Source organism: Erinaceus europaeus, chromosome 10 (genome assembly GCF_950295315.1).
Source record: "Erinaceus europaeus chromosome 10, mEriEur2.1, whole genome shotgun sequence".
Taxonomy (NCBI): domain Eukaryota; kingdom Metazoa; phylum Chordata; class Mammalia; order Eulipotyphla; family Erinaceidae; genus Erinaceus; species Erinaceus europaeus.
Genome location: NC_080171.1, coordinates 27,760,394 through 27,830,863, shown reverse-complemented (window position 1 = coordinate 27,830,863; position 70,470 = coordinate 27,760,394). Strand labels below are relative to the sequence as shown.

The following is a 70,470-nucleotide window of genomic DNA, read 5'->3' as shown; positions in this document are numbered from 1 at the left end:
GAGCTGGGGGGCTTGAACCGGGATCCTTAAGCCAGTCTTTGCGCTTTACACCACGCACACTTGGGGTGGCCTTTTAGAAATGTATTTGCTTAGTTATTATGTTTCCCTCTTTATTGGGGGGATTAATGGTTTGCAGTCAACAGTAAAATACAGTAGTTGGTACATGTGTAACATTTCTCAGTTTTCTACCTAACATTCTAACCCCACACCTAGGTCCTCCTCCACTGCCATGTTCCAGGACCTGAACGCTCCTCACCCCACCCCGCCCCTGAATCCTTTACTTTAGTGCAATACACCAAATTTAGACATATTTATTTCTAACTTTTATTTAGTTATTTAATAGGACCAACAGGAATTGAGAAGGGAAGGTAAAGAGAGAGAGAGAGAGAGACCTGCAATACTACTTCACCATTTATGAAACTTCCCCACCAAAGGTGAGGACCGGGGATCTTGAACTTGGGTCCTTGTGCACAGTAACTTCAGCGCTCTACCAGGTGCACCACCACCCAGCCCTGAGGAGTGACTTTGACAAAGCAAGGAGGTTAAGGCAGAAAGGAGCTGTTGAGATAGCTCACCTGGGAGGGAGCTTGCCTGCTTTGTCATGCACAAACCAGGTAGAAATACCTGGTATTGTGGTGCTGGAGGGAAGCTTTGGTGCTATGGTTTCTATCAGCTATTTATCTGTCTTGCTACCTGAGCAGAGAAGTCTCCTCTATGACCAAGAAGAAGAAGAAGAAGGAGAAGGAGGAGAAGGAGAAGGAGGAGGAGGAGGAGGAGGAGGAGGAGGAGGAGGAGGAGGAGGAGGAGGAGAAGGAGAAGAAGGAGGAGAAGGAGAAGAAGGAGGAGAAAGAGAAGAGAACACAGGTTGTGTTGAGCTGAGTGTGGGCAATACCTCCTTGAAATGAGAACACATGCCCTGCCAGCCTCACCTCGGGCAAGGCCCCTAACAAGGTTGCGTGTGTGTGTGAGACTACACCTTGGGGTACAGATAATGTGGGGGCCCTCCCCCAATGTGCCTGCTGGCCCAGCCCAGGATCCACATGATCAGGATCACGCTTGAATACCCACTGCTTCAGCTCAGGCACCAGGACTAACAACTCATTCCCATCCAGGGCTGGGACAGCCCTTGGCCATCCACCCCCCACCCCCAGCACTCTATTTAATGTCTTTCTCATAAGGAGTTTTAAATTATAAGCCTAAATGAGGTCTATAAATTTGACTTCATAAAATCCCACGCACATCATTTTCCAGCAGAAAAGGTTCCCTAAGAAATATTTTCCTTGTGCCCCCCACCCCACCAGCCCCCTCCTTGGCAATATAACATTTATTCTAATATTAAAATGGCAGGCGTTCTATAAATCCTGGGTCATTAGCACTCTTCATTGATTTTTCCACAGCCTCTGCCCAGGGAGAGGCTGTATGCGAACAGCAGTCTATTCAATTGAGATTCATCCCCTATTTGGGGGTCAAAGAGCGAGACCCTGTGAGCTTGAACTTCTATCAGCCTAAAGCTGATCAATACATGGAGATATATTGGGGACTGGCTGCTCACACAGATTAAGTGGCCATAAATACAAGGTGAGGGGTGCTGGGTGAGGGGGAGGAGAAGAAGGCAGGACAACAGGGTTAGAATCTGGGGTTATCCTTGGGGACCCAGGCAGGTGGTCAGCAGGGGAAGGGAGGGAAAGTGGGGTGCAGGGCCAAAACACAGAATGAGGAGCTAGTGCACTCAGCAGATGAAAGGTTTTCTGCTGACCTTGACTCCTCAGGACAGACGGTAGAGACCAGAGGGGGATGGAGACCCCAGAACCAGCCCAGAGACAGTATCTCAAGGCTTCCACATTCAGAGAGATAATTTTCCTTCCTCTAGTCCTAACAAAAGGCTTTAGTTCTGGCTGTAGCAGTTTGTCTGGTTTTGGGGGGTCATCAAGTGGGCAGGCCACCTCCTTCAGGGTGGAGTGTATCTTGCACATGACCCTGCACCCCATGGTCTTAAAGGGCCCCTTCCCAGCTGTCTCAGGTGCCTGGACCCCAGCTCCCTGAGGCTTTCCTTCTCCGCCCTGCTCTCCTCATGGAAACAACCTGTACTGATCCTGCCAAGTGCCCACTTTGTGTCGGGCCTCAGAAGCCACTAGAAGGATTCAAAGTCTAACCTGACCTTGGCTGGGGTGGACACATCAGCCACCTGAGGAAGTGGGTAGTTATGAAGGATACGCTCGGTCAAAGCTTACTCCCTGAGTCTGAGCATGTCCCACAACCCCCACTTTGCCCTGTATTGGTGCTGGGGGGAATTCCCTGGTCCTGTGGACTTTCCCCAGGCACATCTTTGCTATGCCCTTGTGGTGGGGTCACAGCACAAAGCTCCCACGGCCTCCTCCTCCCACCCCCTCATATATTACACAGGCCCAGCTAACACATAATGCACTCGACCTGTTAAGTTATTAGGGAGATAAATAATTTGAACTCTGGCCTTTTACCTTTTCCCCCAGTGGGTGGGCCAGCCACCCCCCTCCCCAGAGAAGTAATTTCATTAGGCACATCCTGGGCAGCTGGCAGCCCCCCCCCCAATCCCTGGAGGCCTGTAAATAGATTTCTCTATGGAGATGAGGAATAGGAATATGAAAATATAAGCCTCCACGGATGTAATTGAACTTTGCATTATTTATTGGGGACACAAATCCTTTGTAATATCAGTGGATTTGGGTGGGCCTTTGAGGAAATGGGGGGGTGACAGATAAGGTTGATCCCCACCTACCAGCCCAGGAGAAACTGATGGGAGAGCAGGGAAGCCCATATGAGCAGCCAGGCAGGAAGGGCAGACCTAGTAGGTGGGGGCAGAGAGGATGACACAGAAGCTGCCAACAGGATTGGCAGGAGTACTAGGCCCTTAGGGGACATGGGTTCTCTCCCCTGCTCCTAAAAATAGCACCCCCATCTCTGCCTCTCCTGTCACATGGTTATCTTCCGTGTCCAAACACCACTCTTTCCAGAACACCAGTGAGGGGATTATCTCCTCCACCTCTTGGTGCTTGGTAAATCTTCTTCACTCAAGTACATCTGCAAAGACTTATTTCCAGATAAGGTACTGGGCCAGCACAACAGCCCACCTGGATAGTGGCCCTGCTTAGCCAAGTGCCCAACCCAGGACGAGGTGGATTCCCCATCATCACATGTGCTAGAGTGATGACTGGCTCTTCCTACCCCTCAAAATATCATTGTTGTTGCTCTGACTTATGTAGTGTGGGGGGATTGAACCTGGGACTTTGAAGCTGCAGGCAGGCGGGTCACTTTGCATAACCATTATGCTATCTACCTCACCCTAAATATTTTTTAATGAGGGTAAAATCCAGGTAAGGTATGGGGTTCTGGCTTGGACTTATTTTTTGGGAAGGGACACAAATCAAGCTGTAACAGAGAGGAGGGGGTAGAGAAGAAATCATGGGGTGAGGGCAGCTCCTGAAAACCTGCAGAGGATACAACAGTCCTGGGTGAAGCTGGACAACAGTAGTTCAACTTGTTGGGTGTCAATATCCTATGCCCTTTGAAGCTTTGTTTTGCACAGAAGAGATGAGTTGATGTAACTGCTGTGGCTCTTTTCAAATATTTAGTGAACTCAAAACACTTGCTATCTGTTAATCATTTGTTTAGTTTACAAATAGGATTCTATTGTGAGGGCAAACAAAATTTAAGGGCAAAGTAAAGGAACATGAATAATTCAGTTATATTCCCTTAAGCATTGAAAGGCCAAATGCCACCTTGATATTCTGTTGCCTTCCTTTAAAAAAAAAATGGGGGGGGCAGCGCTGGCACATCTGATTGAGTATACACATTACCACGCTCAAGGACGACCCAGGTTCAGGCTCCCAGGCCCCAACTGCAGATGAGAAGCTTCACAGCTAACCCTCTCTATCTCCCCTCCCCTCTCAATTTCTCCCTGTCTTATTAAATTAAAATATAAATAAATATTTAATTTTTTAAGATTTATTTATTTCGTTAGTTTTTAGCGAGAGGGAGAGAAAGAATCACAATGTCACTCTGGCATATGAGATGCCAGGGACCGAACTCAGGACCTCATGTGTGAGAGTCCAACATTTTATTCACAGCACCAGCTCCCAGGCTGCTTTTCCATTGACTTTCTTTTTTATATATAAATATTTTCATTTATTTATTATTGGATAGAGACAGAGAGAAATTGAGAGAGGAGGAGGAAATAGGGAGGGAGATAGACACCTGCAGCCCTGCTTCACCACTCATGAAGCTTTCCGCTTGCAGGTGGGGACCAGAGGCTTGAACCCAGGTCCTTGTACACTGTAATGTGTGTGCTTAGCCAGGTGTGCCACCACCTGGCCCCTTCATTGACTTTCTAATCATTCAGGCTGGCAAATATAGCCATTCCTGTATTTCTATAATAGTATTTTTAAACATTTTACTTGTTTATTTTATTTTATCAAAAGTAATTTTTTTGAGATGTGACACCTGCAGGGGGTGGAGCCAAGATGGAGACTTGGAAACAACAGCTGGTGTGAGCTCCAAACAGAAGCAGCTTACAACCTGGGATTCTCAGGATAGGACAGGATAGGATAGGGTAGGGTAGGGTAGGGTAGGGTAGGGTAGGGTAGGGTAGGGTAGGGTAGGGCAGGGCAGGGCAGGGCAGGGCAGGATAGGATAGGATAGGATAGGATACTGAGCCGTCTGTAGGAGGGTGAACAAGGCCTGGTCAAGGTGACACCAAAAAAAGAGATGTGACACCTGCAGTACTGCTTTCATCACTTGTGAAGCTTTCCTTCAGTAGGTAGGGACTGGGTGCTTAAACTCAGATCCTTGTGCATTATAGCATGTGCACTCAACTAGGTGCACCACCACCCAGCCTCTTTATTATTTATTTATTTTGAATAGAAACAGAGAGTAGTTGAGAGGGAAAGGGAAGATAAAGAGAGACATAGTGGTCTAGGAGATGGTGTAGTGGATAAAGCACTGATTCTCAAGCATGAGGTCCAGAGTTCAATCCCCAGCAGCCCATGTACCAGAGTGATGTCTGGTTCTTTCTCTCTCTTCCTATCTTTCTCATGAATAAATTTTTTTTTCGGGAGTCAGACAGTAGCTCAGCAGGATAAGTGCAAGTGATGCAAAGCGCAAGCATAAGGATCCCAGTTCAAGGCCCCAGCTCCCCACCTGCAGGGGAGTCACTTCACAGGTGGTGAAGCAGGTCTGCAGGTGTTTATCTTTCTCTCCCCCTCTCTGTCTTCTGCTCCTTTCTCCATTTCTCTCTGTCCTATCCAACAACGACAGCATCAATAATAACTACAACAATAAAACAACAAGGGCAACAAAAGGGAATAAATAAATAAATATTTAAAACATCTTTTTCCCCAGTCCCCTCCTTTCAATAAATAAAATCTTAAGGAGAGAGAGAGAGTGAGAGAGAGAGAGAGAGAGAGAGAGAGAGAGAGAACTCCTTCACCACTTGTGAAGGAGTGGGGGCTTGAACCCAAGCCCTTGTGCACAGTAATGTGTGCACTCAACCAAGTGCACCGCCACCTGGAGCCATTCCTATATTCCTGAAAAGATGCACCAAATGTGTGATAATGGAGACTAAGGTCCTGTTATAATTCCAATGTAGTTTACAAAGTTAATAAGAGATTGACCGAAAAAATCTCAAATCAATTTGGTAATTAACATTTCAGCTGGAATCACAGTTGGACTATTAAAATGTCCAAGTTATTGTAACCAAGAAAAACAGCAAATAGTGGGTTGGGAGTTGAGCAACCATTGTTGAGCTCTAGCCTTGGAAGCATGAGGTGCTGACACCGTCACATACACCACAGTTGCTCTCTCTCTCTCTCTATCTCTATCTCTCTCCCTCTCTCCCTCCCCCTCTCTAGTTTACCTCATGAAATAAATAAAATAATTTTTAAAAGAAAAGAAAAAACCAGCAAATAGCAAGTAAGCAGATGCTGCAGCCCCAAACATAACACTCCTGTGCTTTAAGCTACATGGGCTTTAATTCAAGTGTGCTTACAATGAGGAATCACAGTGGGGTGCCAGTGACAGGGACAATGGGACTTATTCTTTCTTTTTTTCTTATTTTGTCTCCAGTGTTGTTGCTGGGGTTTGGTGTCTGCACAACTGCACAATACTTACTAGATCTTTCTTCCTTCCCTCCTTCCTTCCTGTCTTTCTTTCCTCCTTTCTTTCTTTCTTTCCATAGAGGATGCAAGACAAAGAGAAAAAGATGGGGCCAGAGAGAGACAGAGAGGAGAAACACCTATAGCTTTGCTCCATCATTTGGATCCAGATGGTACAGGTGGGGAGCAAGGGCTTGAACTTGGCATGGTAATGTGCACACTCTACTGGGTGTGCCAACAACCAACTCCAACAGTTGACTTTTTTTTTTCCACCAGGGTTATCTCTGGGGTTCAACACCTGCATAATGAATCCACCCATCTTAGCAGCCAATTTTTGCTTTTTTTTTTTCTTTCTATATTTGATAAGACAGAGAGAAGTTGAGGGGGGGGAGAAAAAGACACTTGTAGACCTGTTTCACTACTGAAGTGTACCCCCAGCAGGTGGGGGGCCAGGGTTTGAACCTGGATCCTCTCACATGGTAATGTGTACACTCAGCCAAATAGTGCTATCTCCTGACCCTGGCAATTGAACTATTATCCTCTGGCCAGATAGACCCCACATCCTCAACAGCGCCCCACCCTACCCCAACCCACCCCAACCCCATTAACCCCACTAACTGCACAATGGGGTAAGTCCTAGGACACAACTTCATTTAAAAAGCCAGTCATAGGAGGGGGGCTGGGCTGTAGTGCAGTGGGTTAAGTGCACATTGTGCAAAGCACAAGGGCCATCGTAAGAATCCCAGTTCAAACCCCCAGCTCCCAACCTGTAGGGGATCACTTTGCAAGCGGTGAAACAGGTCTGCAGGTATCTATCTTTCTTTCCCGCTTTCTGTCTTCCCGTCCTCTCTCAGTTTCTGTCTGTCCTATACAACAAGAACAACAGCTATGACAACAATAACAATAACAACTACAACAAAGGCAACAACAAGGACAACAAAGTGGGAAAAATGGCCTCCATAAGCAGTGGATTCATAGTACAGGCACCGAGCCCCAGCAATAACCCTGGAGGCAATAAATCAATAAATAAGTAAATAAATAACTTTTTTATTTTTATGTTTATTTTTAAAAGGAAACATTTAAAAAAACTGTAGGATAAGAGGGGTACAACTCCACTCAGTTCCCACCACCAGATCTCCATATCCCATCCCCTCCTCTAATAGGCTTCCTATTCTTTATCTCCCTGGGAGCATGGACCCAAAGTCATTATGGGATGCAGAAGGTGGAAGGTCTGGTTTCTGTAATTGCTTCCCCACTGAACATGGGCGTTGACTGGTTGGTCCATACTCCCAGTCTGCCTCTCTCTTTCCCTAGTAGGGTGGGTCTCTGGGGAAGCAGGGCTCCAGGATTCATTGGTGGGGTCATCAGTCCAGCGAAGTCTGGTAGGCATCATGCTGGCATCTGGAACCTGGTGGCTGAAAAGAGAGTTAACATACAAAGCCAAACAAATTGTTGAGCAGTCATGAACCTAAAGGCTGGAATAGTGCAGATGAAATGTTGGGGGGGTACTCACTGCAGACTATTGTGTACTTTTGCTTTCAGGTATATATTTTGCCCTAGTTTATGGATACGTGTGAACATATGCTCTATCTCATGGGACCTGGTCTATATCTAGGTCCTGGGACTTTGTTAGGAAGTGAACTGCCTGGAATGGAATTAGAGAATACTATAAAAGGAAAGGCCTCACCCAAGTAATGAAGCTGAAGGGTTGTCATTCCACACCTCAAGTCTCTGGACACAGTCTGAAGTGAAGCATGCTGGGGTGGCACTTGTTACATTGATTAGGTTGGGATTGGATGATGCAATATTATTTGATATGAACTGAGAGAAGCATGCAGGAAAGTGGGCCCCACCCTAAGGTTCCAGGACTCGGGGAAACATAGGCTCTATAGTGGAAATGTGAGGTTCCTGCTGTCTTAGGGTTCAAGAAGACAGTAGGTAGTTATTGTTATCATCACATTATTTGGTAATTGGGTTAACTTTGAAAAATCCCTTTGTTAGTATTTGCTGTATAATACCCAACATCACCATAATTTATGTCCTTTGACATTATTTGTATATAGCTGTGCCACCGGTTGCTTCTGTTCTCCCTGGTCTAGGCTTTTGAGAGAGTCAACATATCAAAGACTCAGCCTATATATTAAAAAGACTCAAGTCTGTGCTTTAAAAAATTTGAGACATTCAATCAATTTTTCTCCTCACATATTAATTAAATAGTGATTTATATGATTACAAATTAATAGGAGGGTACATAAACACCATTCCCACCACCAAAAGACTGTGTCCCATCCCACCAAACCACCCCACCCACACTGCCCCGGGAAGCCAAATATCCACCCTCACCCTCACCCCAGGATTTTTACTTTGGTGCCCTACATAAATAACTCTTTTTAAAAAGATGGTCATAGGAGGGGGGCATCCAGGTTTCTTGGGTTGCCCCCTTAGACTCTCATGGAGTGCCTTCCATGGATGCTCCCACAGGAAGCACCAGAATTGGGTGGGGGCTAGAGGCAGGGTTAGAGGGTATGATACTTTCTCTGCCCCCAGGCTTCATGGGTCCTGCCCTCTGGATCAGGCCCTAGACATACTAGTGCCCTGAAGCTCATCCCCTCTCCTGGGGGGCTGGGGGAAGTGGCACATATGGGGGTGGTATGCAGAGTCAGGGAGCGATATGTTTGCCCCTTCAGGGGCTTGGAAGCACCATTCAACCAAAAGTCATCCAAGGGGTCAGGTGGTGGCATACCTGGTAGAGTGTACATGTTGCGATGTTCAAGAATGTGTCCTGGAGCATTGCTTCAAGTGTTTCTTTTTCTTTCCCCCACTCCCACTTCATCTCCCTCTTCCCTCTCAATTCCTCTCTCTCTCTCTCTCTCTCTCTCTCTCTCTCTCAACATTTATTAATGAGAAGGATAACTAGAGACTGAGAAAGGGAAAGAACCAGCCATCACTCTGGTACATGTGCTGCCAGGGATTGAACTCTAGACCTCAGGCTTGAGAGTTCAACCCTTTATCCATTGTGCCACCTCTTGGACCACTCTTTCTGTCTCTATTCAATTAATAAAGAAAGGGAGGGAGGGAGGGAGGGAGGAAGGAAGGAAGGAAGGAAGGAAGGAAGGAAGGAAGAGTAAGAGAGAGTGGAGGAGAGTGACCTATACTAGGGCACAGGAGGGAGTAGGTCTCAGGGGACAGTGGGACTGTCACAAAGCAGGTGGGAGCTATGGATGAGGGAAGACAGCAGAATTCCCATGGGGAGTGCTCCCAGTCACCACCCCACCCCACCCCACCCCACCCCTGTAGCTTGTTCTATCTTCTTGGGGATTTCCACCAGCTCACACCCAGGGTTCCCCTGCCCACCTGCCACAACCCAGGATTGTGGTCAAAACCTGTAGCATTCTGTGTGCTTCCAGAGGCCAGGCTAGACCCTGCCCACACCTCATCTATCCTGAGATTCCTTCCTCTGCCCACACCCTCCCATCTCAGGGGTGCAGTATGCAGCCCCACTGCTTATGCTATGAGACTCCTTGCTTTCTCCCCCCCTGCCCCAAACTCTGGCCACATCCACAAACACACCCACATGCAGGCCCTCATACCACCCTTCATCTTGGGGGACAACTGGGTCAGCATCTGGCCCCAAGGTCCACCCCATGCCCAAGGCAGGTACCTTCTGCCATACTCCCGGGGAGCCCTGGCTTCTTCACCAGAGCAGAGAAGGGTGATTTGATCTGGCAACAGTGAGCACAGGACTGTTCTATTCCCTAACAGTGATTCACATCCTAGTACTGGAAGTGGGGAAATGGAGTTTCTAGAACTTTCAAAGCAGAAATAAAACAGTTAGCTGCTCTGCTATGAAATAGACATTCCCTACTCAGGCCAGAGCCACAGACTATCCAGAATAGAGCAGCTGGCAACTTCGTCGCCCATCCCCCATCTGCCCTCAGCCATCTTTATATACTGCAGCCTGTGAGCGTTAGGAGCTGTGAAAAGAATCTTTATGTTGCTGGCCCCTCAGAAACTAAAGCTCCAACACATTCTGAAATCAGATTCAAAACAGTGCATTCTATTTATTCTGACTGTACCACTGGAAGGTGATGGATGAGTGTGTTTTCTGGGTTCAGGAAGAATAAGGGTCCCCCAGTGTGGGCCTCCAACTCATGCATCTGCATTTTTTTTTTCTGAAGCATTCCCATGCAGACCAGGCTGTCACAGAAGTGTGTGGCACAAAGGAGTCCAGAGCACCCCAGGAGCCTCTGGTAACCAGGATGTGAGCCCTACCCTCTGAGCCACCCCACCACCACTACCATCATCCGCACTTTGCTCTGGCTCCCTAGAGTTTTGCTGAGTCAGAAACTGAAAGAGCACTTACAAAAGTATAAAAATCTAGAGGGCTGGGGAGACAGCATATGGTTCTGCAAAATACTTCCTTGCCTGAGGCTCCAATGTCCCAGGATCAGCCTCCAGTACCACCATAAGCCAGAGCTCTGTACCTGTCTCATTAAAATAAATAAATATTTTAAAATAAAATTTTAATACTATGCAGCTATTAAGAACAATGAACCCACCTTATCTGACCCATCTTGGACTGAGCTAGAAGGAATTATGTTAAGTGAGCTAAGTCAGAAAGATAAAGATGAGTATGGGATGATCCCACTCATCAACAGAAGTTGAGAAAGAAGAAAAGAAAGGGAAACTAAAATCAGGATCTGATTAAATCTGAGAGTAGGGCACCAAAGTAAAAACCCTGTGGAGAGGGGGAGGGTAGACATTTGGCTTCCCAGGGCGGCAGGGGGGCGGTTGTGGGTGGGTGGGATGGGACAGTCTTTTGGTGGTGGAAATGGTGTTTATGTACACTCCTATTAAAGGGTAGTCACATAAATCACTATTTAATTAACATGAGAGGGGAAAATTAATTGTATGTCTCGAACTTTTTAAAACACACACTGAGTCTTTTTTGTTATGTTGACTCTCTCAAAAGCCTAGACCAGGGAGAACAGAAGCAACCAGTTCTTCTTCTAGCGTTTGCCCTTCTTCCGTAGTCAGTCAACAGCGTCAGGTTGAGCCTGATGTAAAGTTTCGAGACCTCCTTTGAATCTGGAGAGGTGGCAGTCGCTGACTATGTGGGTCATAGTCTGTCTGTAGCCGCAGGGGCAGTTCGGGTCGTCTCTGGCTCCCCAGCGGTGGAACATAGCGGCGCACCGGCCATGGCCTGTTCGATAGCGATTGAGGAGGGCCCAATCATAACGTGCTAGGTCAAAGCCGGGTTGACGCTTGCAGGGGTCTGTGATGAGGTGTTTGTTCTTTACCTCAGCTGACTGCCAACTCTGTTTCCAAGAGTCTGGAACAGAGAAGTTCAGTGTAGGCGTAGGGGACCAGATTGGGTGACGAGACGTCAAGCGTTGGACAGGGTGGGCGAAGATATCTGCATATATTGGCAGTGGCACAGCTATATACAAGATGCTGGGTAATATACAGCAAACCCTAACAAATGGATTTTTCAAAGTTAACCCAATTGCCAAATAATGTGATGATAACAATAACTATCTATTGTCTTCTTGAACCCTAAGACAGCAGGAACCTCACATTTCCACTAGAGAACCTATATTTCCCCGAGTCCTGGAACCTTAGGGTGGGGCCCACTTTCCTGCATGCTTCTCACAGTTCATACCAAATAATATTGCACCCGCCAATCCCAACCTAATCAATGCAACGAGTGCCATCCCAGCATGCTTCATTTCAGACTGTGTCCAGAGACTTCAGGTGTAGAATGACAACACTTCAGCTTCACTATTCGGGTGAGACCTTTCTTTTCATAGTATTCTCTAATTCCATTCCAGGTGGTTCACTTCCTAACAAAGTCCCCAAACCTAGATATAGACCAGGTCCCCTGAGATAAAGCATATGTTCACATGTATCCATAAACTAGGGCAAAATATATACCTGAAAGCAAAAATACACAATAGTCTGCAGTGAGTACCACCCAACACTTCATCTGCACTATTCCAGCCTTTAGGTTCATGATTGCTCAACAGTTTGTTTGGCTTTGTATGTTAACTCTCTTTTCAGCCACCAGGTTCCAGATGCCAGCATGATGCCGGCCTGGCTTCCCTGGACTGAAGACCCCACCAATCTGTCCTGGATCTCCACTTCCCTAGAGACACACCCTACTAGGGAAAGAGAGAGGCAGACTGGGAGTATGGACCGACCAGTCAACGCCCATGTTCAGCAGGGAAGCAATTACAGAAGCCAGACCTTCCACCTTCTGCAACCCACAACGACCCTGGGTCCATACTCCCAGAGGGATAGAGAATGGGAAAGCTATCAGGGGAGGGGATGGGATATAGAGATCTGGTGGTGGGAATTGTGTGTAGTTGTACCCCTCCTATCCTAAGGTTTTGTTAATGTATCCTTTCTTAAATAAATTTTAAAAATTTAATAAATAAAAATCTTGACAAGCATCTTAGTTCACACATCTGCCACCAACTACCACTAAACACATGGACGGTGCTAAGGGAGAAAAATGTATTAAATAAAATCTAAATATAAAGCCAAGTATAAGGATGACTCAATGTGGAAACAGAAGAAATGCCCTAAGTCTACCTCCTGATTTTTCTGTTCTTGACCCAGTTTTAAAATGTTTTATTTATTTGTTTATTTATATACTTATTGAATAGCAAGCGAAATCGAGAGGGAAGGAAAGAGAGAGTAAGAGAGAGACACCTACAGCACTGATTCACCACTTGTGAAGTTTCCCATTGCAGGTGGGGACTGGGGGCTTGAACTAGGGTCCAATGTGCTTAACCCGCTGCGCTACTGCCCGGCCCCTGCTAGGGTCCAGTGTGACATGTGCACTCATCTGGGTCCACTACTGCCTCATTTTATCTTTTTATTTTTATTAGGACAGAGAGAAATTAAGAGAGGAGAAGACAGAATGGGAAAGAGAGACCTGCAGAGCTGCTTCACTACTCATGAAATGTACCTCCAAGGGGGTCGGGCAGTAGCGCAGCGGGTTAAGTGTACATGGCGAAAAGCACAAGGACCAGCATAAGGATCCCACTTTAAGCCCTTGGCTCCCCACCTGCAGGGGAGTCACTTCACAGGTAGTGAAGCAGGTCTGCAGGTGTCTTTCTCTCTTCCTCTCTATCTTCTCCTCCTCTCCATTTCTCTCTGCCCTATCCAACAACAATGATGACATCAGTAACAACAACAATAAAACAACAAGGGCAACAAAAGGGAATAAATAAATAAATATTTAAAAAATTAAAAAGAAAGAAATATACCCTCTGCAGGTAGGGAGGAGGGGCAAGAGGGAGCTCAAACCTACGTCCTTGCACGTAGTAATATTTTCACTTAGCCTAGTGTGCCACTACCCAGCTCCCTCTTGCCCCATTTTAAAGGTCCCTGGATCCAATCATACAGTCAGGCTAGTTTGCAAAGTCACAGGGTGACAAACCAGAAGTTCCTTTGTTTACTAGCCAGGATGTACAGCCTAGGTCTCTGCTTTTCAGTATAGAGGTGGCAAGTGAAGGTGTCTGCTTCCAGTATGGCAGACTAAGATATTCCTCATTCTTTCTTGGCTACAAGACCACTCTCTGTGGTCCACCAAGGGGTCTTCAGGTTGTGCCCTCACCCCTGCGGTAGAGGAGTTCACACAACACCCCCCCCCCAACCCAGTGCTTTGTCAGAAGTGGTGAGAGAGAATTGCTACTTGTTTTCTTAGAAGTGCTTAAAACTGGGAGTTGGGTGGTAGCACAACGGGTTAAGCACACGTGGCACAAAGCGCAAGGACCAGCATAAGGATCCCGGTTCAAGCCCCCCGCTCCCCACCTGCAGGGGAGTCACTTTACAGGCTGTGAAGCAGGTCTGCAGGTGTCTATCTTTCTCTCCCCCTCTCTGTCTTCCCCTCCTCTCTCCATTTCTCTCTGTCCTATCCAACAATGATGACAACAATAAAACAACTAGGGCAACAAAAGGGAATAAATAAATAAATAAATTTTTTTTTTTTTTTTTAAAAAAGAAGTGCTTAAAACTAAAGGGCCAGGATATGGCACACCCAGTAATTCATGTTACCATGTGCAAGGACCTGGGTTCGAGCCCCCAGTCCTTACTTGCTACAGGGGAAGGGGGATAGTTTGCCAGTGGTGAAGCAGTGCTGCAGGTACCTCTCACTTTCCTCCCTCCCTCCCTTTCTCCCCGTCACTCTCCTTATCTCCCCCTTCTACCTCAAATTTTATGTCTCTATACAAAATAAAATATATACTATATATAACTTAAAAGTACCAAATGGCTGAGGCTAAAGAAATTTGCCATTTCACTTAGATTCTCATTTCCCTGGTAGACACCTTTTTTTTTTTTTTGCCACCAAGTTTATCACTGGGGCTCAGTGTCTGCATGATGAATCCACTGCTCCTGCTCCTGGCAGCCATTTTAATTAATTAATTAAAAATATTTTACAGAGACAGAAAGAAATTGAAAGGGAAGGAGAAGCTAGAAAGAGAGACACCTGCAGCATTTCTTCACCACTCATGAAGCTTCCTTCTGCATATGGAAACCAGGAGCTTGAGAGCTTGTTTGGAGGTTCTAGCAGGGGAGTGCAGCTACTCATATACCCTTGACCAAAGGCCAGTCCGTCTCTATTCAGGGAAGGCCGTCCTCTTTGACCAAGCACGCAGCTTCAGGAGGGACACACATGGAGTGGTGAGGGAGGAAGGGGACACCCACCTAGCCAGCCAGATCAGCCGCATAAACCCTGGCAATCAATGGGGTGGCAGATGTTGCAGCCAGATTGCCCTCACATCCTGGAAACCAGGAGCTTGAACCCAGGTCCTTGCACATGGTAACATCTGAACTCAACTAGGTGCACCATCGTCATGTCCTGCTAGACTCTTTTTAAGTTCATTCAGCAGCCTGGCCGGCAGTTGTTTCTCAAGAACAAAGTAGGAAACACATTCCTCTTTTTTTTTTAGTTGAAAATTCTTCATTTAGACTCTCATACCTGAAGCTCCAAAGTCCCAGGTTCAATCTCCCAAACCAACATAAGCCAGGGATGAGCAATACTCTGGAAACTATCTTTTAAAGATCTTTTTTCCTTTATGGAGAGAAGAGAGAAAGAGAGAGAGAGAGAGAGGGAGAGGGAGAGAGAGAGGGAGAGGGAGAGGGAGAGGGAGAGGGCGAGGGAGAGGGAGAGGGAGAGGGAGAGGGAGAGGGAGAGAGAAACCATTGTTGCAACCATTTCAAAATTCACCAGGGACATTGTTACCTAATCTCTTAGGAAGCAGGCTTTTGTTTGGGGCCACAGAATAGATATTTTGTGTGCAAACTCCAGTAGGTTTGGCCAAAAAGATTTAGTAACAGAATAGTCAATGAAAGTTAGAGAAAGGGGGCTGGGCAGTAGCACAGAGGGTTAAGCACACACGGCACCAAGTGCAAGGAGGATCCTGGTTTGAGCCTCTGGCTCCCCACCTGCAGGGGGTTGCTTTACAAGTGGTGAAGCAGGTCTGCAGGTGTCTGTCTTTCTCTCCCCCTCTCTGTCTCCCCCTCCTCTATCCATTTCTCTGTCCTATCCCACAAAGATGACAACAATAATAATAACAACAGCAATGATAAACAACAAGAGCAACAAAAGAGGAAAAAATAGACTCCAGGAGAAATGGATTCATAGTGCAGGCACCAAGCCCCAGCAATAATGCTGGAGACAAGGAAAAGGAAAGAAAGAAAGAAAGAAAGAAAGAAAGAAAGAAAGAAAGAAAGAGAGAAAGAAAGAAAGAAAGTTCCTATGGGTGGGGGAGAACAGCAAGGAGATTTTCAAAGGCCCTAATTTGTCATTGGTTCAGTAGGTTCAGGTGGTGGTGGAGGGATCTGGTTTTGGCTGCAAGTGTTCGCCAATCTGAGTGTTCTTTCCCCTGTAAAGTTGAGTGATTGCCAACACCTGGGGCACAGGCCCAGCTGTTTTCATTATCATTCTTTTTTTTTTCCTCCAGGGTTATTGCTGGGCTCAGTGCCTGCACCATGAATCCACTGCTCCTGGAGGCCATTTTTCCCCCTTTTTGTTGCCCTTGTTGTTGTAGCCTCGTTGTGGTCATTATTATTGCCATTGTTGATGTTGTTCATTGTTGGATAGGACAGAGAGAAATGGAGAGAGGAGGGGAAGACAGAGAGGGGGAGAGAAAGATAGACACCTGCAGACCTGTTTCACCGCCTGTGAAGCGACTCCCCTGCAGGTGGGGAGCCGGGGGCTTGAACTGGGATCCTTACGAGGGTCCCTGCGCTTTGTGCCACATGAGCTTAAGCCACTGCGCCACCGCCTGACCCCCTTCATTATCTTTCCAATCAGACCAGAGTACTACTCAATTCTGGCCTAAGACTTTTGGGGCCTAAAGCATGCCAATTGTGTGCTCTAACAGACTGAACTATTTCCCCAGCTATGGAAAAAAATGTTTCAAAGACTCACAGAAGAACACTCAACCCACAGAGGGTAGCAGCCCCTTGACAAAAGTTAGGGAACCTCTATATCAACAAAGGAGGGGCCCTAGGGGAGGTGAGACAGTGTGGAAGTACAAAGGTGACCAGAGGCAACCCCAAACTGAGCTCAGTGTTTCATTAGAGAAAGGAGGGTTATGGACAAAGACTGGAGGGCATTCTTCCTAGAATGGGAACATTCTAGAAAGGAAGAGGAAGGCTGCATAGGCTTTCTCCCTGGAGAAGGAAAACGCTGATGATTCCTGAGTGGGTCCTAGGCCAACTCCTCCCTAATCCCAGGGCACAGGGGAGGGGTGAGCTGTGACAATGTGCCCTCAGCCTCTCCCCTCTGCCAGGTCCCTTGGGATTTGCCAGGAGTTGATGTCCCAGGAACCCCACAGAAACAAAGGAGGGGCCTGTGTGGCCGCCCAGAGTGCAGAGAAAGCAACTAACAAGACACATTTCCCATCTCAGAAGGGTCACTTGATGGCCCAGGAAAGGTCATGCCACTGAAGTGATGAAGTAAGTTGTAAAGTGTTGGATAGAAATATAAGCATGAAGGATGGGCTGTTGTTAAAATTTCCGGAGGCTCTTGCCGTGCGGGTTAGCTTCACGGAGGGTAACAGAGACGTGGAGACAACGGCTGGGCAGGGAAGCTGTATTTCTTTATTCAGGAACAACGATTCATAAACTAAGACAAACTAATCACCAAACAGAACTCTGCTGTCTCTTTGCGGCGGCACAAGCACTCTTTCTTACTTTCGAACTCAGGAACTCTCTCTTACTCTGGAACTCTGGAACTCTCGTACTGGGGAACCCTCTGCAACTCTGGCACTCTCGAACTCAGGAACCCTCTCCCTTACTCTCGAACTCAGGACTCAGGAACCCTCCAACTCTGGCACTCTCGAACTCAGGAACTCAGGAACCCTTCAACTCTGGCACTGTCGAACTCAGGAACTCTCTGACTCAGGAACCCTCTCTCGGGGTTCCTTGGGGCGGGGCCAAGCAGGCCCGGGAAATTAATAGGACTGATCCAATTCTCTTGGCGGGGGAGGGCTAGAACAAACCAATGTAAAGTATACGACAATTCCCCCTTTTCTTTTTAACTAAATGACTATAGTATCAAGGGTGTGGGGTGAACAGAAACCTATATCGTACAGGCATTTTTTAAAAAAGAAACTGGCACAAACTAAACTTTATCAGCTTAAAAAAAACATTTCTTGCCTCTGGGGGGTGTACTTTCTTCGAAGGGCATTTGCATGGGGGCGGGAACGGCCTAGAGTCCCACAGGCAGCTGGCTGCAATTTACTTACTATGAAACAAAACTTGTTATTAGCATATCTACTGCACGATCCAAAGTTTCTAATAGAGAAGGAATTTGAGACTTTTACATATCAACAACGTCTTTTAACCTTTTGTTACACCCATTCAAGATGGAGACACACCCTAGGTGTGGGCCGGAGAGGAAACCTCAGGCATGAGAATAATTAGCATAGCCATTGTGCGATCTACCATTTCTAATAGAGAAGGTAGTGTTTTACATATCAACAAGTCTATTTAACCTTTTGTTTAGACTAACTTAGTTAAAATATATTGATTAACTAATTTTTACCTTAGACTTTAAATGTAAGTTAATTTTATCTTTATGAGAATTACATTGAAAACCTTTTTCATTTAACTTTGACTAGTAAGAATTTAGCCTTAAAGCTACTGTTTACCAAACTTTAAACATACACATAAACATGGTCATTAATACACAAGGAGAGAAACCTTTGTTATGAAGACATGTCATTTTAAACACGAATTTAAATCTGTACTGTCTTAGTGGTTGGGGGGGGTCACCATTCGGAGGTGGCTTCCCACGCAGCTCCACTTCTAGGAATTGCAGGTTGCGATCTCTGCACAAGTCTCTGCGTACTCTAGCTTGTCTGCCTTCAGACCGGACCGGCGGCTGGAGATCTCCTGTGCCCAGTTTCGGCAGGGAGCCCGGGGGTCCAGGAGGCCTGGGATGGTTCCAGAATTCATAGAAAGAGGGCAGGCAGGCCATCTTTGTAGAAGGCGTGGGCCTAGGTGCCCAGGGGTGGCGGCCATGATAGGCCGCCGCGGCCCTGCCCCATGGCCCTGCCATGTCTGCTGCCCTGTTCGCAGTGGCCGAGCAGCATGGAGGGATCACGCGTCCAGTGTCCTGCGCCACGCGGTGGAGAGCCGGCTCCTGTGGGCTGGCCTCGGGCTCTTGCGTGTTGGCCTTGGGCTCCAGGGGCTCTTGTGTGCTGGCGTAGGCCTCCTGCGGGCTGCGGGGCTGTGGGGCTGCGGGCGCGGTGCGCGGGGTTGTCTGGGCACAGCCGGCTGGCTGGCTGTTTAACCAGGTGGAAACGGCAGCTCCATGTCTCGCCTCCCGCCCGCTGGCTCTTCCCGCTGGCTGTTCTGAGTTCGCCCGAGCGAGTGGAAACCACAGAGTGGTCCAGAGATAAATGTTCCAGAAACAGCAAAACAGTCTCGTGAAGAAAGAGCAGAGGCCTTTGGAGATCTCTTCACAAGCAGAAGAGAAGGCCATAGTGCATAGGTAGCCAAATTGTCTTTACTTATCTGAGAGATGCGCAGGTCAGGTCCACGTGGGCGCCATTTGTTATTAAAATTCGGAAGGCTCTGGCTGGCCGGGCTAGCTTCACGGAGGATAACAGAGACGCGGAGACAACGGCTGGGCAGGGAAGCTGTATTTCTTTATTCAAGAACAACGATTCATAAACTAAGACAAACTAATCACCAAACAGAACTCGGCTGTCTCTTTGCGGCGGCGCAAGCACTCTCTCTTACTCTGTAACTCGGGAACTCTCCAACTCTGGAACTCTGGAACTCTCGTACTCGGGAACCCTCTGAAAACTCTTCCACTGTGGAACTCTCTCTTACTCTGTAACCCTGAAACTCTCGAACTCAGGAACTCTCGGACTCAGGAACCCTCTCTCGGGGTTCCTTGGGGCGGGGCCAAGCAGGCCCGCGAAATTAATAGGACTGATCCAATTCTCTTGGCGGGGGAGGGCTAGAACAAACCAATGTAAAGCATACGACAATGGGCAGTGGCACAGTGAATAAAGCACTGGACCCTCAAGCATGAGGTTCTGAGTTTAATCCCCAACATCACATGTGCCAGAGGGATGCTTTGGATCTATCCTTTTCAAAAAAATTGTTTTAATCTTTATTTATTTATTGGATAGAGACAGCCAGAAATAAAGAGGGAAGGAGGGGGGATAGAGAGGAAGAGAGACCTGCATCACTGCTTCACCACTCATGAAGCTTTCCCCCTGCAGGTGGGGACTGGGGACTTGAACCTGGGTTTTTGCACATTGTAACATGTGCGCTCAACCAGGTGCACCACCACCCAGCCCCCTAGCTATCCTCTTCTTTCCTTCTCCCTCTCCTTCCCTTTCTCTTTCTCTCTCTCTCCATTGAAATGAACAAATAAATCATAAAAAAGAAACCCCAAAACCCTGGGGGTGAGTATGGTGAGGAACATTTAACACAGTAAACTTTTAGTTGTGTAACTCACTATTAACCCCAAATAAAAATAATTTTATCAGGAGTCAGGCGGTAGTGCAGCGGGTTAAGCGCACGAGGCACAAAGCGCAAAGACTGGCTTAAGGATCCTGGTTCGAGCCCCCGGCTCCCCACCAGCAGGGTAGTCACTTCACAGGTGGTGAAGCAGGTCTGCAGATATTTTTCTCTCCCCTTCTCTGTTTTCCCCTCATCTCTCCATTTCTCTCTGTCCTATCCAACAATGATGACATCAATAACAACAATAACGACAACAACAATAAAAAGACAAGGGCAACAAAAGGGAAAATAAATAAATAAAATTTAAAAAATAATAATTTTATCTTATGTTTTCTTTGGTTTGAAGAATTAAGAGCACCAGGTGGTGAGTTCTCTGTCTAAATTTTGTACAATATGTCTATATTACTTTTTTTTTAATCATCATTGGGACTTATTCTGGGATGACTTCTTGAGAGAGATATCACAGCACTGAAGTTTCCCCTATTGTCATAGTACTTCTCGTGTATTGGGGAGACATGGGGTGCTGGAGCTGGGGCCTCTATATGGCAAAGCAGGTGCCCTCTTAGATGAGCTATTTAACTGGCCCCAGCATATATAACAAAACATCAAATAAGCAATTCATGTTACTTTGTAGAGTGCCTCCCCCGTATCTGGTGGCAATGACCGTGGAAGTGGGGTGAGGAAGCACTAGGGAGAATCTCAGAGCAGAGGACTCAACATCATGCAGGAAAGGAGGCAGCACCCAGCAGTACCAGTACCTGTCCATCTTGCAAATGCCTAGAGGGTCTGGCTCAGCCCGCACCCCCCCCACCTCCCCAAGAGTTACATCATCTCTGCAGCTACCAAGCAGCCAGCAGCCATATTTCACCCTCCTGCCAGTTGGCTCCTCCCTGTGACTGTGGCACCCGATGCCACCTAAAGGACTGAGACTGAGTCCGCCCACCTAAGTCATGGTCTAACTTGCAGCAGCCAAGGCTGCAGTCACATCCCTACCCGCGAGCACCACCCCCTCCACCCCATACACCCGGGCTTCATTTTAACTAATAGGACTCTTAGTTTAATGAGTAGACTTTGCAAAAGAGAAACTTGCTAATTAAATTTTAAACCTTGTCATTCGAAAGATTAGCTGGAGCTCCAACAAAGCATTTGTCAGGGCTGCCACCACCTCCGAGGAAAGGGGAGGAGGTCTCCAGGAATCTCCTGGATGGTGGGAAGACAGTCTGCTCCCCACTGTCAGGACTAGAGCCCCGAGAAAGGTAGGGGGTCACCCTCACCCCTGCAGGGTAGTGTCTCCTCGGTTAGGTGAGCACTTGATCTCAGAGGTTGGGGGAACAGGTGGGGGTGCCTCAGGGTCTCTTGCCCCTAGACACAGAGTGTCATTCTTTCCTCACCCAGCAGCCATCTCAGGGAGGGCAGCCCCCTCCCAGGACCGCCCCCTGTCCCCAGGGAGCCCTCTGAGCCCCTCCTGAGCGCCACCCCACCCCCACCGGCAGCGCCGTCTGTCCGCTGCTGCATTGTTCCCCCAGCCCAGGAAAAAAACGGGGAAGAGGAGGGGATGCAAGAAGAGGGTGTGTCAGAGTCACCCTGCAACATCACAGGGCTTGGCCTCTGACCTTTCTGGAGGTCAAACAAGACTGGTGGTCAGGGTGGGCTTGTAAAGGACAGATAAAAGGGACAGAACCAGGCTGACCTATGGACAATGGTCAGGGACTTCTTGTAGAGCTGCTGACTGGGAACAGGACAGAGACATTTTACAAATGATCGCCAGGCTTGGGGCCAAGGGTGCTGGGGAACTGGCAAACTTTCCTGCCATGCTCCCCCCACCCCACCATTACTGCTATGTCCTGGGGGGGGGGTGGGAATCCTCCAAGTCACCTTTTGTCCAGCCCTCAGAAATGTTAATGTCCTTTCTGGTCACTCCCTGGCCATTGATGACACCAACTGGCTATACTCGACTGAGGGAGACCCTTAGTTACAGCCCACAAAAGTTAGGACCACGGATGCAAAGCACAGACACATAGCCACAAACTCCTACGTGTTGGAGCTGCAAGGTGAAGGCAAGGTGGGTGGCTCTAGGAACCTCTGAGGAGAGGGCAGCATTTGAAAAGGGTGCGACCTAGACTCTGAGACCAAGGGGTTCTTTTCCCTCTCTTTCTTTCTATCTGAAAAAGGCAGCCAGGAGCGTGAAAGCCTGGCACAGCAACAATAAATTGAAGTGAGATCCGCATAACACAAAGTTAGCTGCCATTTGAGAACATACAGCACGCAAACATTGCCTTGATTCAGTTCCGACTTCTCCATTGATACAAAGTCTTCTACTGAGCCCCCCCCCCCCCCCCACACACACACACACACACACACACACACACACGACACGCGCACGCGCACGCACGCGCGCGCGGGGTGGGGGGGAGAGAATCTTTGACTGGACTTGTTTCAAACATTTCACATAGTAGGTGGCCTTTGTGCCTGCTCTTTCCACAGTGCGAAGCTTTTCAGGCTTTCCTGCCCCAGCAGGTAGGCACTCCCTCTTTCCTGCTGAGTGATAGTTTGGAGGAGAGGTGAGCTGGTGACATGTATTGAACTGCTTAGTCACTACTAGGCATCTGGAGCACATGGGTCCAGGTGTTAATCCAGGTTCTGCTTTCAGTCCTTTTGGGGCTGTGTCCAGGAGGGGCTGCTGGTTCAGATGGTAGTTTGATTTGGGTTTTAAGGGCCCACAGAAATTTTCTGCAATGACTTCTCCATGGGAGAAACAAAACTCAGCCCCACCAAAATGTCGTTGGTGAAAGATTAATTTCACAGAAGAGGCTCTGGGTAAAGGGTGCCTTTGTTCTAATTTTTTAAATGGAGGTACCCATTTCCAAGAATCTCGTTGTTTTTATATTTATTTACTGTATAGAGGCAGAAAGAAATTGAGAGGGAAGGGGGAGATAGAGAGGGAAAGACATTTGCTTGCCAGCTTCACTTTTTGTGAACCTTCTCTCTTGCAAGTGTGGACTGAGGGCTTGAACAAGTGTCTTTGTGCATTGCTAACATGTGCACTCTACCAGACATGCCACCATATATATATATATATATATATATATATATATATATATATATAATCTCCCTCCCTCCCTCCCTCTCTCCCTCTCTTCCTCCCTCTTTAACATTTATTTTAATAAGGGGGAAATACACAGAGGGGCTGTTTATAATGGTTATGCAAAGTGACTTTCATGCCTGAGGCCCCAGAGATAGCTAGGTTCAATCCCCAGCACCACCATAAACCAGAGCTGAACAGTGCTCTGGTCTTCCTTTCTTTATCTCTCTCATTAAAATAAATCAAATAAAAAAAAGAGGTATACAAAAACTGAGAGACCAAAGTACTGCTCAGCTCTGGCTTACAGGTGGTGCTGGGTGTTAAATTTGGAATCTCAGAGGCTCAGGCTTGAAAGTCTTTTGCATAACCATTGTACAGTCTCTTGCCAGCCCTTCAAAGGCTTTCTTTTAAGGGTAAAATTTCACACAGAGAATGACTTGGGACAGCAAATGACATTTACATACACAAAGGAAGAGTTCTTTCTGTAAGCGAGTTTCCCTCACTACCGTTCTCTCTAATCTATGGGTGCAGACAGAACTAAAATGTGTCCACCTCTACATTTCTAACCTGGGTTCTTTGGGGGGAACCTTCCCAATGAACTCTCTTTTCCTGCTTCCTGAAGTCCTCTGTATGAGTGAAGCAATGAGGGAAGCTGCTTGAAATATCTGGATCTCTCCAGCGTGAACAGGAGGTGCCCATCTTACTAGTAGATGTCACTTTACTTTCTCTCTGACTGATCAGCATCTTGCTTATTTATCTACTCTCGGAAGAAACCAAAGGCCTAACAAGATGATTTCTTTTCACCCTCATAACACTGTCTCCCCCACACACACATACACACATCAGTCACACATCAAAGGCTATAGCTTCATACCACAACCATCCTGGAGTTGTGAGTGACCTCTTAGCATAAGCCTCATTCCTGGATGATGATAGGACTTGTGGACTTTGACCCATTCAGAAAAAAATTCTTGGACTGGGGAGACAGCATAATGGCTATGCAACCAACCTTCATGTCTGAGGTTCTGAGCTCCCAGGTTCAATCTCCAACACCATCATAAGGCAGAGCTGAGCAGTGCTCTGGTCTTTCTCTCTGTGTTTCTCTTTCATAAAATAAATAAATAAATAAATAAATAAATATTTTAATAATTACAATAAATACCATTACTTATTATGAAAGAGACCAAGAGGAGGAAGGGAGAAAAAGAGAACCAGAGCACCACCCTGTTCTGGCATAAGGTGGTCCTCAGGATTGAACGTGGGGCTCCTGAAGCCTCAGACTTGCCAGCTGGCATTCTAAAAGGCCAGTCAGACTTTGATTCACCATTTGTAGTCACTTGTTCTGCCCCCAATCCTAAACTACACCCCCCCCCTGCCTTCTTGATCCATCCTTTGACATATGCCTCACCTCAGAGTCTATTCTTTGACCCCTTAAGCTTTCAGTCACCTAGCCTGGTGGTCAAACTTGCTGCTCCTTGTAAGCTCAGAGAGGCTGAACCACTTGTCGAAGCTCACACAGCTGCAGTGAGTATGCAACATGAACCCCAGATATTGGCAAGGTGGCCCTTCCACACATCACATCCAACAACCTGGTTAAAGATGGCTCATCTGGACATTCTTGTGGAAGGGTGAGGAATGGAGGGTTTGAGAACTGTACGTGCATGGTGGGGGTATGTGGGGACTGTGGCCACCTTCCAGGGATGAATGCATACACACACACACACACACACACACACACATGTTCCTGTGCTCTCCATCACACATGACACACGTGCACACCATCACACAGGCACACAGCCAGCACAAAAGTGCATTACTGTCTGGTCTCTGCAGAACCTGTCCCTCCCATGCCTGGCCTTGGACTCCCTTCCTGGAGGCCTGGTGCTGAGTTTTGAATGCCAAGAGGGGGGGGCTCTGCTGGCCCGGAAAGAAATTTTTATGGTAAAAAATGAGCCTGGTGGTGAGGTAGAGAGCATAATTATTATGCAAAAAGACTCATGCCTGAAGCTCCAAAGTCCCGGGTTCAATCCCCCACACCACCATAAGCCAGAGCAGAACAGTGCTCTGGTAGAAAAAAAAAAAATTGAGCCTGCCTGCATCAGCTCCAAAAGGGGTGGGGTGGGCACCCTCACTACAGGTCTCCTGGCAGACTGATGAAAATTCTGCTTATGAAGTCGCTGCTCCCCCATTAATTAGGGGGGAGGGGGCGCCCGCAGCACCACGCACCTTGCCCAGGGCCAAAAGCTTGTCAACATTTTCCTCAAAGAATGAAAATGTAAATAACTTTCAAATTATTCAATGTCACCCAGGTATGGAAAAAAGGTCGCGAGGCTGAATGTCATTTATCTCGTTGTGGATTTAAAGAGCTTTTTTCTATTAAATTTCTTAAAATTAATGTTTTATGTTGCTCAGAGTAATTTGAACAATTATGGGCTTAAAGAATTGATCATTACAACCCCTGGGATTTAGCGCTCCAGACTGATTCCTTTGAAAACCCCGCTGATTTATCGTGTTGTTACTCAGCCAGGCAAACCCCCCACACGACGGTCCCAACCCCTTCCTAGCAGTGTGTGTGTGTGTGGGGGGGTAGTCTCTCAAGATACCCCCCCAGGACCTCCAGATTCCACCTCAGATGGTTACGAGGTGGGGTGGTGACTGTCCCCTAGACCCAGGAACAGAGCAGGGGAGCCCCGGGCTTGGGAGAATCTTGAGTGTTTGCTGCTTGTGCGAATTTTGTAGTTCAAAGGGAAAAAAGAATGTCCATTTACGAATTGGTTGAAATGTGACTTGTTCAGGTTTTTATGTTTGATAATGTAATACAATCTCAGGGTTCAAAAGTTAACAGGACCTAAGGCTCCCCTCTCCAAAGAAATTAAAATGTGGGCTTCTTGTCCTCGACAGGGCGCCACCCCTCATCCTCACCTACCCTCCCCCACCCTTGCTGGCCCCCAAGGCCAAGGTGGCGCGGGGACGCCCCTCCGGCTGAGCCTTGCGCCCAACTACAGCGGGAAGGAAACACCCCCCAACTCGAGGGCTGGAGTGGGGGAGGGCCCACGAGGTAGGGTCCGAGACAGGGAGACCCCAGAGCTGGACCTGTCAGCGGGGGAGCGGGGTGCGCCCCTGCCTGGCACCTAGAAGCCCCGGGGCGCCTCACTGGCCCCAAGCGCGGCCACAGTGGGAACCAGATGCGCCCCTCCCCGACGCTGCCTCTGTGGACGTGGTCCTAGAGGCGGCTGCCCCCCATCCGGTCCTTCGGGTGACCTGAGCTTCCAGGGCCCCCTAAGTCTGGGTTCCCATCCACCCAACAACTTCGAGGAGGTCAAAGCGTGCGTTCCTCCCTGGGGTTGTGGGGTATCATATTCTCCCTGCCCCCCCCCACACGCCCGCTCTGTTCAGAAACTGAGTCTGGCGAGGAGCGCGTGTCAGCCGCAGCGGAGCTTCAGCCGACTAAACTGGCCAGCACTGCACCTCCACTTTCCCCGCCCACACTGGGGGAGGGGCGGGTGGGTCCCCGGGTAAACTCCCCCCCCCCCAGCCTCACCGACCCCTGGTGGCTGGGGTGGGGCCGGGGAACCAGGAGGCGGATTATCAACGCGCCCACCGCCAGCTGGAGCCCATTCTGGCGGGGGGTGGAGGGGTGGGGGGGGTGGGGGTGGTGGTGGTGGTGGGGGGGGCGCGACAGGCGGAGGGCCCCAAGGGGACACTTAGCACTTTATTAACCTGTCAGCGCCTAAAAGGTCCCAGGCGGCCTGGAGGAGGGTTAGGGCTGGCGTGGTTGGGTGGAAACATGAGGATTTATCCCCCCTCTTGGGGTCTCCCCACACTCGAGGGGCACCTGCTTTCTATGGTCCTGTCCCCCCAAATCCGAACTCATCCCGATAGCTTTTCCCTTCTGGGGCTCCCTGTTTTTACCGAGTAAGTGCCCAAAGTTATTCCTTCCAGAAGCCCCCTCCTGGCCTCAGGGCCTCTCCCCCCCCCCCTCCCACACTCCCATCCCACTCTCACCTCCTCCCTTCCAGCTGGCCCACCCCATCCCCTGCCTGTTCAAGGTCACACAGTCACCCAATTTTAAACCCCATGCTTCTCCCCTGCCCAACTCAGGTGGCGTCTCTTCTCCAGTCACACCAGTCCACTAGAACAAATGGCCTTGGGCTGTCTGCTCCCATCTCAGAATGCACCTGCCAATTCCCATTTCCCTATGCCCCAACATCCCACCCCATGGCAAGGATTACTAGATGGCTTCAGAGGGCCTCTGGGGACCTGGGCACAGTGGTGACATTGTCCTTGGTGGACCACGTGTTCCAGATCCCAGAGCTGTCTATCCATGCAGGGAGCAAGGCTGTCCAGGGAGGATGTGAGCAAAGCAGGAAGCTTGGGAGGTTCCTGGTATTGGAGTCTTCTATGGTGCTCTCTCCTTCCCACAAGGCTACTCCTCTGACCACCCTACCCCCATTCTGTATGAGACCTGGTTCCCAGTCCTTCTTCCCCTGCAGGGCACTGCTCTCCCACCCCCTCCACCACCCCCAGTGGTGTGTGTGTGTGTGTGTGTGTATGTGTGTGTGTGTGTGTGTGTGTGTGTGTGTGTGTGTGTGTGCAAGGCACAGGTCTTCCCTTTCAGGGGCTTGCCCAGGATGGCACACAAAGGTGGCAGAGGCTGGATCAGAATCCAGGTTGGAGAGAACCAAGCTCTCTAGACCATGTGACATGCCAGCCATCCCCAGATGGTCTGTGTGGTCATCTCCCGGGCTTCCCAAGCCCTGTGTCTAACCGCCCCCCCCATCATGGATGACACTTTGTGTTCCCAAACCTTCCAGTGCTCACAAAGTTGGCCAAGATCCAAGGACAAAAGGTGCCCAATTCACACCAGGTGCTATCCCTGGCAAAAAGCCAAAAAGTCACTCCAATAGGGCCAGTTTCCAAAGAATTGCCCCCCCCATGCAACCCTCCTGTCACCCCCTCTCCTGCCTCACCTGACACCATCTACTGACTGTAACTGACAAATTTATTGAAGTCTTGTAAAGAGCCAATCGCCAGAGAATAAATAAAAGACACAGGACATTCACAGAATTCACAGATGCAGGTTCATGGGGCTGGTGTACAGCAGCCAGCCTGCATGTCTAGGCCATGGCTGAGGTGCAGTAAGTGCAGGAGTGTCTGCCAGAGGAGCCTGTCCCCTCACCTTCTCCAGTGCATGTTGTGGGGCAAGAACTGCCTGGGCAGTCAGAGCTGGTTCCAAGGGAGTGTTGGAGCCTGTTTGGCAATGGAAATCCTGGGCTGGGAGCAGCTTAGATGCTGGGCATGGAGGAAGGGAGTGAGGCATGAGAACTGAGTCTGGATGGGGAGGAATCTCCTCTGGGGTTTAAAGAACTGAGTCAGGAGAAGAAGGGCCCCTTCTTCAAGGCCAGGGGCCTGTAGAAGAACAGACACTAGAGACACTCACTGAGGCAAAAGGGCCAAGACATTTTCTGGGGAGGAAGGTGGATCCCTTCTTTAGTGACCCAGAAAGACACAAGCCTACCCCTTCCCCTCTTGCTGCCACCAATGGGGATAGATTTCTAGGCCCAAAGTTTGAGGGATGTTTGGGGTATCCAGAGCAGCTGGGAGCTCACACCAGGAGCCTGGGCACAATTATCCGAAAGTTTCAGTTTTAGAAATTAAAGCATGTTCCAATCTAAGGGCTCAGAGCAAAGGTGACACTTCCTGTTTGAAACAGCAGCAGCAGCAGCTCAGTTCATTAGGCAATAGAGGGAGAAATCTGCTTACAAAGCCAGGCTTTCCAGCGGTGGCTGCAGTCTGGAGGAGCAGCAAAGATCCAGAAAGTCCCTCTACCCCAAAGGCTGTGGGGATGAGCAGTCTGCAGAGATGACCCCTCCAGCATATCCTCATCCAGTCCCCTTGCCAGTGGCACCTGCCTCCTGCAGAGGCCCAGGACTTCAGGAAAAGCTGGGAACATAGCTCCAGGTCAACTGCTGAACCGGCATTGTTGCCTGCACCCCTCAGGTCCAGTGCTCAGTGGAGCCAGGGGCCATGGTCAGAACTGAGCGTGGTCCACCTCATCCAGCCAGGAAGCAGGGCTGGCAGGGAAGTCGGGGTAGCCCCCACTGCTCCCAGTGGATAGGTCAGAGCTGGGTCCATTCCCTGCCAGCACCCTCATGGGAGGGGGTCCACTGGGAGCTCCTGCAGGCAGGAGACCCAAGCTGGCATCTGGGTACACCAAGCTGGAGAGGAGGGGCTGAGGGCCTGGGAGGTTCTGTAGTGTAGCCGGGGATGGGGGGACTCCATAGGGGCTGCCAGGGCGCAGCTCTCGGTACTGCTCTGGGCCAGTCAGGCCTCCGTGCTCTAAGGAAAAGCTACCAGGGGTTCCTGTGGGCCGACCTAGGGCTGGTGTGGGCTCCCCCAAGCTTCCATAGAGCCCATTGGCAGGGCCCATTTCAGCCATGGAGGGCTCATCTGCAATAGAAAGAGAGGACCATGCTCAGTGACTATCCTCAACCTCAGCACCCCCTCTGGCAGGCGGAAAGCAGGGATGACTTGCCCTTATCACCCAATAGGACAGCCCAAGTTCCTTCTGCTCTGAAATTACAGGTGCCACCATTCTCAGGGTTCATCCAGTTCAATCCCACCTGATGTCAGAAGCCCCTGTGAATTAGGATCAAGAATAGTCAGATATATAGGGGGGGGGAGAGACAAGGAGGGGGAAAGGAGATAATGAGAGAGGGAGAGAGAAAGAGTGTGTGGGGGGATGCAATGGATAAATCATTGAATTCTCAGGCACGAGCTGCTGAGTTTGAACCCCAGCATTACATGTACCAGAGTGATGTTCTGATTCTCTCTCATAAATAAGTAAATAAACCTTTTAAGAATTTTTTTTAAAAAGGCCAAGTCAGGGATGACCCCCAAGGCAATCCTGGGGACACAGATATCTTCTACCACTTTCATTTTATAGGCAAGTAAACTGCGGTCCAGCAAGGCTTAAAGGTTTTTGTTTTCAGTCTTTCTTTTTTCTTTTTCAGCCAAATCTATCTGTGGGTATCATGGATGGGAATGGGGGTCTACCTGGCACCTGGCAATAACTGGGCCCATATAGAGAATGACCCTCCCAACTCCAAATAGTCAATCTCTCCCCCCCTTCCTCTCTCTGCTCCTGCTGCCCATGTTTTTCCTTTTTTATTTGACAGGTTAAACTGAGAAAGGAAGGAGAGATGAGACAGAAAGAGAGACACCTGCAGACCTGCTTCACCACTTCTGAAACTTCCCCGCTTCAGGTAAGAAGCAGGGGTTCAAACTGGATCCTTGTGCATGATAATGTGTGCACTCAATTCTATGTGCTACCTCTTGGCCCCCCAGGCCAAAGTTATTGCTGGGGCTCAGTGTCTGCACTATGAATCCACTGCTCCTGGAAGCCATTTTTTCCCATTTTGTTGCCCTTGTTGTTGTCATTATTGTTGCCATCGATGTTGTTGTTGTTGGATAGGACAGACAAATCAAGAGAGGAGGGGAGACAGAGAGGGGGAGAGAAAGACAGACACCTGCAGACCTGCTTCACTACTTGTGAAGCGACCCCCCTGTAGGTGGGGAGCCGGGGGTGCTAACAGGGATCCTTATGCCTGTCCCTGTGCTTTGTGCCACTGTGCACTTATCCCGCTGCACTACCGCCTGCCCCCCCCCTTTTAAAATCACTTTCACCAAAACTGTGCTGTTCCTTTTCCTAAAAATCATCACAAAGGCTGTGAGTCAGATCTAGACCTCCCCACTCCCACCACAACCCCTAACAAGTGCACAGGCCTGTCCTCATACTGGGATTGGGGGAAGAAAGTAGTCCTGAGAGGCCAACCCACAAGTAAGACCCAAGCAGTAGCTGATAGGACATTCAGGTGCAGGTTCGGTTGGGTTGTCAGGCGTGCTGGGCCACAGGCTTACCGGTGAAGGAGACCTCTGCATCGCTGTCCTGTCCCTCTTCCTGGACGCTGTCCTTGTCGGACTTGGAGCTGCCCCTAGAACGCTTCATGTTACGGAAATACTGTCCCCAGCGTTGTCGGCCCGCGTCCTTCTTCAGCCTCTTCTCCTTGGCGCGACGGTTCTGGAACCACACCTGGGGATGCCAGGGGAGGGCAGGGTGGTGACTGCCCTATCCCTCCCCCGCCCACACACGCCCGGGGGCCCTTCCCACCCGACCTGGTGCCGGGCGCTGACCTGCACCACCCGCATGTCCAGGCCGGTCTCAGAGGACAGCTGCTCCCGTACGTGACGCGCGGGTTTGGGCGACGTATTGTAAGCGCTCTTGAGCGTCTCCAGCTGCTTGGCGGTGATGGTTGTGCGCGGGCGCTTGGCTGTGGCTTCGGCTTCTGCGGGTGGTGGGGGGCCATTCACCCCGGGCATGGGGATGTGGATCCCCCAGTTCTCACTTCCCACAAGCCCCTTCCATGGACCCACAAAGCGGAGGAAAGCCAGAGGGACTTAGGGAACAGTGTGGGACTCGGGAAGCAGTGGGTCTGCGGAGGGGGCGGCTCCGCTGCACCCCTGCCCCTCATCGCCCTTGATTACTGACCCTAGCCTCAGGGTGCTCCCACCCCTGCACTGGCAAGTGCAGCCCTTCTTTCAGGCTCGTTGTTCTCCCAGCGTTACTCACGCTAACGCTGGATGTTAACGTCAAGGATTTCGGGGCATAATTCAGACCTGTATAATAATCTGCATAAACTCCCATTACTCCAGAGGGTGAAGCCGCTGGGGAATAGTCTGGCTCTTGTCATTGTCCCCAGGCTTATTCCCGGCCTGAGGGGGTGTCGGATTCATCGTCCCAGCGGGGAGGGCAGGCGCTTTCAAGTAGCCATCTCTGGTGAGGCTTTGGGTCGGAGCCTGAGGTCGGAGCGCCTCCTCGTCGTCGTCCCCCCTCCCAGTCCCCCACTGGAGGACGGGCTGAGTCCCCTAGGAAGAGGGGGGGGCTGCACTGACCTCGCTGCTTGGCCGTCTCGTAGTCCGCCTTGCACACCAGCCGGCTGTCCTCCATGAGGTAGAACTCGTCACCCGTGGCCAGCTGCCGCTTGCACACGACGCAGGCGAAGCAGTGTAGGTGGTACACGAAGTCCTGGGCGCGCCGCACCACCTGCGTGGGCGGGATGCCCAGCTGGCACGCGGCGCACTTGGTCCCGAAGCGCCTGCGAGACGCACAGGGCGTGGCTCAGCACAGCGCTGCGGCTTCGTCCCGAGCGGGTAGGTGGGCGCCCGGCAGCGAGGCTCAGCCAGCCCTGCGCCCGCTTACGGTTCAGTAGCCCCGCAGGGACGCGGGTACCTGGGCGCGGGGTCGGCCGCACAGCAGCCTAGTTTTCTGGCTGGGACTTCCGAAAGCCATGGACAGCCCACTTAGGCGCTACAGCTCTGAGCCCCAGCTCGCCCACCCCCGCATCAAGAGCGAAACCACGACCCAAAGGAAGAAAGAGCGAGTCCAACAGAGGCATAGGAAGTTGGGCTTTTTTTTTTTTAACGGCCGCTGGTCTAATTTATGAAATGAATTACTTAAAAAATTGTGCCAATATTGCACCAAAGTAAAGGACTGAAAGTGGAACGGGGCTCTCAGGTCCTGGTGCATGATGATGGAGGAAGGGGGTTAGAGTGTTTTAGAGAAAACAGAAATTTTACACATGTACCAACAACTGTGTTTACTGTAAACCACTAATAAGTCCCCCCCCCCAATACAAATGCTTTTTTAAAAATTGTGCTGAGGTACTCCAGGGACCCAACCGCCCAGGGAGAGGCCCCGCCCCCAGTTTGGCCCTTCCCGGTTGGGTATGGGGAGAGGGGCTGAGTGCATGTGGGGGAATCACTCTGGCCAGGCTCACTTGAAGAAGTCGTCCTTGCAGTAGACACTCTCCCCACGGCTGAAGCAGCGCTCGGCCAGCGGTGTGTGGCAGTCGCTACACTTGAGGCACTTACTGTGCCAGTGCCGGTCCAGGGCCTTGAGGATGAAGCGGTCCAGGATGTGCTGGTCACAGCCTGCGCACAGCGGGATCTCTGTGCCCAGGTTGGGGAAAGAGGGCTTCGGTCAGTGGCACTTGCAGCACCCACCCAGCCTAGGGCCCAGGGCACCAGGGTGTCCCCTTCCCGGAACACCTGAATCCTCAGCTTGAGCAGTGGCCCAGTTCCCCCAAGCAGGGCTGCCCAGCCCAGCCCAGCCCAACGCTACATTTTCAGAAAAATAGAAACAGTTGAAGATGAGCTAGAGGACTGGCAGGTGTCTGGCAAGCTCTTTGATCCAGACACCACCAACTGCGAAATATTCCCAGCCCTGGAAGGACGTTCACCGGGTGGAAATGAAAACCCTTCTTTGGTGTCTGGAAGGCTGGAAAATAAGTCCAGACCACCTGGAGGCACCCACTACCCACTTCGGTGACTCTACAAGGACTAAAGTGTGGTCAAAGCCCTCCCTGTCCTTGGTGACTGTGGTGCTGCTGAGTGTCCTGGAGAATATGGGTCTACTGTCCTCCCACTGGCACACAGTAGGCATTTTCCCCTCCTCACAAAAGTGTAGTGGCTCCAACACCACGCCCCCCTCCACCCACTGCCAGCCTCTTGGGGGGCCAAGCTGGGGAAGCAAGGGGTGTCCTGGAGCAGTGGGTCCATGAGGGCTTTTTGTAGGGGTCCTCATGGGGTGAGGACTCCCTGTTTATTTAGAGTCAGTCTCCCGACTCCAAAGGGGAGTGCCACCAGCAGGAGCGAGTGGGAACTGATAGTAATTTGCACCCACAGTGGTGGAGCTCATGTTGACACCCAGCACTCAGGTGGGGGGGTAGAAAGGAGAAAAAACTCTTCCTCCTCCCAGAGTCAGGAGAACAGTGATCCATCTTCTACATAAGTCAAAACCACCGCCCGAAGGCGGGACCATGCCCCCCACCCCCCGCCCCAATGCCCCAGGCAGAGAGGCAAACAGGCCTGAATGGTGGGGATTCAGCACCGAGGCCCAGACAGCTCCCGCCGCGCCGCCCAGCCCGCGTCGCACAAAAGTCTCCTGCCTGGCCCAGGCTCGACCCGCGAATCCCGCGGCTGCATGGCGGCTCCAGCCTCGCGGTGTCTCCTGCCCTCGGCCCTCCGACTTCTTGGCACCCGCGCTCCTGGGGAACGAGCTTCCAGCCCCTCTTTTCTCCCACCCTCTGCCTCCGCTTCCCCCACCTCTTCCTCCCAGTCCGCGGTGGCCAAACCCTCCCAGGAGCCCTCCGCAAATACATAAAAACTAGCCGGGACAGTTGAGACCTCCCAGTTTGGTTATAGCCCTGCTCCCACCTGCTCCCACCTGCTCCATCCCTCCCAATGCCCACCAAGGTCTTCTCCAAGTCCGTGCTGCAGTCCTAGATCGCCCTAGAGAACAGTCCCAGTTCCCTAGGAGCCAGGGCGGCTAGGATCTATGGAAAAGTGTGCCCGGAGCGGACCACAGAGCAGGTGCATATGGGTGCAGACGCAGGACCCAAACGAGGCTCGGCCTCCAGAGGGCTAACTTGATCCTGTTCCCTACCGCCCCCCCCCCACTGCCTGTCCCTAGAAAGTGCCGAGGGTGCTTGTAGGGACCCTCCAGGCCCGAGGTCACCGGGAGCCGCACTTGCTCTCCGCACCCATCCCCGCTCCAAGGAGGGTTTCCCAAACTGGCGATGGCCCCTGGGCTCCCGGCCTGAGAGGCGCGGCGGCTGCACACACACCCGAGAAGATAGCTCCAGGGGCCTCGGCTCAAACGCGCCTTTGGGACGTCTAATGGAGACGTACTCGGGGGCTTGGACCTCTTCCTCCTCTCCCCCTCCCATGTTCGTTCCTGCCTCCCTCTGCCTCCGTTGCATATGAGTAACCCTAGTCTCCAGGGGCCCGGCCTCCCGGCGCGGAGCTCACAGAGGCACCCACCTCGGCGCAGGTCCTCCCTGCGCGCCAGGAGCGCCAGCAGCAGGTCACCGCCCGCCGGCTCCCCGCGCGCCTCCATGAGGCCCGCCGCCCAGCGCTCCAGTCCCGAACTTCCCCGGGGCCCAGCGAGGCCACGGCCGGTGTGGCCCCGGCTTCGGAGCGACGCCGGCGCTGCTGGGCGCTGAGCCCACCGCCACCCAGGGGCCCAGCGCCTTGGCCGCGCGGAGGGCGGAGCGGCGGGGGGCGGGGCCGCGGCACGGGGCGGGGCCGGGGGGGGTCTCAGAGCAGCGCAGGGGGTCCTCTGCAGGCAGCCGGAGCGCAGGGCCTGAGGGAGGGGACTGGTAGGGAAGGGTCCGGGTCTGAACTGTTCCACTGAGGGTTGAGTCCTGGAATGGGGGTCATGCAGCTTCTGGGAGCCTGGGATTCCCAGAAAGAAGGGCCAGGGAGGGAGCCGCGGCTAAGGATCCTAGAGCTGGAGCTAAGAAGTTTCTTTCCATCTACTTGGTAGGAACCAGTGCAGCCCGAGACCCCAAGGTCTCACAACAAAGCCACCAGGAACCAGATGCAACATCAAATGTTCTGTCTTTGACATTCTTTTGGACCCACCCTTGTACCTGGGGTCCCAAAGGCACATCATCTTAGGAGGCAGGCCTCATGTCCACAGCCTGAACTCTGGAGTCAGGGACGAAAGGGACTGGGAAAGCCCAAGGAGCCCCCCCCCCTACACACACACACACACACACACACACACACACACACACACACACACACCTCCCTTCTCTCCCAGCACAGAGAATGCACAGAAAGAAGAGAAAGAAGCCACTGATGCCCCAACATCCTGCTCCCAACCCAAACAGATTTGGGACCTATCCTGGCAGGCAGAGATATACCATCTTCCATGAGGCAGAGGCACATAGCACCTGACCAGGAGCCAGCAACCTCCACAGATCCCCACAGTCACACAGCATTATAGGTCCCTCACAGTGCAGGGCATCGTAAGCTCTCTCTTCAGTTTCTTTTTGTCTGGTCTGTGCAATGGCTCAAGACGAGCACTGCTCCCAGCAGACAGGGTCTCAGTGTCCAGTAAAGGCTCTGTAGCCACAACACACCCATTACACTGTGCACTGCAACTGTAACCCTGAAGCTTATGTGCACAGCCCAGGAGCTAGTGGGGCACTGGGATGTGGCCGTTGACTGTCAGCTGCTGCAGAGACCCGCTGAGCCTGGCCATGTGCGGCCTGGCAGGGGAAGGGAAAGGGCAGGCGGGCAGGCAGCAGGTCTAGGGGCCGCCCCAAGCCCTCGGCATCTGGCTACCCCTCCAACAATGCCTCCATTATCTCTCCACATTGCTAAAGGGCCCTTGGGGAGAGTGGTTCAGGCGGGAGGCCAGGTCTGGGCTCTGGTGCGAGGCCTGTGCTGGAAGAGGCTGAGGGGCTGGGCGTCTGGAGGAACTTGGTACTCTTTGCTCTGCTCCATCCCTCCCCCTCACCATCCAGGCTCTTTCTGGGGCGCCTGGTAACAAAACAGCTCGCTCTGGCATTTAAGTTGGGCACTGTGGCAGGGAGGTTTAGGCCTCCCCCAGTGTACCCAGAAGGTGGGCGCCCCTCACTCCTTTCATCCCTCTCTACTCCCCTTGCCGGTTCTCCCCTGGGTGCCTTCTGCCCGGGCTGGAGGTGACACTGGGTGCTCGGAGTCTCTTACCATGAGTTCCACTGAAGGTGCAGACAGCAGCCGCGGTGGCACCGGGTCGATCTCGGTCCCGCTCGAGCTTGGTTTCCAGCAGCATCGCTGCCGCCCGGGCTGGGACCTGGTTAGAGTGGTGCGCGCCCGGCTCCCACCTGCTCCAAGTCGCCCGGGTGCAACGGGAGGTCGAGATCCAGGTCGAGTTAGGGCTGCCCTGGACTGTGGCCGCGCTGAGCTTCTGGAGCTGTCCACGGTGCTGACAAGAGTGCACCGCTACCCACCTCCCAGATCCCTCTCACTGCCAACAACCAGTCCCCAGCCCACCACCCCCGAGTCGTCCGGGCCCTCACCCCTCCCCAGCCCCCTTTCCCCGCCCCCGCCGGTTCCCTTGGCCCCTCCCCACCTCCCCTAGCTGGGGGCGAGGCTCCGCCCAGAGTGCCCAGCTGAGCCGAGAGGCCAGATACTGGCAGATTCGCAGCAAGCGGGTGCTGCTCCGGGTCATTCTAGAGACTGAGTCCCGAACTTAGGAATGGTGGTGGTGGTGGTGGTGGTGGTGGCCCCTTCGCGCCCCGCATAGGCTTCAGCTCCGCCACAGATTCAGGGCCCTCCCTGCACCCCAGATCTCAGGCCTTAACACCCCCATACCCAGCCTGGAGGTACAGCAGCTACCTCCACTGCATTCTCTGCAGGATGAAGGGTGCTGTCCTGTACCTCAGCCAGCTCCTCTAGGGTCATTTAGAACTGACTTTCCATCTTTGTTTCCGTTTGATCCCCTGGGTTGTCTTCCCAAAAGCCTCCAGCTCAATACAAATAACCCAGAATTTCAGATGTCTAGTTCATTCATTCCAGAAGGGAAAGAGCTCTGGACACACATCCTCCCACACCGCAACTATCAGTAGAACGAGTTCACATTTCAAAGAAACTGCATGTGTTTTTTTTCCACAAATGTCATATTTCTTTATTTTTAAAAGGTGCACATTATAGTTTACTTAAATACAAAATGTCCCTTCTTTGCAAGTAAATTTTGCTGACATCTCCACGTCAATAGCTTCTTTTTAATCAAAAATCCTTCCATTAAAAATAAATAAACATTTAAATTACCTATTATATTCATTCATCTCATAGTTCTTACAATACTTACAACTTTAGAAAACAGACTTTAAACCATGCCTGGAAGTTGCATTCAGGTCTGAGCAGCCCCCAGCCCCCTTGGCAGGCAAGACTAGAGGCAACAGGATACCCATAATGCCAGGGCAAAAACCACTCACCACTAATGTCTACTAGAAACCTGCCCTCAAGATTTGCCAGCTTGGCCCTTAAACAGTGACCTCAAGCTGCAGAATTATGAGCTGGAGTGCCAGTACTGCCTATCCAATAGGTCTTTGTAAAGTCACAGCATCCCACTCACACCATTTAAAGACACTTACTTGGGGGAGGGGGAGGGGGGGGGAAAGGCAGTCCAAGTGAGCCAAAAGGCAGTTTAACAAGTTTCCTCTGAAGGCAATGTGCAAATGCACCTGTTTTTAAAGTTGAAAACAGCATGGTGTCTTCAATAACCCAGGCACTAGCTCTAAAGACAAGCTCCCAGACCCCTGCAACACAGCCTTCTAGGGGTTAAGGAAGTGTCCAAGGAGAAGAAACCTCTCATGACAGAAGTGAGGCGGCAGCACAGAGCTTCCCTGGCTGTGGACTGCAGAGCATAGCGCCCTCTACTGCACTCCCTGGCTGCTCCCCTCAACTCACTTCTTTTACCAGGGTGGGTAGAACAAAAGCAAATACCAGTTGTTAAAGGTATTAGCTTGTTCCCCAAGTCCCAGCAGAAATACCTACAGTACATGGTCTTACAAGTACACTCATATAATCAGCTTCAATTAGTAAACACATGAGTATAAACTAGGCTGAGTGTAAAAAACTATTTACATCATAGTAACATACATGTACACACACACACACACACACACACACACACACAGAGATACACAGATATATCAGAGCTTATGAGAAAAACCAATAGCCACAAATGATCCCAAGGCAAGTGTTCCCTGGTCTAGTTTGGTTACGTCTTCAGATGCTGATTTATCTCTAAATGCCTAAATGCCTTCTTATAGCAACTTCAGGTAAATGGTCTGACCCTGGGCAGTGCAGAAGGAATGGCAGGTGGCGATGAAAAGGACTCCCTCAGAGGCCTCTCTGGAGGCTCTATCACCTGCCTCGCCCCCAAGAAGACCATTCCTCACCAGCCACCTGCCAAGATGTGTGTGTGTGTGTGTGGGGGAAGCACTGCAGATGGCCTTTCTGTACTTATTTCTCCTTTGATACCAAACTAGCAAAATAGGTACTGCCTCTGGAAAGTACAATGGGCCACCATCTTGTCTCTTCCAGCCACCAAATCCATGCCATAACATATATGGGGGGTTTCCTTGAAATGCAGCAAAGCCACAGGCCTCAAATCCCTCTTGCCCATATTCACTCAGACTGCAGACTGTCAGGGTCACAATAACTACACGTTGTCCCATCTCTGATTGCTGAGATGCTCCTATGCTTGCTCAGGCAGAAACAAGCGCGCACACACACACACACACACACACACACACACACACGAGACACTAAGGAGGGATCTGGCTTTAAGGAGCAGCCAGGAAGCCCATGGGTCAGGGGAGGTGGAGCTGTAGCCCTGCTTGGCTCTCTGTGGGGTGGGCTGCCAGGCAGCCTGTGTGAGGGGAGGGGCTAGTTTTCCTGGAGGAAGGAGAAATGCAGTCTAGCCCTCTGGGGAGGGGAGTGGGAGATGCTCTGTCCATGTAGCCTGGCCCCCCACTCCCTTTCTATACCTAAAAGAGTAAAAACAGAGGTCACTGCAGATCTGTGAAAGGCACCCACAAGCACACTGAGAATGCACAGTGATGACACACTGGGGTCCCTGCAGGGAAGGGCATCTGGAAAAATAGGCCCAGGAAGCCAACAGGTCCAGCCAGTTCATAAATCCCTGATGCAAAGGCTAGCGCTGCAGGGGCCAGGTGGGGCTCTTTCCACGTGATGAGCTCTACACGGTGGGGTGGTGGTGCCTGAACTTCCACCGCTTGGACCGTACTCGGAAGAAAAAGTACATGACCATGAGGAACAAGGACGAGGCCACGTAGAGCAGGACGCACAGGCTCATGTCCAGGCTGGAGAAGCCCATCCCGAGGAAGGGCACAGCTGCCTCTGCCTCCCGGCTGCCTGCGGCTCCATCACCTTGACCCAGTTTGATTTCCAGCCTGCTGTGCAATCTCTCTGTCAGGCGGGGGTCTGGGGGCAGCAGGCTGGGCAGGTGGAGGCGCTCAACCCCATGGGCCCCGCCAGACTTCTCAGGGACAGCCTGGATTTTCTCTGGTTCCTCAGCCTCTGCAGGTCTGTCTCCGCCAATGTCCCCCAGGCCGACAGCATACGTGTCTACAAGGTTGTCACCACTGTAGTGCCGCTTCAGAAACAGGAGCACCTGGCCCTCGTTCCAGCTGTCCAGGCCCTTAATTTCCTCGTGGCAGGATGGACAGAGGTCTGGGGTGGGCCACGGAACCTTTGGGAACCTGGGGTCCTCACTCAGATGGCCTGGTAGGAAGAGGAAAAAGAGGGCAGCAGCAGACATGTCACCTGAACTCCCTACCATTGCTGAGCCTGCCTGCCACACTCCCTCCTCTCTACCACCCTCACAGCTATGGGAGGAGGATAAGGTTTACTCTGCTCCTCTTCCCTTCCCTCACCTCTGCACAGGCTACCGCCACCTCGCTAAGCAATGATATACAGCATCTTCTCACCCTGCATCTGCCAGCATGTTCCTGTGCCCACAACACAGGCAAAGGACCACACCTGGCCATTCACTGAGACAACGTGGCCCCCGGAAAGATCCAAGGCCACAGGAAGACCCAGGAGCACCTGCCTTGCATATGCAGAACACCTGGGCTTGTGCTGACTTCTCCTGGGCCCTCAAAATTCCCTAAGGGTCCCCAGGAAATGTTCCAAGAAAGGCCTGGTCATTCAGGAAAAGCCAGAGTTCCTGGCAATTTGACTGGATGTGACCCATTACCCCCCCCTGCCCCCCCCAACTGTTATTGACCCCTGATCCCTGTTTCCACTCCTCTCTTCCTCTGTCCCTGTGCATAACAGCTCACATACTTGTCTGACTGCTTCTAGAAGTGTAGCAGACCTGAAGTCCACATTCTCAAGGTTTCTGATGCTTACTGTTGCAAATGATCCTCACAGAGGCAACTCACCAGCACAAAGGCCACAAGCCCATTCCCTTCCACCAGCAAGCACTGTGGGTCCCTGTACCTGGTGTTCTTACTTCCTTGCTTCCTCTCACCAGTGACAAAGTGGCAGACCAGTGACAGCTATACTCAGGCTCTCTGCCCAATAAAAACAAACACGAGCCTCCACAGCAGAGAAAGTGCAGCACATGCGCCCTGATACAGGGATAGCTAGCAACCCACAAAGGACTTCTGGAAGCTCTCTCTTCTCTCCAGAAAACAAAAGAAGAAAAATTTAAAAAAGAGGCAAGAGGATATTGGGTCTGATATTGGGTTCATTTTGTAGGATGTGTGCTTCCACAAAGACCCAGGTTCCTTACCTGTAGAGGGGAAGCTTCAAGAAGTACTTAGAGCATCTCTCTTCCCCTCCCCTGTTGTTTTTATCTCTATCCAATCAATGAAAGATTTTAAAGAAAGTCTCTTCTGCCAAGAGAACACAGGGGCAGAGTACTGGACCTAGCAGGCTGAGGTGGGGTTGGGGTGTGGCGGGTGGCTGGAGGCTGGGCATGAGGGGTGTAACTCGGAAGTCTAGAGCTGAGCAGACCTCACACACAACCAACACTGTCACAGCCTCTGACCCAGCACAGCGGTCTGCACACCACCCAGAGAAAAACAATTCTCTTTAGTGCTTTAGTTGTAATGTGCTTTCATAATACAGTGGATTAAATAAAAACCAACAGTTTAGTGCCTTTCCTATTCATCTCTATTAAGATTTATTTCTCATCGGAATTATTTTTTAAGCCTAATTTTAATCAGCTGCTGATTTAGGAACAGTTGGAATTACTTAACTCTCAGAAAATATATGCGCCCTACTTAAGTTCCCCCCCCCCCCAACAAAATCACTTTGAAGGGGTTGGCCTATAGCCTGAGAGCAGATGCTGAATTCCTTACTGAAAATCAATTCTGTTCCCAACTTCCCAGTGTTGAGTTTACTGGGCGGGAGCTAAGGGGCACAAGAACATTAAGTGGGGGAGAAAAGACACTCACCAACTTCTGAGGCCAGGAGACTCCTGCAGTGAGAAAACAATTTAGAAGGCAAGAGACCCTAGGAACCTGTGGGGGCTGCCCTGTCCAGGTCACCAAGAAACCAAGAGGCAGCCACTCCAGCATGAGCTTAGGCCTTGAGTCCCTGACATGGCTGCACAGTGGTGCTGCCCCTCCCCTCTCCCCTAGGTGACCATGCAGGGCTGTCTTCTCACCTGCCAGGCGGTGGTTTACTAGGTTGTGTTTCTTCCAGAGCCAGAGAACTGCTTGGTCTGGGGTTTTCACAGAATCCATGGACTCCTTAGCCATTTCCTCGAAGTGCTCACCACATTCTTTACATCCAAAGAAAGTGTGAATGTACCTCCTGATGGTCTGCAGCACTGCCTGGGGGTCGCCTTCCAGACCTGAAGAGGGAACAAGTGCCCAAAGTGCTGTAGGGAGTCCTCGACTCTGGGCCACATGGGGACTGGGAACGGGCTGAGAGCTGGACTAAACCAGCACCCGGTACTTCCCTTGACACAGACCCCAGCCTGCCAGTGAGGTGCTGCTTGCTCTTGCAATGCTATGCACACCCCAGAACTTGGCTTGGCGCCTGCATCCACCATAAGACTACATATTAGCATCCCAGAAAATGAGCCAAGGTGCTGAGCCCCACAGCTTCCAAGAGTACTCAGACCCAAAGGCAAGAACTGTGCCCGGCCCTCAATCCTTTTAAAGGCTGGGCTGGAGTAATGGCGTTTATCCTAAATTTGTAGTTGTTTTGCTTTGGGATTCTTTTTTTCCTTTTTTTAAAATATTTATTTATTCCCTTTTGTTGCCCTTGTTTTTTATTGTTGTAGTTATTATTGTTGATACTACTGATGTCGTTGTTGTTGGATAGGACAGAGAGAAATCAAGAGAGGAGGGGAAGACAGAGAGGGGGAGAGAAAGACAGACACCTGCAGACCTCTTTCACTGCTTGTGAAGCTACTCCCTTGCAGGTGGACTCGAACTGGGATCCTTACACCGGTCCTTGCACTTTGCACCACCTGTGCTTAACCCGCTGTGCTATGGCCCAACTCCTTGGGATTCTGATAAAACATATATTCTAGTGTGAACATGGCATCTGGGCCAGCGACCAGCCCCAGCACGACCCTCACGGAAGGGAGCAGGACCTGACTGACACTGGGCCTATAGCTGGGCCAGCTGCCAGTGCCTTCTGTGCAAGGTTGAGCAGCGTATTGGGGGCCGGACCCTTTTTAGAAAGGTGTGGGACCTCTCCTAGTGAGAAGCTCCAGCACCCACTGATACTGTCACACCCCTAAGTAACACGGGATGAGTAGAGACAGCAAGCATGAATATATGCTGTTTAAGAAAGCAACCCTGCCTTACAACAGCAGGAAGCATCCAGTCTCCTCCTAAAATAAGGACCTTGGAGAAAACCAAAGGGGGGGGGGAACCCAGTGGTCTCACCCAGACAACTAATACGGGATTAAGTGTACAAATAAGAGACCCATGAGATTAGAACAGATTAATGTCAGCATTATAAGAAATGGAGCAAAATAATTGGGGGGAAAAAAGACATGCTCTGAGATGGAATCTGTCTTAATCAACAGCAGCCCTCATGGCATTCTCCTACCACGCACTGGCCTCCCGAGCTCTGTGCCTTTAAGTGCAGTGGTCCCGGCTTGCTCTAAGTGGAACCAAACTGCACGCTGAGAGCCTCAACTTCCCCTCAGCCCTGGGGCTCTTGGGGCCCCTGGGACAGTGGGGTGTATGGAGGGGGAAGATCGCTTATTCTGGGTTTTCTACAGAACCCATGGACTCTAGCTATTTCTTCAAAGTGCTCACCACGCTCTATACATCTGAGAAAGCGTGGGATGCCCTGGGTGGCACCACAAGCAAGTGAAGAGGACATGTTGTCTCTGACCCTTGACCTAGCTCCTGCCTCCTCCCTTCCATCAGATCTTGGACATCTGCTCCGCGCCCCGTAATCCTCCTCTCCTCTCCCACCAAAGCGCCACAGCGTGGCCACCCTAATCTTTAAAGTGGACAAGAGCCATAACCCTCTACCTGGGGGATTAGGGGGTGGGACAGGCCTTTTAGTCAATGGGTTTAAACATGCAATAAGGAGAGAAAAAAACCTTCCAAGACATAATCCGGGAGTCTGGGCTGACCCAGTTCTTTGGGCCGCCGTCTCCTCCTCCTACGCTGATCAGATGGCATGGAGGGGGGGATGCTGACTGTTGCCATGAGCCTTTACAACTCCCTGGTGGGCACAGCAATCATTCCCCAGAAAACCTCATCACTGTCCCCCAGAGCTAGGGCCTCACATCCAGCCGAGTCTCCTTTCTCCTGCACAATTCTCTACATGTGCTTCGCAAGTGGGTTAACCATCTGGCCTGCACTAAATCAGACGATGGTGATGTTCTGATTGCAGTTTCTGTTCAGGAGCTTGGAGGCTTCTGAAAAACACACCATTTTTTTTTTTTTTTACCAGAACACTGTTCAGTTCTGGCTTATGGTGGTGTGGAGGATTGAACCTGGGACATTGGAGTCTCAGGCATGAGAGTCTGTTTGCATAACCATTATGTTATCTACCCTCCGCCCTTTCTATGACTTTTTAAAAGAATCTCAATCTTTAAGCCATAAGCCCCAGGAAAAGTACAAGTCCCACATCATCTTGAGGAGAGCCAGAGTGAAGGTTTTATTTATTTATATCTATTTAATGACAGGAGTATTCAGAGCATTGCTCAGCTCTGGCTTATGGTAGTACTGGAGATTAAACCTGGGACCTCAAAGCCTCAAGCATGAAAATCTTTTGCAGAATTATTATGTTGTCTCCCCAGCCTGTGAAGGTTTTAGAGGAGGGCTACATGTACCTTCTGCAGTGTGCTACTGTGTTTCTCCCAAGGGCAGGAGGCATTCCACTTCCCCACTTCAAAACAGGCTTGAGCAGGACCTAAGTGCCTGAGGGGTATGGTGGAAGTAGTCTCCCTGTCCCAGGCAGACCAAAGGCCTCAGGAGGTACTTCCAGCTTGCAGGTGCTGTCACAGGGGGACTGTGCTGGCCTGGGACCAGAACAATCAGAGCCTCAGGAACTAGCCTAAGTGGGTCCCAGAGGAGAGCCACCTGACCAAGCCACCAAACCTGAATCCCAGCAGAACCAAGATCACATATAACAAGGATGTTTAAAGCCCCAGCATTTGGGGTTAGTTTGTCACACAGTAAAAGGTAACTGAGCGAATTTTACAACTTTGCAAGAAAGAGTCAAACACTCCACATTCAAGTTAGTGTAAGATCAGCAAGTCTGAATGACTGTTCCCATGGCTGCCAGGGGTCTGCAAAGACTAAGTAGCACACAGCTGAGTCCAAAGTGGGTAAAAAAACCCAACACATTTTTAGCGTCCTATTAAGGCTATCAAAGCCAATTTTGATGATTAAATATGATTAGAAACAATTAAACTCAGTTTCAGTTTTGTTGTTGCTACTGCTGCTGGGGCTTTACCAATCTGGGCTGACTTTTTCAAACAGAAAGAATAAAAAAGAAAGAGACAAAAGGAAAGACACCAAAGCTTCCTCCAAGGTAGTGTGGGTCAGGCTCAAACCTGGGTCACACATATGGCAAAGCAGTGTACTATCCAGGTGAACTATCTTGCTGGCCACAAAGTTTCAGGTCTGGGGCCAGCGCCATGATCCCACATCCACACTTATGTCTGCTTCCCTCCCTCTGTATGCAGGCTGGGCCTAGCTGCTCTTCTAACCCACAGAATACATGTCACCCCAGGAGGAAGCCAGCTGCCCCATTTCACACTGCCTGAGGAAAAGGCTTGGTGAGGAACAGCCCTGTGAGCCAGTGGGCAGCCAGACCTTCCTAGCAGCCAGCTTCAATTGAGAGCAGTCCTGATCCACAGTTTGCCTACAGGCTTAGGAGGGACCTGAGCACAGGACCCAGGTGAAGCCTTAACTGAGTTCCTGAGCCAGGGATACTGAGATAATAAAGTCCCAGTGAAATTGCTAAGTTTTAGGGTAACTTCTCAGAAAGTAATAGCAAATACTTCTCTCCAAATGTGTCTAAATTATTCCCTTAAAATTTAAAAGCAAACAGAGATGACTCCTCTCTCTGTATGAGCAGTGAACCTGTCATGGGGGCTGAGTGTCCCTGGCTAGGGGGTGGCTTACCTGTGCCATCCAGCGCTTTGGGGTGGGTACTGGCTTCTACAGTTAAAGTGTGGAACAATTTCCAGAGAGAACATGTGTAACCCCTCAACTCGGGTTGGCTTCCTTGACATCCAACCCACTTTATGTGATTCGTAAGGAATATTCCAGAAATCTTAAAAGAACAAAAGATACTTGAATCACTAACATTAAGAACAGTTGATGGGTAATATTCCAGCCTTTAGGTTCATGATTAGTCAACAATTTGTTTGGCTTTATATGTTAGCTCTTTTTTAGCCACCAGGTTCCAGATACTACCATGATGCCAACCAGACCTCCTTGGGCAGACAACTCCACCAATGTGTCCTGGAGCCTCACTTCCCCAGAGCCCTACCCCACTAGGGAAAGAAAAAGACAGGCTGGGAGTATGGACTGACTTGCCAACGCCCATGTTCAGCGTGGAAGCAATTACAGAAGCCAGACCTTCCACCTTCTGCACCCCATAATGATGCTGGGTCCATACTCCCAGAGGGATAAAGAATAGGAAAGCTATCAGGGGAGGGGATGGGATATGGAGTTCTGGTGGTGGGAATTGTGTGGAGTTGTACCCCTCTTATCCTATGGTTTTTGTCAGTGTTTCCTTTTTATAAATAAAAATTAAAAAAAAAAAAAAACAACAGTTTGTGGATGTCCTCTGTCTTGATGGATGGTGAGTGCACAGGATATAATTTTTTTTTCCAAAAGGGAGAGAAAAAATTTGCTTTTATTGAAGTGATTTTAAAAGAGTATTACACGTTTCCCAAAAGGGAGAGAAAAAAAAATTTGCTGTTATTGAAGTGATTTTTAAAGAGTATTACACTTTTTCTTTTTCTGCTGCTAAGGCTTTACTGAGGCTTCATACATGCATGATTTTACCATTCTAGGTGGGCTTTCCAACGGTCTCTTTGCTTTTTTCCAGATAAAGAGTAAGAGACACAGAGGGAGGGAGAGGCACGTAAAGGATGTGTGCCCCAGCCCTGCTCCACTGTTTTGGCCTTTCTGCATAGCGTTCCCATGCGGTGGCCAGGGACTTGAATCTGGGTCCTTGTGCATGGCAAAATGTGTCCCCAACTGCATGGACTATCTCCTGGTACACAGGGTATAATTAAGCAAAGCGCCATGGATTGCACCTGTGGGACCTATGTACCTCACCATGTTCAGCCCAAATTTGACACCAAACAACCAGAGAAAGTCCACCTCGTAATAAACAAGTTCTCAAAACATGGACATGTGACTTATGTTTTACCAATCTTCAAGGAGGAGGGAGGTGCTAGCCTGTAGCCTGAGATATCAGCACTATGAAGCAAAAGGATGACACCCTTTCCTTTGAGATTAGAAGTTAGTTGTGATGAAATGTGTAGGTAAATGGTCAGGAAGGTGGCTCAGTGGCAGAACATAGGGCTTGCATGTGCGAATACCCGGGCTTGATTCCTGGCACTATATATGCTGGAGATGCTGTGGTCCTGTCTCCTTTACATCTTTTTTAAAGATGTAAAGAAATACATCTTTAAAAAAAAAAAAAAGGAAGAAAGAAAGAAAAAGAAATTTGTAGGTGAGAACTGATTGTGAAAAGTCTGATATAACATTCTCAGTCAAACCAGGGAGGGTCCTTCTCTTTTTGAGCAGAGAGCTGCTTCCTCCTGTGGTGAGAACAGCTCACCTGAGACGGAAGGTAATGACTCTGAGTTGAGAACACTGGCTGCACTGGCCAGCCCAGGCTTCCCCAGGACAGCAGGGAAGGACTTGAGGGACTGAGCCTGAAGCCGGTTCATGTGTTCCTATGTGGGAACATGTGAAAGTGGCCACACATTACCTCCTGGAGGCCACAACCATAAATTCCAACTGGGAGTTAAGGGGGGGGAGAAAGGTCACAGAGGACCTCCAGAGTATATGGCCCACTGAGTGAGTGTGCTGACAGACTGGATCCTGCAGTTACTGAGGTTAGTGAAGGCGGGGTACTGGGGGCTGCTCCAGCTGGGCTTCCACACCTTACTGAGTACATCACATCTCTTCTTTAAAGGAGAGACACAACAACACTGAGTCTTGCCCCATCACATACCCAAGCGGTATGTGTGGTGGTGGTGGTGGTAGTGTGTGGGGGGGTCTACCTGGAGGAGCTATCTCATTGGTTCAACACATCATTTTATTGTGGTGATAAGGTTTTTTCCTTTCTTCACCACTCGTGAAGCTTTTCCCCTGCAAGTGGGGACCAAGGACTTGAACCTGAGTCCTTGCACTCTGTAATGTGTGTGCTTAACCATGTGTGCTACTGCCTGGCCCCTTGTGGAGATAAGATTTAAACCAGTTTACTGAAAACTACGGTATCACCATGATGACGGGGCAGTGAAATGGCTAGGTGGGACCAGAAGGAACTGAGGACAGCCATGCTGGTGACATGGCACATCTGGCCAGAGTCTCTTTCCTGAGAGGTGGCTGCATGCTAGGTAGAGGACAGGACTGGGCTCACCCGCATCTTGTTATTGACCAGATCGAGGATGGCGTTGTAGGGAATCCTGTCCAGGGGGAGGTTGGCCAGCCACTCCTGTAGCATTTCCAACAGCTTCCTGATGGGTGGCCGGCCAGGGAACAGCTGCATGAAGAAGGATCCAGACTCAGAGGAGCACCCATGGGAACGCAGTCTGGGGAAGGGGGCTGCATTCTGTAAGCAAGCCCTGGCACCGATCCCCTAGAGCTGTGGGTGGCAATTGCTCCAGGGAAATGGATCCAGGGTGAAGTTTGGAATGGAGGGGGTCTCCACAGGAACAGGGTCTCCAGACTGGAGGCACTGGGAAAAGCTGCTGCCCCACAACCCAGACAATGCAGTGGCCGCCCCGTCCCCGTCCCCCCACATCCCACCCACCTGGCGCTGCGGACCTTCATGGGGGTGGGGTGGGGGCTGGGGGGGCACTCCCCAAAGACTGATGCAGCCACAATGAACCTTATTTATCAGCTTGTCAAGGGCTTTGTAGTCCTCTGTGGAGTCCCTGTCTGCTTATTTAGCCTGCATTCCTCATGATCACTTATGCTAATCCTGTCCCACCACATGCTCCCTCCTCCTTGATCTGTCACCACGTATGTAACTGTTTGGAAAAGGCGGCAGCACCACCAAGGCTTTTATGCAAACGATGTGCAATCTGGTGGTTAACTGATGTCAACAGTCCAGCTGCGCCAGCTCACAGAGTCACCGGGGGAGGTGCTGTGGAGAAGCATTGGCACCCTGGTTCTGGGGGGTGGGGGAATCTCCCTGCCCAAGGAGCCTCAAAGAGAAAGTACAAAAGACTGCCAACAGACACCCAAGCTAAAACCTCACTAGCCACAATGCTACAATTAACACTACAGCAGAAACAGCCCTTTTCCCCTTGCCTGTCCCACTATTGACTTACTAGCACATAAAGTCTAAGTAAACAATGATATATATATATATTTTTTGCCTCCAGGGTTATCACTGGGGCTTGGTACCTGCACTATGAATCCACTGCTCCTGGAGGCCATTTTTTTCCTTTTGTTGCCCTTGTTGTTTATCATTGCTATTGTTATTATTTGTTACTAGTATCACTACTGTTCAATAGGACAGAGAGAAAGAGAGGAGGGGGAGACAGAGGGGGAAAGACAGACACCTGCAGACCTGCTTCACCGCTTGTGAATCGACCCCCCTGCAGGTGGGGAGCTGGGGGCTTGAACCTTGTGCTGGTCCTTGCACTTTGCACCATGAGCACTTAACCCGCTGTGCCACCACCCTAAACACTGATAATTTATAGAGAACCCAGCGTCACCCTGATATTCAGAGCTACACAGTATGAGCTCCCAATACCAGGCCTACTGGACACTGCAGTGAAGGGTAGGGGGCAGAAAGGTAGGGGGCACGCAGGCCCCAGTCCAGACCACCAGGATATTTCCTGGGTGACATGATTTTTTGAACTCTGCCTGGCACAAGGGGAGCAGCTGCCCAAACAATGCTCATGTTTCCACGTGAATCAGGTCCTATAATGCGCTGTTCCTTTAGACATAGCCTCTAGCTCCTTCCTTTGTTTCAAAAACTCTACCACCAGAGTGAACTCGATCCAAAGTGTTCAAGAGAAATCACTGGTGCCAAACCTCACATCTGTCAAGAGAGATCTAAGGTCAAGCCTCCTTCTCTTTTAGATAATACCTGAACTCAGGTGACTGCCAGGGCAGCAGAAGTAACACAGGGCCCTGTCCCCATGCCCACTGTGACTCACTTCAGGCCTGAGAGCAGAGGGCCACACAGGCCTGCTATGGCCAAGAGAACAAGATCTGTTCACAGGGAGGAGAATGTTACCTGTTTCCCACCGTACTACGCCACAGAAGAATCTGGCTCAACAAAAGACAGCTTTTAACCCCAGAACAAGAAACTGTGCAGAAACATAACATGACAGCCCCACTAAACTAGCCAAGAGCCAGCCCACCCTCTGCCACTAAAGGTGGAAGCCACTCATCCCATCATAAGGTCCTGTTCCACATGACAGACTCTTAGGGATAAGGGTAATCAAGGCTCAACCTCTCCGAACACCCCCTTGACACCCTCTAAGCGGCTATGTACCAACCCCACCCCTATGCCACCAAGCTCCCATAGCCTAAGTAGACACCCATGTACCTTGGCAATGACAGTGACAAAATCCTTAAGTGTTTTCAGCTTGGTTCCAGACAAGGACTTGTGGGTGGCTAGCTCCACGCGCAGAAGGTAGTGCAGGCCAGACTCAAGGTCCGATATATACAGCTTTGATCTGAGAGAGTACATGCCAGGTCAGTGAGAGCTCTTTCTCTATACAGGCTCCTTTTCCCGCTGCCAACATGGAGAAGGACCCTCCCCACAGGACAGCACAAAGACCCAAGTTGAGTAGGGAGTTTAGAATGAACAATGCTGCCTCCACCAGCTGAACCCCAGAGCCTGTGTCCAAAAGGGGAGACTTACCTGTCAAATTCTCTCCAAATTATGGCTTCAGAATTTTCTTCCTTGTTTGGCTTTTCTGGTAGAGAGAGTGATTTTTTCCTCACTTCTGGCAACAACTTCAGATATGAAGAGAAAAATGATCGGAGAGGCTTCCCACTGAGGGAGAGGAGGGCAGAGGTATGGGGTCAGAGTGGGCCACCTCACTGGGCCCTGTCCACATGTGAAGGTGTCAGAGTGGGAGGTGCACAGTGGAAAGTAAAAGCCCCCTCCATAATTTGTGGGAGTCCCTTGGGACTGGTCCCTTTTCCTTCTTTGGGCCTTTTCTGCAGATTTGCAGTCAGAGATGGGATGGTGGCAGAGCCTGAACCTTGGGTAAGGGCTTCTACCTGAAAAACAAGGTTAGCCCAGCACTGCACACAGTCCTTGCTCAGTACTAGGTTCATTTATGTCCAGTGAGAACACCAAGATGGTGGGTGAAGCTGGCTTGTGCATCCACTGACATCGGCTCTCTTTAAGAGCCTTCGCTGACACTTCTGTAGCTTTCATACTGAGTAGGGCATCAAGAATGGCCTGCCTCGTCCCAACAGAGCAGATGGAGAGGCTATTGGTGAAAAATCACCACCCTTTATGTTAGGAAGTATACAGGTGGCACGTTTATGTTATAGAGAAGAATCATTTTTCTTCAAAGCCAAACACATTTCTGGAGGGCAGCTCCTTAGGGATGATCCTGCTCTAGGCCTGGAGTTGCACCCTGCAGCAGGGGCCTCACCATCTGCCCGGGCACTTACTGTCTACTGTGAGCCTCTGCAGAGTGGCCATTGTGCTCCACTCCAGAGACTTTCTCACTCACCCAACCAAGTACCACATGAATTAAGTTGGTTTTTTTTTTTTCCCTAGAATTTATTTATATGAGCGATAGCGAGAAGAAGATCAGAGTACTGCTCAGCTCTGGCTTATAATAGTGTCAGGGATTGAACTCTGAGGACCTCCAGGGCCTCAAGCATGCAGCTGTGGTGCTAACACACTGACATAACTTCTCTGTATCTCTTCAGTCTGCCAATTTTATTTATTTATTTTCCCTTATATTTTTTTCCCTGTCAGGGTTTTTTGCTGAGACTCTGTATCTACCTGATTCTACAGCTTAGTTGTTTTTTTTTTTGAGAGCGAGAGGAAGAGAATGTGAGGTGTCACAGCACCACTCCACTGCCTGTGAAGCTTCCTTATTTGCACTGTATCCTTAAGTGGTGCTAAGGGGTTAAAACTCGAGCCCTTATGTATGATAGTGTGTGCTCTGCTATCTGCTAGTCCCCCAACTTTTTTTTAAAGAGGATATATTTAAGAAACTGAGAGTGTTGGGAGTTTGGGGGATGTGTCCCCAAAGTCCAGGTTACATGACCATCTGATCAAGAGCATGTAAGAGGACAGCATCCTTTTGTCACTGGCACATCTTCAATACTAGGTGATGGGCTGTATCCACGTGGGGTCTAAAGTGGGGGCAGGGGAGGGGGAGGACAGGGAACTGCCTGCACTATGAGAGGGGCCAGGACTAATGCAGCCCCCACAGGTGCCCTGTGACCTATCATGTCTTTGTCTTTTGCTCTAGTCATGGACCTTTCACTCATGCTTATTCTAGTGGTGCATAAGCTCTTCATGCACAGGTCACTGGCGCCCTGACGGTTTGTGGGTATAGGCAAAGAAAGAGGAGCAGGAGGGGAGTGGGGGCTAGAGCCCACCACCTGCCTTTCATTCTAGTAAAGGGAGCAAGTGCCCACCTGCCACTTATAGATGCCATCAAAACAAGGCCCAGATAAGGCTCCATATCCCCAGGGGCTTCTGAACCCACAGCACATCCCCAACATCTCTCGATGCAGACCACACTTACATGTTAATCAAGCCGTGTGACCCATTTGGGTAAATCAAGTAACACGAAGGAATGGAAGAGACGCCAAGCTTCTCTAGAAACGCTGTGTCTGTGTTCAGGGCTCTCTTCACCACAATGTTCTCAAACTGGGTCAGGTCCAAGATCACCTGGGTCATGAGAAGACTGGGTCACTCTCCGTGGTGGCGGGGCTCTTAGCAGACAGCACACTCAGGCACAATCAGTTGCCTGGCTGGCAATTCAGGAATGGCAACAGTGGTGACACAATGACACCAAGGTTACTTCCTCTCTAAGCAATGACACCACCTACTTGTTGATTTTGATGGCACATGCCATACACAGACACTCTTGGATTTGATGCACTTCACCTAGAAGTACTTGCTTTTTACTTATTTATTTATTTTTTTAAAGTAGAAACAAGAGTTAGAGGTAGAGGTAGAGATCATAGCACTGAAACTTCTTCCAATATGGTGAGGCCTGGGCTTGAACCTGGGTCATGCAGATGGCAATGCAATGCACTAACCAAGTGAGCTGTTTTGCTGGACTACACAAAAGTACTTATTGTTACACAGGAATCAAAATACAGACCATGAAGTCACATACCATGGAGTGGTTGGAATATTTTAGGCACGTTACCTCACGCCCAACATAGGAGCTGTTGCTTTCAAATAAAACAGCCATGTAATGATCATTGCGGTTGTTGATGAGAGAAAGGATGTCACTGGGCCTTTTAAGAAGAAAAGAAAAAAAGAAGAAAAAGAAAGAAAAGAGGCTTTTAGTACTTTCAAGAACAGCAAGCAATGCCCACATCTTTTTTTTTTTTAATATTTATTTATTTATTTATTCCCTTTTGTTGCCCTTGTTGTTTTATTGTTGTAGCTATTATTGTTGTCGTCATTGTTGGATAAGACAGAGAGAAATTGAGAGAGAAGGGGAGACAGAAGGGGAGAGAAAGACAGACACCTGCAGACCTGCTTCACTGCTTGTGAAGCGACTCCCCTGCAGGTGGGGAGCCAGGGCTCGAACTGGGATCCTTACATTGGTCCCTGCGCTTTGCGCCACCTGCACTTAACCCACTGCACTACAGCCCTCCTGCCCACATCTCTTAATGCAAATGCATCATGTTACAAAATCAAGTTCAACTGTAACCTGCCACATACTTCTTTTATTTATTTTTTGCCCCAAGGGTTATTGCTGGGGCTTGGTGCCTGCACTGTGAATCTACCACTCCTGGTGGCCATTTTCTCTTTTTCTTTATTACCTGTATTTATTTATTGCATAGAAACAGCCAGAAATAAAGAGGGAAAAGGGAGAAATAGAGAGGGAGAGAGACAGACACCTGCAACACTGCTTCACCATTCATGAAGCTTTCCCCCTGCAGGTGGGGACCAGCAGCTTGAACCCAGGTCCTTGAGAATTGTAACATGTGTGCTCAACCAGGTGTGCCACTCCCCCATTTTTTTCTATTTTATTCAATAAGACAGAGAGAAATTGAGAGGGGAGGGGGAAATAGAGAGGTAGAGAGAAAAACAGACACCTGCAGGCCTGCTTCACCGCTAGTGAAGCATCTGGCTGTAGGCAGAGAGCCTTGTGCAGGCCCTTGTGCATAGTACTATGTGAGCTTAACTGGGTGTGCCACTGCCCAGCCCCACTTGCTACATTCTTATAGAAATACGTACTGAATTGGGTCCAGAGATGGGCAAGCAGGGGGCCTGTGTTCGGTGGTGTGGTTCTGCAAGAAATCGATCATCGTGTGTCTAACAGTCTGCAGTTCTCTGTCAGGTCCTGTCGGACACACACACACAATCATGATGGAGTCTGCTGTGCAGAGCCCCCTGCCCTCCCACCATCTCCAATGCCCCAGAGGCCTGGGCACAACAGGGAATCCAGTAGATATCTGATGCCAGTGGCTGTGTGGCAGATAATGGGGTTTAAGCAGGGTATGACACAGCCACAAGTGTGGGAACGAAGGGCTCCTGGGACAAACTATGGGCTCATGAACATTCCCCTAGACACATAAACACACACACATACACACACACACACACACACACACACACAGGCTTAAGCACACAGATACATAAATATACACAATCAGACACGCAAGCCCATGACAACACACAAGTGCACATTGCAAGTCTAAATCCACGTGACGAGCACAAAAACAGGAGTGTCTCTGAGGTGGAGCAGTTGTCACCACCTGTGAGTGAGCTGGGTGCTGGCACCCAGCCAACTCCTCTCATAAAAATTCATCATGTGTGCACTGGGATTTGGGCAATTCTCCAATTCTTTTTTTTTTTTTCTTCAATAAACATATTTACTTAAAAATTCTACCAAAACATTTGGCAAGGAAGGCAAAGCACAATTTAGAAAATTCTCCTGGGACCGTGACTGCCTAGACTCTCAAGGAAGAGGCAGAGGGTTGCAGGGAGTGGGCAGGCCTCCATCAGCACCGTGGTCCCTAAGCCAGGTTTCTTAATGGGTTCACGAGGGGGATCTTAGACAAATACTGTTTTACCTTTAAAATTGTCTCCTGTTGTAAAGTCCTTTGTAAATGCTTTGAAGTACTAAGAGAGAAAACAGAACAAGTAAAAACCACCTTGTGGACTGGGAGGTGGTACAGTAGATGAAGCATTGGACTCTCAGGCAGGAGTTCCCAAGTTCAATCCCCATCATTGCATGTGCCACACTGCATGTGCTCTGGTTCTCTCCTTACCTATCTCTTAAATAAGTAAATATTTAAGAAAAGAAAAGAAGCAAACTGTATTGCACCAAAGTAAAAGACTCTAGGGTGGGGAGAGGGCTCAGGACCTGTAACATGATGACAGAGGAGGACACAGTGGGGGCTGAAATGTGGAAAGCTGAGACATGTTACATATGTATAAACTATTGTATTTTATTGTTGACTGTAAACCATTAACCATCCAATAAACAAACAAACAAAAAAAGCAACCTTGCCTGCTATCTGTGTGTATAATCTTTCAGCAGCAAAATGATGGTTAGCTTAGAGAGCACTAGTCTTATCTCCTCCAGGAAATGTCCACTGGTGACGGGCCCTGTAGTTGTGGCTACCAGAGTTTCCCATCAGGGGTGAGTACTGATCAGAAGCCCAGACTTGTGCTTCCAGACACAACATGGCTGGAGCCAACAGACAGAGTGTTTTCCCTGCTCTGATAGTAAACATGTAGCCTAGTGAGTATGATAACACAAAAAGATTTGTAGGGAACGTGACAGATATAGTTAAGCTTCTTTGAGGTGGAAAAAAATTATGTAAAAGATAGTAACTCTCATTAGAACACATGTTAAAGACAGTTCCAAACTGGGTAAAGAGAGTTCTAATAACCACAACTGAGAAAAAAATAATTGCTATAGAGAATGTACAGACGACATGGCCAACTGCTGAGTATCAAGTACCCAAGAGTGAACTGGGCAGGGACAGTAGGGATGCTTCACAGAAGAGTCACATCCTCTGGCATCACACATCTACCACAAGGTCTTTATCCCCTGTGCAACAGCTGGGCTTCAGACCTGTGCCCAGAGGTGGCCCTGCCCTGGGGAACAATAAAAACCTGAGCATATGCTGAACGCTTGAGAGGAAGGATGGCAGCTAGGCTTCTTTCTCTGTAAGATGTATAACCAAAGTCAGCAAAGCACTGGTCAGTGCCATGGTCTCAGCAACAGGACCACGTACAAAAGAAAGAGGCCAGAAACATACACCCTGCACACAGGTGCGAAGTTAACATAAAGCATGGTCATATGAGCCTTAGTGTTCTCTTGCAAGGACAGCGAACAGGACTCAAGGGGCGGTCCTGGGAAGTGGAAGGGGCCTAGGCAGCATGTGCGCATCTGTGTAGGCATGGTGAATGGTGCTCTGTGCACAGCAGAGCCAACGGCACAGCGTTTGATGGCTGAGAGGAAGTGAGCATCAAGGAACTTTGGCTGAGTCCTCAGGCGTGGCCGGCTCCCAGAGTGAGAGACATCCCCGATGAATGCAAGCAGGGAGACTGTATGTGCCCATACTGCACTGCTTCAGTCACTCCAAATTCCAGCTCGCCCTCAGCCTCCTAGTGGAGGAAACAGGCACCAACTGCTGCAGGAAGCCGGGGACAAAGACTGGAGCGATAGTGAATGCTCATAAGCAGACGGGGGATGCCAAGGGAGCAGTGCTTCTTTCCTGCCCGCAAGGCTGTTCGGGGCAGCCCCTGAGAGTAAAGGCTGGTGTCAGGAGGGGCCATAGTGACTCAGACGACCAACAGAACAGAAAGGAAAGGTGGCCCTTTGCCAACATCAGTCCCTACTCAGCTTGAAGACAGAATACTGATAGTGCAGGAGTCATGAGGGTGGTGAGCACTGGCATAAAAGCCACTCCACCCCCTGCCAAGAAAGGGGGTGTGAGAGCATGCTGGTAGCACTCACCCGGAAAGTGGGGTAGAAGTGGATGTCATAGGCACGGCACACCTCATGGTTCTTCTCATCTGCACAGTCCAGGGCGGCCACTCGGACCACAGCAGCCCAGTCTAAAACAGAGGAGCAGAACAGTCAGTGTGGAGGCCCAGGGCTGCCAGCACCCAGCATGCCCACTCACTGTGGGCCAGGTCCCTGTGAGCCATTAGCTCACCACCCTGTATTTCACTCCTTTGGTCTTTCTATATACACAACTCGTGTCAGGCTGGGAAGAGAAGTCAGTCACCCCAGTCCACAGGGTGAGACGTCTTCATCACCCACCACAATGCAGCAAACTGGGCACATACCCCACAAGCTCCTCCCTCACATGCTGCTGTCCATGGAACCTGGGCTGGCCCTTTGTTGTGGCATTTATAGGTTAATAAACATATTTTCCGGGAGCTTAGCAAAACATTCCAACAGACTCTCTCAAATAAGCATGAGTCCAAATGTCTCTGACTGCTGGTCTCAATGTAAAGACACTGGTGTGTAAAAAACTCTGAGGAAGCAGTTTCTAATTTTTTCCTGAGATGCCTCCCACAAGTCCTTGTCCACTGTTGCTAGTCTTGCAAGAGAAAAGGAAGGATTTCCCATCTATAAAGTTTTTAATTTTTTTTTTTTAATTTTTTATGGGGAGAACTCCACTATGTGACTAAAATAGAGATAATGCAGCAGCCCCAGGCACCCCCTCCCCAGTAAACCCACCTCTGCTGGCGGTCCTGCAGCGGACTCGAGCCTGCTCCGTCACTGACCAGCCTAACAACCATCACATCAAACCACAAACTTGCTCTTCACTGCAGTACCTTGGCATGTGCATGTATGACACCACTGGGTGCCCCTCAGCCCTATATTTTAATCCCATATACGGGGGGGGGGGGGTGACCTCTGGCTACTGCCCCAATGACAACCTGAGGGTACAGCCAGTAACACCCATGGTCAGAACAGGGGCACCCATGGGTACGGCACTTCTGCAAGGGACCCAGGAGAGGTCATGCAGAAGAGGTACATGCTGGACTTGTCCCTTCAGTTACCACTTTCAAAGGATAAAGCAAATTTATCCAGCGGCCTCCACAGGTGTGTAAGATGTCCCCTTTCTCTAGGACAATAAGGTTCCCACACACATCTGGCTCCTGGGAAGGCATAGGGCAGTCAACCTAAGAATGTAGGACAGATAGCCCTGGCCTAACACACAGAGCAGTGGCACATGGCACCTTATCAGAATACCCAGCAGGCCTAGCATGGATGTTCCAAAGCTGACTAGCTATGGGGACAGGGTGGCTACAGGGAGAAAGCCCTGCTCACTAAGTGACCGTTCCCAGGGAAACATCACCACCTAGCATGGAGTTACAATGAAACACTCCCTGCTCCAGAGCCTAGACCAGTCATTGAGTCTGAAGTCACGGGAAAGGAGTTTTCTCTGAGCACTGGCGGTGACCAAAACCTCCAGAGGTTAGTTAGATTAAAAGCACCCTGAAAGGAAAAAGAAATACTGTCACTAGATACCACATACATAGCAACTGAGTAATAGTAGGCTCCATTTCAGGAGTCAGGCGGCAGCGCAGCGGGTTAAACACATGGTGCAAAGCGCAAGGACTGGCGTATGGATCCCGGTTCAAGCCCCCGGCTACCCACCTGCAGGGGAGTCGCTTCACAAGCAGTGAAGCAGGTCTGCAGGTGTCTATCTTTCCCCCTGTCTTCCCCTCCTCTCTCCATTTCTCTCTGTCCTATCCAACAATGACAACATCAATAACAACAATAATAACTACAACAATAAAAAGGACAACAAAAGGGAAAAATAAATATTAAAAAATGTAAAAAAAAAAGCAAAACATGCTCCATTTCTACCTGACAGACCACTTTTGACTAAGCCTTCTTCCTCACTGATTGTATTATTTACCAATATTCATGTAATGCAAAGGACTAAATGAGGACACAAAGCTATGTGGCCGAATAGCATCCCCACAAATGTGATCTCCAAAAATATGCTATGCCCCAAGACCCTTTTTAAAAGGACAGAAAAAAAAATCACAGGCTGCATCTTACTGGTTCTCAAATTGCATAAACTAAGGAAGGACAGCTAATACTCTAGTCCCGTCAGTGCAACAGATGGTCCACAGGCTGACCTGGGCAGATTTCTGGGGTGTGGCCATGCTCCGGAGCTGCTCTCTGCTTCCTCAGGACCTCTCTCTCTCTCTCTCTCTCTCTCTCTCTCTCAAGCCTGTCACCTTGGCTTCTCATCCCATTCATCTTGCCAACACACCCCCTATCTGCTGCCTCCCTCCTGGCTCCTCACAGACACATGGGTTCACTGTTTACTGGGAATTTCCATGACACACTGTCATTGCAGGAAAAAAAAAAATTCCTACTGCCCAGAAAAAGGATGTAAAATGAAAAATAGCTACAGCCGACAGTGTATGTGCAATGTGATTGTGGTAAGCAGGCCAGCTCGGGCACAGGGCAAACAAAGGGAAAAAGAGCAACTGTTCACTGTGATTTGTTTTTTTGCAGGGTGGGTCTCAATTCTACTCTTTGTCCTCCAGGTTTTGTTTTTTTTTAAATAACAATGCTTTCCTGATAAACATCAGTGTAAGAAAGACACTGTTCTCCTGTTCTCCAGGGTCTTGTGGAGAGTGGTAGTGTCACTAGTGTCCTCTGGCCACTTGTTTCTCACAGCTTCTGCTATCCCAGAGGGCCTAGGGTAAGGGCGCAGCAGGGCATGCTATTCACAGGGCTGTGTGACAAAGCCTGCCAGACCAGGGAGGCTCTAAGAACCTTCCAGAACCTATAGCACTAGAGAAAGTGTGTGTATGTGTCCATGTGTCAGTTACAATGTGGCAGCTGTAACAGTCTCTGCAGCCCCAGACAGGGAGTCTGGGAGAACTCTAGAGGCAAAACAACCCAGTGCTGCCCCCCCACCCCCACTCCAACCAGGTTCATAGGACAGTTAACACCTTGGAGCTGGGATTCCCGCTCCCCACTACTGTGACTCTCGGTGTCAGCCTGTGCCCTCAACTCTGCCAGAAAGCACCCAGCCCTTATAGGCATGGGTGAAAGTCATGCCCAGGGGCAGCAAAGTCCTACTTAGCTGGCCATGTGGCTGTCCAGCCAGCTCTCTAGTGCCCCAAGGCTCAAATACCTGTCTGTGGTTCCCCTCTACAGTCAAAGCAAGGCTCAACCATGGTCGACAGGTCTTAGTGCCAAGGAAGGGGCGTAGGCAGGTGCCCTGCCCTTGTAGAGCCCTGTGTCCTTCACTGCAGTTTCTCTGTGCTGACACCCTCTCCTGCTCACTTTCCCAGAGCTACCCATAGGTCCCCCAACTCGGGACTGTGCCTGCTCTGCCCAGGCGAACACATTCTTCTGCCCTCTATCTGGTTGCTTTCTCTGTCCATTTTAACATAAGTATTACTTCCTCAGAGGGGGCACCCTTGCCTGGGCACAGTGACAATGGCAGCAAGGGCTCCTCTGCAGTGTCATTTCTAAAGTAAATTTACACAGCATCTTAGTTTACAAAGCTCTCACCAACAAGCGCTGCCTGGAGACATGTGGGCCACTCTGTATGATCTTGTGGCTCAGGTCACTCAGCCGGTGGCCCGGATGGTGGACAGAGCCTAACGCTGTCTTCCAGGGAACCAGGCAAAGAGCAGCAACAGGCACACGCTTCTGCACTCTTACCCAGTGTGAGGTGGCTATCAGCAGGAATTCCCCTGCTCTCACCCCACAGCTTCCAAATGAAGATACACACGCTCTGCTAGCCCTGCTGGCATGGTGAATCAGCCAGTCACCCAATGACAACTTTAAAAAGTTTCTATGTGATGCTTTCCTTCTTAAATAGACAGAAAATCAATCCTTTGGAAAAAACAAAAAACAATCCTCATACCCCAGTCTGTTCCATGCTCCAGATCTAAGCATCCCTTGCTCTGGAACCAGGTAAACTATGAGCTGGGCTAAGTCCCCAGTGAGTGGTCCATGTCTTTCCAGCGGTGCCCTGTCTCACTGTGGATACAGTGGCAGGCATTATTATTTTTTAAATATTTATTTATTATTGGATAGAGACTGAGAGGAAATGAAGCGAGAAGGAAATAGAGGGAAAGAGAGGCATCTGCAGCACTGCTTCACCACTTGTCAGGCTTTCCCCTTCAGGTGGGGGTTGGGGGCTTGAACCTGGGTACCATGTGCATTGTAACATGTGCTCAACTAGGTGTACCACAAAAACACCCTTTAGGCATAATTTCAAGTTTAAAGTAGTTTCTTTTCTTTCTTCCTTCTCTTTTCTTTTTCTTTCTTTCTTTCGTTCTTTCTTTCTTTCTTTCTTTCTTTTTTTTTTTTTTTTTTTTGCTTCCAGTTAGTATCTGCAGTATTAATCCACTGCTCCTGGCAGCACTTTTTTTGTTGTTGTTGGATAGGACAGAGAGAAACTGAGAGAGGAGGGGAAGACAGAGAGGGGGAGAGAAAGACAGACACCTGCAGACCTGCTTCGCCGCCTGTGAAGCGACCCCCCTGCAGGTGGGGAGCCGGGGACTTGAACCGGGATCCTTGCGCCGGTCCCTGCGCCGCAGGTTGTTTTGTTTTCTGTTTTTAAGCTTAATTTCTTTATGAGAGACAGAGGTGGAGAGAGAGCACAAAAGTGCATCGCTGTGGCACACACAATGCTGGGAATCGAACTCAGAACTTCGTATTGTGCCACCTCCAGGCTGCCACCACTCTAGCCTTTTCCAGACAGAGACAGAGAGGGCAGAGAGGGAAGAAACCAAGGCACTGAAGCTCCCTCCGATGTAGTGGGGGCCAGGCCTGAACCTGGGTCATGCGCATGGCAAAGCAGGCACACTATCCAACTGAGCTATTTTGCTGTCCCTAAAGCAGTTTAATAATAAGAGGTAGAAGAAAAAAAAAAAAACTTGCAGCCTAGGAGGTGTTGCAGCAGATAAAGCATCAAATTCTCAAACATGAGGCTCCAAGCTCTAGCCTCAGAATATCCTGTGCCAGAGTGATGCTCTAGGTTCTCTCCAGAAAGAAAGAAATCCATATGGGGACAGGACCAGTCAAAGGCAGTACCTCAGCTGTGTCTGGCAACAAGGTGACCATCACAGACAAATCCCCATGCCCCTATACCCCAGGAGGGGTTCACTGCAAAACAGCCTCACCATGGCCACACAGTTCTGAACACCTGAGCTTACTTCACAGAGCTAAGCATTTCCACCTTTGGGATTCTGTCCTTCCTGCCCAAATCCAGGGGCCCCTCCCCCTTTGCCCACCAGCTTACCCTCCTAGCACAGTTGGTCCTGCTGTGCCCCAGTTATGTTCCCTGTTGGTGTCTGGTCTTAGGGCTCCTAGGAGCAGCTGGGTCACTCCCCCAGATGCCCACTTCTTGCTGTTTGTTCAGCAAGGAATGAGAAGAATCCTCTAGCCTGGCCCACAAGCCGAGGGCCTCCTACTGCCACCTTCTGCCCAACCATAAGAGATACGCTCCTATTCACAACCCTAGAGCCTGCTCTGGACTTAGCAGTCTTGCCCTGTTCTGTCCTCATTCAGCTGTTCTTCCTCACCTTCGAAGGCCATCCTCCACCCTGTGCCAACCCAGCCACACTGCTGTTTTCCTAGAGCTTAAGGCCTGCAAGTATTCTATTGCTAGTTTTCTGTTCACCGTTACCATCACCCACTCTGGGATCCACCCTGCTCGCTGTCTTTCTGCACCTGCCACAATGCTGGGGCCAGGAAAGTCCTGAGAATATGCTGGAAGGCAGACAGAAAGCAAGTTCTCCTCTCATGGTGAAACTGAGTATGCATCAGAGGGGACAGGCAGCAGTTATGATCTGTGGCTTCTTGGGATTCCTGAGACAAATGTGTTCCCCTGGAGTGGGGTTGGTTGTCCTGGTGAAGGGACCTTTGTCCCTTTGAAAGACGCTTGGCTGTGTGTGCGGGAAGCTTCACAGGGAAGCAGATGAGGGGAGAATTTCAGTTACACAGGCTGCCTCCCAGCTCAACGGCACCAGTAGCAGCGGTCAGTAGCCCAGCAGATGGATCCATTCAGGGCCACACAAAGGAGAGAGTCTCTTTGCTCAAGTCACACCCGCAGTGCAAAGGTTTGGCTTGGGGCTTTGCCTGACTCCTGCCTCCTGTCTGTCCCACCTGTCCTACCCAGAAGAGACTCTGCCATGCAGACTGCCTGCATCCACCCTGACAGGGAAGTAGGCCAGCTGTGAGGGGCAAAGGGGAGCAAGCTAAGCGTCACCCTCAATACTCTCACCAATAAACTTGTCAGCTTTTAGTACTACAGGCTTAAAAATAGCTGTGAAACAATTCAGTTCCCTTCCACAGCAGACTGCAATCTGTTTCAAGCATTCCTGTCAGGTAACTATATTATTTAAACCAATGGGATTGTGCTTCTCACCACTACTTGCCAAATTATAACAAGATTAGAGCCTATAAAGCCCGATTTATGGTCAACATTAACTAGTTGTAGAAAATGATTACAGGGCAGATTAATTAAGCACCTGGATTCCCAGAAGAAGCTGTTGAGGTGCTGCCTCCAGGCCAGAGCTTCTCCTTCTTCATGCTCAGGGTACTAGGGGGGTCCCACTCTTTCTAGTCTACAGACATTGCCCTGCCTGTGAGCTGAGGTCTTTGTTGGTAAGACTGAATTCAAGCGCGAGTTTAGGCCACAAAGGCCTGGAAAGAAATGAAGCTATGTGCTAATGAGTGAAGGCTCATTCAAGATGCAGCCCTGGTTGGCCATGAGAGTCCAGGTTCTCTGTTTTGCCTCATCTTGGCACTGGGGATGAGTGGTGGGGTGGGGCTGGGATCTTTCCAAACCCAGTCTTGGGTCCAATGTTGTAAAAGGGGCCTTGTTTACGATCCTGCAGAATGAAGAACAACACTTACAGGCCTATCAGCCATGTCTCCAGGTTAAAAGCTGAAACATCCCTACACTGTCATTGAGGAAGAACAAGCAGTTCAGAGCACCTCCAATGTCTGCAGTGGAGGCAAAGCGAGCAGCAGTTATTTATGGCCTCAGCTCCTCCGCCAGCTGGCCTGAGCCTCACGCAGCAGTGTTCTTGTGGGCACAGTCCCAGTGGAGTGTAGGTCTTCTCTCAGTGTACGTGTGTGTGTGGGGGGGGTGGCTCTGTCCTGTGGCGTAGGCTACACTGTCTCTGCAGACATAGGGAGGGATATCTGGGGCTCTGGTCATCATCAGCTTTTCGCTCAGCTGTGTGACTATGTGTAATCTCACACAAACTCAAGAGTATCCTTGCCTTTGCAGAACATATGGTGAGTGACTGCCCACCAAGGCTCAGTACCTCTTTTGAACCTCCCACCCAGAATTCCAGAAAAGCGTGCCCTAAGAGGACTGCACCAGTTATGGGAGTCACTGGCCCTGTCAGAGTGCCCCCCTGCCCCCCAGAAGTTTCCTCCAAGGTTTTCCGGGCTCCTGTGAGGGATAGGGCCTGCTAGACCACAGGAGTGTTAATAGGTACCACAAAAAGAGGTGGCATCCCAAAGAGAACAATGAAGCCCTAGGCTAAAAGATTTCTGGAACAGCAGGGTTTTGTTTGGAGTACTTAAAAACTGACAGGTCTAAACCAGATCCCAGCAAAACTGTAACGGATAATTAGCTGCACCCAACAGTAGGCCTTTTGTTTGCTAAGCTACCTTCTTACAAGGAAAAACATTCCTTGTCAAGGTCCTAGAAAACCACTTGAAGAGCTAAAATTCAATACAAAGCTTTCTGGAAAAGGAAAGTGTCCTAAGTCCAGAATGGGAGACCTAGCCAGGATAGGGAGGACCCCCACCCTACAAAGGACCCTTCAAGCCTCAGATCCACCTTTTCCTAGAAGTTACCCTGATGTACACTGGGGCAGTTGTAGGCTACTTGGAACAATCTCCACTTGGAGAGGGTTAAGGAGAAGGATCAGAAGGTCCCTGAATGTCCAGGGGACTATACAAAACCCGATTCACAGGAGTCAGGTGGTAGCACAGAGGATTAAGTGCAAAGCGCAAGGACCAGTGGAAGGATCCCGGTTCAAGCCCCCCGGCTCCCCACCTTCAGGGGAGTCACTTCACAGGTGGTGAAGCAGGTTTGCAGGTGTCTGTCTTTCTCTTCCCCTCTGTCTTCCCTATCTCTCTCCATTTCTCTGTCTTATTCAACAATGATGACATCAATAACAACTACAACAATAAACAAGGGCAACAAAGGGAATAAATTTTAAAAAATTAAAAAAAAAAAACCAATTCACCTGTGAATTGGCTGGTGGGGAACAAAATGGTGACAGTGGGAGTGATGGCTGCATACAGACTGACCCATGTCGTGCCTAGGGAACACCTGTCATATGAAAACAGGTCAGGAAGTGCCAGGCTGAGCAGAGAGAAGCTCAGTGAAATCAGGCACAAAACATGGAGGAGAGGATTAGGCTCCTGCAGGGTTCTTGTGGGTACACATCTACTGGCCAGAGAGTGCCTCCTTTTCTGGCCTTCAGGCCAGAACCCTTTCTTCTGTGTATCTAACAGGGCTTGTGGCACATTACTTAGAACAATGATTTTGGGGTTGGTGCTGACAGGGCGCTAGGCCTCATGCCTAGTTTTTGATCCAGCAGATTTGAGTAGGGGCCAGTAATATGCATTCCTAACAGGTACTGGGGGGGGGGGTGCTTAAGAATATTCCTGGGGCTGGGAGAGCACATATCTTACTATGCACAAGGAACTGAGTTTGAGACTCCTGAACCACATGGGAGAAGCATGCACTGGTGAAGATTCAGAAACATGAAAGGGTGCTATGTTATCTCACATTCTCTCTCTGTTTATATCACCAGGATGGAAGACCCAGCAGAGGGGGTAAAAAAGATACTCCCCAGTGTGTGAGTCAGAGCCAGTCCCTGGGTGCCTTGCCTCACTCTGCTCCAGCTTCCAGACCACAACTCCCTTAAGTCTCAGACCTGTTCTTCCTGCTTTGGCTTGGACAATGTCCAACCCCTTTAAGAGAACCTTACTTAACTAATGGTTAAGTTAATCACACATATTAGGAAAGGATTTTTACCAGTTTCACTTCCTTCCATGTCCCAGGGGTAATGCTAGAGGCTCCTTACTGCTGGTTCAACTATAGAATAATTAACACCATTCAAATCTAGCTTACAGCTTTTATGCTCCCAATGCTAAACTGAAAGAAAAAAAAAATTGCACAAAATGGGTGGGAAATGTATTGACAGATCTACCTGCATTTTAATATACATATCTGTTTCTGCTACCAAGTAAGCAATGAGAATCAGAATGTTCTCTGTATTACTGGTGTGCTTGTCTTTCCTCAAAGCAAAGGTATAAAGAGAAAACCTAAGATGTCTGTCCACTTTGTCTCTAATCTCAGTTCTAACAAGTGAAGAACATCTGGGATTTAAGAAAACATAAATCAAAGAAAAAACCTTTGGGAACCAAAAGCCCAATGCCTGAGGCTAGGAGATAATACATTTCAAAGACAATTATGCACAAAATCCCTATTTGAACTTTCAAAAGGCTTCCCTATGAATCTGTCTAGATAAAAGAAAAAGTACAACAGGGTAGAACATAAGACATAAAAACAAAGGTGCCGGAAGAACAGCAATTTGTTGCCCTCTTGTCCAGTGAGCTATATAATTAGAGGTCAGCATAACACCAGCAGAGTCCTGCCAAACCTCACTCTTGTTGGAGAGAAGCTCCTACTTCAGCTCAACTTCAAGTCAGGCCAGCTTGCAAGGCCCCTGAAATGGCACCTTCCAGACAAAACTGTGCCATTTAAAGCTGGCGGGCACTGCACAACAGGGCCAAACAAGATTGTGAACGTTACCGGGTGGGTGACAGATGTTATAAAGGTCAGGCGTCTATTCACTATTAACGTCCCAATAAAGTGCTTTGAGAGGTTTTTTTGTTGTTGCTGCTGCTGTTGCTGGCGGCGGTGGTATTTTGCTTCTCTAAGTCTCCAAAGCATTTGGGTTTCTAAACTGAGGGTTCACAATTTAGAAATCAGTACGTATCCGGTTGGCTCTCCAAACCAGGAAGAGGATGAAGGATTTATAAAGGAAAAGGGATTTGGAATAGGAGTCGGGATCCTAGCACTGAAATGGAATTACTAAGGATGGTAGTGAGTACCGAATCTGCGAGGATATGGGCCCAGGACTCAAAACCGGATGCTGGAGAGCTAGGAGGCTACCCAGTCTTCAGCTGCGAGGACTAGCGGAAGGGTCCCCGCGATGGCAGGGGTCCCCGGGCCCCGGGGGCGGGGGCGCCGCAGGGGACGAATCCAGGCCGCGCCTCACCTCGCACGTCCGCGGCCAGGGCCCGCCAGGTGGGCGCGTAGCCGATGCAGTGGCCGCACCACGAGGAGTAGAACTGCACTAGCCACGCGGCCGAGCTGTTGGCCGTGGCCCGGCGCACGCTGCCGCTGTCCAGCACCCACACGGCGTCCACGCCCTCGCGGTACAGTCGGGCCGCGCCCGCCCCGGGCCCAGCCGCCGCCAGCAGCAATAGCAGCGCGGGTAGCCACGAGGGCCGCGAAGGGGACGAGCTCGGAGCGCGGGCCATAGTGCCCGCCCGGGACTCCGGGCTACGCGGCATCGCCGCCGCGCCGGCCGCCGCCATGTTGGAAGTGGGCCGGGGCGCGCAGCTGACCTTTCACCTTGGAAACCGCCGTCACGTACTCAGGCCCCGCCCCCGAATGCTCTATAACCACGCCCCCAATGACGGATCCGCTTACAGCCACGCCCCCCGAATGACGATTACGCCTTAGTGCATGCTTTTATACACACAGCATCCGCCACGCTGACCACTCCCACCGACCTCGGATCCTGGGGAACTAACGCCATTCAGCAAATGGGAACACAGGTTACGCTGATAATTGTGTATTTCATTCGTTAGTTTTCTGGGGGTTCTATTCTAGTGGAGGATCGCCATCCTGACCTGGACTTTTAAGTCTGAGACCTTAACTATTAGAAAATGTAGAAAAGGAGCCTGGGTAGATTGCATAATGGTTATGCAAAGAGACTCTCATACCTGAGGCTCCAAAGTTTCGGGTTCAATCCCCAGCACCACCATAAGCCAGAGCTGAACAGACTCCTGTGAGGAAATGGTTTTAGAACTGGCCTGTCACTGCAACTATTTCTCTGCAAACCCAGAGAGCTTTTACATGATTTCCCCACCCCCTCAATTCAACAAGATATGTGGCTTTTTGTTGTTTTTCAAACATATGCAAGTAACAAAAAAATCAAGTAAAGTATTTAAGAACCAATTAGTAAACTGATCTTCAGGGATGAATCTTCAGGTACATAATCACTAAATCTAAATTAATTAAATACAATAGAAATGTGAGGCCAAAGTCAGGACACAGCTGGTTTGGTATTGTAAAGCGGCTGTATCTGGAATCTCCCTAGTTTGTTTGTTTTGTTTTTGCTTTTGTTGCTTGTCTAGTTTGGGTTTTGTTTTTGCCTTTTAAATATTTCATATGAAATATATGAGAAGCTGGTGTATTGCACCAAAGTAAAAGACTCTGGAGTGGGGGGAGGGTTCTGGTCCAGGAACATGATGGCAGAGGAGGATCTAGTGGGGGTTGAATGGAAAAGTGGAAAACTGAGAAATGTTACACATGTTCGAACTATTGTATTTTACTGTTGACTGTAAACCATTAATCACCCAATAGAGAAATTAGAAATATATATGAGAAGCAAGTGTGTGTGTGTGTGTGTGTGTGTGTGTGTGTGAGAGAGAGAGAGAGAGAGAAAGAGAGAGATAGATAGTGTGAGAGCAAGAGAGAGAGTGTGAGGGCAAGAGAGAGAGAGAGCAACAGAAACAGGGAGATGTCAGAGCACCACTCACTCTGGCACATGCAGTGCCAGAAATGGCACTGGAAACCTCAAGTATACAAGCCTAACACTCTACCAGCTATGCTATTCCCCTGCCCCTTGTTTTTGTGAAAGGAAACTGGACCAAAGTGACTGCCAGGCAGAAAAGTAACCTTTAAAGCATAGTGGTGGAACAGCTGCTCCTTAACAGACCCCAGTTCCCAAAGGAATGGGTTATGGGCTGGGTAGATAGCATAATGGTTACGCAAAAAAAAGATCTTCGGGCCTGAGACTTCCAGATCCCAGATTCAGCCCCACTATCATTGTAAACTAGTGAAAAAAAAAAAAGTTAAAGGAGTAGGAAGATAATTTCAGAAGGGCTGTGTGCTGGGGACAGAGCTGGGAAGAGGTGGGGGGGGACACAGACACAATCTCATGTTTTCACAGACAACACAAGTGCAAGACAGTGATCACAACATGGGGACAGAACTCCTACCACACTGCCAATAAGATGCAGAGCCCGTAGGAATAACGGGGAGGGCTGCAGGGATGCCACAGCAAGGAAAGTTGTATGTCTGTGTGTGTTAGTATGGGCATATGTGGCAGGGTGTCTGGGTATATATACATCTGTATATATGTAAATGCACATGTGAATTTAACCTGTCCCCACCCCAGACTGCAGTCAAGTTTTGCAAGCACCCCACCTGATGGGATGTTAGGCAAAGGCCTTTATTTGGGCACATGGGAGACACCATTGGGGGGGATAAATGTGAAGCACTTGACCTTTGGTGGCTGCCACAGTCTGGACAAATAGGACAAGGGACTGTGGAAACAGACATGGGACTTACAGATAGTTTTCTGGGACCTCAGTTGTGGGGAGCATGGAGAAGGGTCAACTTTGGCATCTGGTTTTCTTTGGGAACCAACTGAGTAGGAACTCAGCTGAGGGGTGGGGGGATTCAGTCCCCCTGGCAGAGAAGACACCATCCATCCAGCCTGCTGAGCCCTGCCTCCTAGTCTTCATTTGTGTTTCATGAGAGTAGCTGTTAGGGCCAGTGTATGAGAACAGCCAGAGTACTTATAAAGTACCTCCAATGATTTGGGATTCAGAGTGCAGAAGGTATTTGATGTCGGAAGGGAGTTAGGCGGGAGGTGGAAGAGGACAGATGACAGGGAAATTAAATGTGGGCTTTAACTGAGAAATAATCATTCCCGATGAAAGATAATGACTTC

General features: G+C 49.9%; 2 protein-coding genes across 3 annotated transcripts; both read right to left on the bottom strand.

Moving 5' to 3' along the window:
• Positions 1 to 28,192: 28,192 nt before the first annotated feature.
• LHX3 (LIM homeobox 3) lies at positions 28,193 to 36,871 on the bottom strand. Of its 2 annotated transcripts, none has more exons than XM_007521462.2 (6): positions 36,787 to 36,871; positions 33,045 to 33,216; positions 32,161 to 32,363; positions 31,402 to 31,553; positions 31,129 to 31,300; positions 28,193 to 29,658 (listed from the first exon to the last, which is right to left on the bottom strand). In XM_007521462.2, the coding sequence occupies exons 1-6, from the start codon at positions 36,869 to 36,871 to the stop codon at positions 29,240 to 29,242; spliced, it is 1,203 nt and encodes a 400-aa protein (XP_007521524.1). In that variant the 3' UTR covers positions 28,193 to 29,239. The 2 variants fall into 2 exon arrangements, with proteins under 2 accessions (XP_007521524.1, XP_007521525.1); XM_007521463.2 differs by lacking the exon at positions 36,787 to 36,871 and adding an exon at positions 35,089 to 35,164.
• Positions 36,872 to 37,699: 828 nt separating this feature from the next.
• QSOX2 (quiescin sulfhydryl oxidase 2) lies at positions 37,700 to 68,120 on the bottom strand. Its single transcript, XM_007521523.3, has 12 exons — positions 67,720 to 68,120; positions 57,416 to 57,516; positions 55,518 to 55,566; positions 54,679 to 54,784; positions 53,636 to 53,726; positions 53,003 to 53,148; positions 51,142 to 51,276; positions 50,824 to 50,953; positions 48,676 to 48,798; positions 46,194 to 46,344; positions 42,248 to 42,436; positions 37,700 to 40,353 (listed from the first exon to the last, which is right to left on the bottom strand). Exons 1-12 carry the CDS (start codon positions 68,039 to 68,041, stop codon positions 39,809 to 39,811), a joined length of 2,088 nt encoding a protein of 695 aa, XP_007521585.1. The 5' UTR covers positions 68,042 to 68,120; the 3' UTR covers positions 37,700 to 39,808.
• Positions 68,121 to 70,470: the final 2,350 nt, after the last annotated feature.

Excerpts from the sequence above, each read along its gene's own strand:
- LHX3 (XM_007521462.2), bottom strand. The coding sequence starts at position 36,871 with ATGCTGCTGGAAACCAAGCTCGAGCGGGACCGAGATCGACCCGGTGCC. Across the intron at positions 33,217-36,786 it reads CACCTTCAGTGGAACTCATG|AGATCCCGCTGTGCGCAGGC; the intron begins GTAAGAGACTCC and ends ACCTGGGCACAG. Across the intron at positions 29,659-31,128 it reads TGCAGAGGTCTCCTTCACCG|ATGAGCCCTCCATGGCTGAA; the intron begins GTAAGCCTGTGG and ends TTTCTATTGCAG.
- QSOX2 (XM_007521523.3), bottom strand. The coding sequence starts at position 68,041 with ATGGCGGCGGCCGGCGCGGCGGCGATGCCGCGTAGCCCGGAGTCCCGG. Across the intron at positions 53,149-53,635 it reads GCTCCTATGTTGGGCGTGAG|GTGATCTTGGACCTGACCCA; the intron begins GTAACGTGCCTA and ends CTCATGACCCAG. Across the intron at positions 50,954-51,141 it reads ATTTGGAGAGAATTTGACAG|ATCAAAGCTGTATATATCGG; the intron begins GTAAGTCTCCCC and ends GTACTCTCTCAG.